Genomic DNA, 72,089 nt, shown 5'->3' with positions numbered 1-72,089 from the left:
TGCAGGCCACCACAAGCATACACTGGCTATCCTTAGCATGTGATAACCGGGCATGTGAGGGAGAATCTGTCATTTTGAGTTTGTAGAGTATGTGAGTACTTGACAAACATGATAACCGATAATAGAGGGCCAACATAGTGGATTTATTAAAAAATGTAATGCCCGAGTTTGGGCGAGTAAACGTTATTTTTAGCTTTCTTTCACATAGTTAGATTTCTTTAACCAATCAATCAGGGTTTTGTAAAGCGCACTACTCACCCGTGTGGGTCTCAAGATGCTGAGGGTGGGTTTGAGTAGCTCCGTTGGGGTCATTGGAAGAGCAAGTTTTTGAGGTCCATCCTGAATTGGTGCAGTGTCAGGGTGCGCCGGAGGTGAAGCGGGTGTCGGTTCCAGCTCTTGGGTGGGAAGTAGGAGAAGGACCTACCACCTGCTCTGGTTCTGTTAAAGTGGGGGACGGTGGCTAGGGAGAGATCAGCTGAGCGGGGGTTTCTCTTGGGGGCATAATTACAACTCTTTAACCAATATTTAGCCAAGACAAAAAGTTTGAGTTTAAGAAGAAATACCAAGCTGCAGTTAGTTTCATGCATTTTCTTAAATATTTAGACCTGATGTTCAACAAATTCATTCTGTGTCAGGGACACAATTGCTGAATTCTGCTTCCTTGGTATCCGAGAGCACTTACTACTATGGTAGTTGCTTCATGATTCCTACAGAAGTACATCATCAATTATATTGAGAAATATTTTTATGACCTTATCATCAATGCTATGTGAGGCCAGTGACAGCAAGATTAGTGTAACCTTAAGAACATGCTTGTTGTCGGAAATGATAATGTCTCTGTAACCTGTTAGCTTTAGGTTCTTTCCTACCAACCATTTGCAATCTAATTTGTAGTAAAAAATATATGAATGCAAATAGGAAGGGACAACAGGGGAAAATGAAAGGAGATGAACGATAAATATTAAGGAAAATTAAAATGCTATTATTTTGATAATCCCGTTGAAAATGGAAGGGGCACTTTCGAACTGCAAACCTAGATTATTTGAATTGTATGTAAACCTTATACATCCTTAGACAATTTTTAGTAACACTGCACCGAAAGATGCTCCATTTTGCCAACAAAGAACTGAAAAAACAACTATGCAGCTGCGATGAGGTATGGAAGAGGCTCGTTACAAAATTCAGTTGCAACATCAGGGCTGTATCTTTGCAGACCTAGCATTAGCTCATGTGAAGAGAATTGAGGATACAGCTAGACCCAAATGAAGGAGTCAAAAATTTATGAATCAGTTCTCAACTGCTTCGATTGAAACCGTCCATTCATTATGCTCTCTGTACAGAGATTGACGAGTAATTCATTATTAAAATGCACAATTAAGGGGAATTACAATTTCTCAAATAATGTATCAAATGTCGACTTCGAGGCTTCTTTAACTAGTTCCTTTTTTGGAAACTGTACACAAAAATGTTCCCATCCTTCCTGAAATTAATGTTTATAGCTGATTTCGATTTATATTCTTGTACTGCTTCAGTTCATCCTGTTAAACCCATCATCTGAGAGTGAGTTGTTCTAACGTGCTGCCCACCCTACACTTTGTGGTGCTAGTTGATTCACTCATACAAATTATCCAGACTATCTACACAGTAGAAATACCACATAGTCATTTTTCCGCAGATCCTTGTTTTGCGAAGATAAACTATTCGTGGCAATCCATGATTGTTACTGTTGCATTCTCAATGAGCCGGAAAAATTAATAAAAAAGCAAAATCCTATGGGAACGTGTGTGACATTTCCAATCCCAATAAAGTCAATCAGGCACTATGCACTGATTAACTATTAACCAGTGCTATCCCTTTTCAAAGTCAACGTTTTTATTTGCTTTAGTAGACATATATCTTACATGCAAAATCCATAAAATGCATGCCGGGGAACAGATCAGAGCGTTCAAACTGAAGTTAAAAATTCGGTTAAAATGCAGAAGTCAAAGTCATGCATCATATATGTTTAAAATAATGATTCCAGAACTATAGGGGAACACAAAAAATCTTACATGTAAGTACATTCTGTAAATGTTGACTGTGCTGGCGGCCACTCTAACACGCTAATTAAAGCATTAGTTTGCCACAACAAATTTCCCTTATCACTGTGTTAATCATTTTTTAATACACTTTCAAAATTGTTACAAAACTGTTGCAGCTTTTGTCAAGTGTTCTTAGCAAACAGAATGCCTTTGCCTCCTTAACTGGGGGCACTTTGTGCTACCTAAATATTGACAAGTGTGTCTTAAATTCTTCAAATACTAGCACGGATTTAGTAAGCTAGACACATTTTGTATTATTGTCATAAGTGACACCTACAATGGGGGCGTGGCTTGGGCGCCAATGTAGACGGAGGCGGGACTCCGGAGCTCCTCCGCAACCACCCCTCGCAACCATACATCCTGACCCCCAAAATTGGACCCCTGGCCCCCACCTAGTATCGTAAGGTCTGGGGAGCATAGGGGTAAAGACTGGGGGAGCTGGGTGTCCCCGAGACCGCCAGGAACGACTTTTTCCCCCCGGGAGCGGTTGGCGCGCTTGGAGCGCAAAATGGCAGCTGGAGTCGCAGGTCGGGCTGCCTGACGGAGGCGGGCTGCCGACGGAAGAAGGCTCACAGAGTTGGCAGGCCCTGCAGAAACTGGAGCGGAGTGTCCTGCAAACTAACAGAGGTGGGGAGAGCGGACTGGCGTGGCGGCCTCGGAGCGACCTGGGAGTGGCGAACTCGCGGCCCGCCTGACCCTAAGATGGTGGCGCCCGTGTGAGTGCCCCGAGCCCCGGACGTCTGGTCAGAAACACTAGGAGGCCTGCAGATTCCGCCCCTGTGGAGGGGTTTCCCGGCTACTGGAGCAGGGGCACCGGCGGCCCCTGTACCGGGGGGAGCACCGACGACAGGTGGCGGTGGCTGAGGGCTGCTGACGGCTGGGGGACCCGTCGCGGGAGGGCAACAGGAGGACCGGGGGGCGCCTTCGCGGGAGGCCCACAAATCTCTGGCACGGCCCGGTGAGCTAACCATAGGATCTCTGGTGACCCGAGGCAGGCGGTGCCTGTTTTGGCTGCTTCTCAGGGTGCCCCCAGGGGGGAGTCGACCCCGGGGCCCCATCCTTCTCCTCATTCTTGGCGGGGCCCATGGTAGACCTGCAGTGAGAGGACCCAGAACTCCAGGAGTCTGCCCCTTGAGCCGGAGCGCGCCCCCTGCTGTCCACGAGCCGGCCTCTCCACTTTACTGCTGCCTGCTGTTGCGGGCGACCGCTTCGGGCAGGCCCTGGAGCCCTCCCTGAGGACCCTGGTTGGGGCGTCCTTCCTTTGCTGACTTTGCCCCTGCACCCACTATCAGCGGAGTGGGAGTGCTCTTTGCCACAGGAGACGGAGGGGCGCGGACCTGGTACTAAGGGCTCCCCTGTGGAGGCGACTGAGGGCTGACGGGCCCGGTGCACTGATCCTAAGTGGGCAGCTTGGAGTGGACTCCGGAAAACTACTGCTGGATGGTCCGGGGGGCCAAAAAGAAGGGATTTGAGGTTCTGAGGCTGGATGACCCGGGTCACAAGATGACGGGTGGCGAGGAGGCATCTGGCTCTGGGAGCTCAGCCCCGCCACGGGACCCCTCCCTAAGTGACATTATGCAGGCCAATGTGGCATCGCGGGAGGCACTGGAGAAGCGAATGGACACCATTGGATCTGACCTGTCTCTCCTGAAGGATGACCACAGGAAGCTGAAGGAGCGGGTGGCGACCACGGAGGCGAACATGAAGGACATCCCAGGTGATGTGGCAACCCTGAAGGCCTCATTGGCAGAAGTGGCGCAGAAAGTTTGGGTGCTGGAACTCAGGGCCAAGGACAGCGAGGGACGCTCCAGACGTAACAACCTCTGCCTCGTGGGAGTCCCGGAGAGGAAGGAAGGCAAGGATGCGGTGACCTTCTTGGAAAACTGGCTGAGGACGGAGGTGGCGCCGGAGGGGCGCTCCCCATTTTTCGCTCTGGAGCGAGCCCACAGAGTCCCGACGCGCCCGCCTAGAGCCGGAGGGCCGCCTCGCCCGATGGTGGTGTGCCTTCTACACTACCGGGATCGTGATCACATTCTCCAAGCAGCTAGGGGCCTGCTGAACCTGCGCATTGGTAACAGCAAGGTCATGATTTTCCCGGACTTCACCAGGGACGTCCAGCGTCAACGATCGTCCTTCCTGGCGGTCAAGCGGAAGCTAAGAGCTTTGCAAATGCACTATGCTATGTTGTTCCCGGCCCGCCTGAAGGTCATTGCTGGCGGGAGCACTCACTTCTTTCTTACACCGCAGGCGGCTTGGGACTGGATAGAAACCAGCGGGGCAGCTGGGGGAGACACCCAAACTGCGACCACGCCTAGACGTGGCTCCACTGACTTGACACCGACGCGGCGACCTGGCTCCCCCACTGGATGGGAACAGGAGAGAAACAAGGCGGTGTTGGCGGTGGCGGCCATCAGCCAGGGGGAGGTCAGCCCCTCCAGTAACGGCTTGGAACACTCGAAGAATGCTGAACTGAGTCCAGGCTCCAGCAGCACTCATGGTCTCTCCGAGACAGATCTCCCGGTGGTCACCCCACAAACGGCGGATGGCATCTTTGGTTGAAGCGGCTGTGAGGACATGGGACACCCTGTTATACGGTATTGGGACACGGGGAGGGTCCTACCTGCTGTTGCGAGGGTGGCGGAGGGTCAGCTGCCTTCTGTGGTTCATAACTGTACTGTGGAGGGGGGAAGAATGGACGATCTTCTGAATAAATTGGGGGGATAGGGGGGGAAGCTCCGAATCTAAATGGCATTGACGGTCCGTATAGCCTAGCCTACTCTTGTTGATTAACGCTTGTTTACAGGGTTTGGATGGGGTTACCACGTTGGTTATCTGTCCTGGGGAGAGGGAGTTGGGTAGAACTGTTCAATAATGGGTATGTGGGGTGGATTCTGGACGTGTCAGAGGCTCCCATGGGGGACTAAGTGAACTGCAATGTGGACTGCCATGGGACCCGACTTAGGATACAAATGTCTCACGTGGAATGTGAGGGGGATGCATACCATGCATAGACGTCACAAGATTCACTCATACTTAATTCGACGGGGCCTACATATCGCCTTCCTCCACGAAACGCATCTCTTAGCACAGGAGGGGAAAGCATTGCAGCGGAGATGGAGGGGACAGGTATACCACACTGATTACTCGGCCTATGCCAGGGGGGTGGTCATCTGGATAAGGGCTGGGGTACCCTTTCAATGCACACAACAGCTTATTGACCCGGAGGGTAGGTATGTAGTGGTGAGGGGCAAACTGGATGGGAGGGACCTAACGTTGGGTTGCATATATGCACCAAATGTGGACCAACCTGCCTTCTTCTCCTTGCTTTCCCGCACATTGGCACCGTTCTTGATGGGCCCACTGCTCCTTGGGGGGGATTTTAATTGTGTGACTGACACTGCCTTGGACCGCTCACATCCCCCATTACGAAATGGACCGGCAAGCAGACTGGCGCTTGTGCGTTCTGACTGGCAACGGCGTTGGGGGCTAACCGACGCTTGGAGGGCTCACCACCCATTAGACAGGGACTACTCCTTCCTTTCCTCCCTTCACGAACTTCACGTCCGCATAGACGCCTTCGTGTGCTCCCCGGATGTGCATGGCGAGGTGTGCCATAGCGAATACCTTACGCGCACGATTTCCGACCATAACCCGTTGCTGGTGCACCTACGTTGGTCGCAATGCCGCCCACGCATTCCCACCTGGAAACTACGCCCGGAGGTGCTAGCCGATCAGGTCTTCCGGACCGCGATAGCCTCTTATAGAGTCGTATTTTCAGGTTAACGCGGGGACTGCGGGGTCGGCAACAATCGAATGGGACGCCTTCAAATGAGTGGTGCGGGGACAATGCATTGCGACGGTGTCGGGGGTGCGGAAGACCTTGCTCAGTGCAGTTGACCAGGAGGACGCAAAACTACGCTCACTGGAGAAGGAACGACCTGAGTGGCCAGACATTCAGCAGGCTCTACTTGAGGCAAGGGAGTCAGTAGCGGCGACGGTGGAACGCCTCAGATGCTTCGATCACAAAACCTACCTCAGGCGTGCACACTCGGAACGGGATAAAACGGAGGCGCTCTTGGCCTGGCTAGCCAATCCGGCCCGCCGAAGTTCGGTCATTCTCGAACTCAGAGATCACGCGGGAATGGCACGGTTCGACCAACAGGGGAGAAATGAATTATTTTGATTTGATTTGATGAAAGGAAGGTGAGAGTCACCATCAAGAGTATGGCACGGAATAAAACACCAGGCTCTGATGGTCTACCGACGGAGTTCTACCACACTTACGTCGACCTCCTGGCACCCCGTCTGGCGTGGCTCTACAATGAGGCTAAGCGTCTGGGCAGCTTACCGAAGACCACTGGTGAGGCGTTAATTGTCCCACTATTGAAACCAGGCAAACCGCCTTGGGACAGTTCAGCGTACCGCCCGCTGTCCATGCTTAACCTGGACTACAAAATTTTGAGCAAAATCTTGGCGACGCGCCTACTTCCCCACATGTCCACTCTGATCCACGTGGACCAATCTGGCTTCATCCCGACCCGCAACACAACCCTTAATATACGACGGCTTCTCCACGTTCTGGAGGCTGACACCTACGAGGTGGACGAGGAGGCGGTGTTTGCCGTTGACTTGGAAAAGGCCTTTGACAGCCTGGAATGGCCGTATCTTTTCCATGTTATGCGCGCCATGGGATTGGGTAAGGGTTTTGTGGACTGGACGGCACTCTTATACAGGAACGCTATGGCGAGAGTCAGAACGGGAGGTGTAATATCGGAGGCTTGCGTAGTGGGGAGGGGCACGCATCAGGGTTGCCCCCTCTCACCCCTGTTGTTTGCCATAGCGATCGAACCTTTAGCGGCGCGAGCCCGATTGGGACGGGCATATCAGGGGTTGGCCGTCTATGGGCAGGTGCATCATATCGCATTATATGCTGATGACCTCCTGCTGTTTTTGGCAGACACTGCTGCCTCCCTGCGGGGAACTAAAGCTCTACTTCAGGCGTTGAGCAAGGTGTCTGGCCTCGGGGTGAACTGGGCGAAGTCTTACCTGTTCCCGACTCGGGCGCGCAGACCATGCCCGCACTCTTCGGAAGGGGTGTCTTGGGAGGAGAGGAGCCTTCGATACTTGGGCACTTTTATCTACCATACTAACATAGACATTCTGGAGGGTAACATCAGCTCGGCGATCCGACTCACTAAAACGAACTTTGACTTCTGGAGTACGCTTCCCCTATCCCTGGCGGGAAGGGTGGCACTCCTTAAGATGGTGACCTTGCCGCGACTGCTCTATTTTTTTCGTACTCTCCCGGTCTGGATCCCGGCGAGCTACTTTCGTCGTCTGCGGTCCATGGTTACCGGGTTCCTGTGGGGCACGGGTAGGCGCAGAGTGGCACTTACCATGCTTCTACGGCCTCGGGCTGAGGGGGGTCGGACTACGAGCTATACTACCTTGCGGCCCAGCTTCAGTGGTTGACACAGTGGGCAGCGAGAGCCACGAGGGAAGAGAACGGATCGGGTGAACCAGCGGGGCCGGTGCAGGTGGTCTCCCGGATTATACTGGGCCTCCCGATGGGGGACCTCCATCTCACTCAGGAATTCGCGACGGTTCGGAAGTGTTGGAATGATATCTGCGGAGAGGTCACATTGAGGTGCCATACGCACCAGAGATCCCGCTCAAGCTATGCAGGGCGCTCCCGCACGGGGGCACTTGGCACCGACTAGAGACCTGGGAGCACCAGGGACTGGCAACCATTGGAGATCTATATGACGACGGAGCTCTAATGCCCTTCGACCTCTTGCGGGATCGCTTTGGACTGCCGAGGGGAGACTTCCTCCTTCATGTGGCGCTGACTGCGGCGATCCGCAAACACTGGAAGACGGGTATGGTGGAGCCTCCGCTGTCCGTGGGCTGTCAATACGTGGTAGTGGCCGCGGGGACGGTTAAGGCTGTAACGTGCCTCTATAAACGCATGACTGCGGAGGCTCAGACCCCGCTCGCTGCTCTGAAGGCGAAATGGGAGGCAGACCTAACAACGGAGATCCCTGAGACGGCGTGGTCTGGTATAGTAGAACGGGCCTGGAAAGGGACGCGCAATGGGAGGTTTCAGCTGGTGCATTTTTACATCCTACACAGAGCGTACCTGACCCCTGACAAGCTCCATAGGTATTTTCCGACACACTCAGCGGCCTGCCTGCGCTGTCCGGCGGAAGTGGCCGATTTCCAACACATGTTCTGGTCCTGTCCGGCTCTGGGCTCCTTTTGGCAAGGGGTGGTGGAGAATCTGCGGGAGGTCACTGAGAGGGATTTGCAACCCACAATGGCACACTGCGTCCTACACTGGTTCCCACACACATCAAAAAACAAAGTCACTAGTAAATTCCTGGACCTGGGTCTGCTGCTAGCGAAGCGAGCCATAACGTCCCAATGGAAGGCAAATAGGGGGCCCACGGTGGAGAGATGGCGGGCGGAGCTCACTAAATGGGCCAGCTGTGAGGGGGAGGTACGCCTGCAGCTGGCACTTAGGGCAGGCACTGATACTGCTCTGGAGCGGGCCCGGGCCTGGGAGCGGTTGGTACTCAAACTCACGCTTCCGCCTTCTGACAGCGAGGGTTCCCCCGCAGATAGTCCTGGTCCTTAGACACCCTGGCTTGGGTTGGTGCTAGGCCCATTTCTTTCCTGGGATTGCCCCGCGCCGCACGTGTTGTATGCACTTTCCTACTGGTTATTCCTGATTGTCGGTCTCGGGCTCGCAATGCCCGCGAGGGAATCTGGCTTGCTCTTGTGGGCCTCTGACACGACTGGGGGGAGGGGTGGGAGTAGGGGGGTGGGATAGGGGGAAGGGGAGTAAGGGATGGAGGGGTTAAGAGGGGGGAGATTAGGAGGGGTGGAGTTGTTGGATATTGTTTGGAGCTCTTTGGTCAGGTGCAGGGGGAACCGAATTATTAGAAACGCAGCACTGTGTACTGCCTAAGAAACAGTTATATGTGAGTACTTATGCAGCTCTTAGCGAATAATGCTCTCCTGTCTACTGCCGCTCGACCTCCGGGGTGTGAGCTAAATGGCCGTGTTAGTCTAAGGTTTCCATTTCAGAGCTTTTATACCACGACTGCTAGATGCTGCCCTCGATGGCGACTTGATTGTGCACTTATTATTGCTGCAATAAAAATTCTTAAATTTTTTTTAAAAAAGTGATACCTACAATCAGCAATTTAGGGCCTAATTTATATATTGGCAGTGAGTATACACCGTTGCAATCGAGACGGATTATACCTACTGCCAATAAAATGGTCCGCTAGCTCGATGTAGATGCTGGCGGTCGGTGTGCCATTATTTTGATCCGCCATGGCCTACTCTTTTTCTGCTGTGATTAAAATCCTCCAATGGCCCTTCGAAATAAAGGCCTTCGGAGGCAAACATGTAATTAAGCCTACCTAAGTTAGTTGGGGGGAATTACAGGTCAATTTTCACAGCCGGCCTCACCAGGAAAACACTGGTGGAAAGGAGCAGTGAGAACTGCTAAATGCTCTCCTCGCCATGGTATGTGGACTCCCATGGGGAAGGAGCATTTTATTTTTTATTTTCAAAAAGAAAATCCCACTTCAGAAATTTCTTTTTGAAAATGAAGAAGAATACCATTGGATGCAAGGCCTCATCATGTTGATGGCACCCTGCACCAAATTGTAAAAAGCATAGACAGAAACCTCGTGACAGCGATTCCTACCAATGTTTTAGAAATGCCTGTCAGCATGGTTAAGATAGAAGTAATCGACTAGCATAAGTGTGGCCCAGTCGGATTACTTTTACATCTTGCGTGAATGCTGCAGACAAAAGAAAGACTGTTAAATACAGAAAATGTCAAAGGGTGAAAGAAGTTAATTTGCTATTACATAAGTTCCTTGTCAGCTCCCTACTTTGCCATCAAATCTAAGGAAACATTTCCTTTCCAAATCCATAAAGGATACTGTATTATTATTTTATTTTTAGGATTTAGATATCTTATTTTTATTTCTTCCCTGTTTGGCATCTGGATTCTTGCGTTATATTGAGATCTATTTGCCAGACCAGGCCTGAGTGGGCCATGACACTCAGTAAGGCTAATTGCTTATTTTATAGGACATCCCACAGGTCATATCCTGAAATCTTGGGAACATTCTTGTTTATTATTTACGTATTATTCTGAAACATAGTTTTCAGCTTCATAGTTGGAATCAATGGTATAGCACTTATGGACCTTAAAGCATGCCCTTAGATCTGAATATTGTCCAGGAGGTAAAGTGCAGCCAACACATTTAAGGAATTTTTCTTTATCAGAAACAAATTTAATTTCAACAAACCATAGGGAGTATTTTGATTAACATTTGGACTTCATAAGTTCTTTGTATGTGATGCAGGTAGTGGTTGATGTGTGGATGTGCACTGTTTTCTCCCTAGACTGTAATTTTCAATTAGAGGCATTGATAGTTACTCAGTGGACTTTCCATTTTTTACCTGAGGCCCTTGGCTGGACTAAGTAATCAAATGCAGTCCTAGCAAAAATGTTCAACCCAGCCCGCTTCCTTTCTCTTGTTGCTCCATCACTCTCTTTTCATACATCCCTCTCTATCTCCCTCCCTCTTTTTCTCTTAAAACCACCTCCATCTGCTCCAATTAACCTTACAAACCAAGAACGCGACAGCATCCCTAGGCATTCAGAACTGGCCTCTAGTGCCTCCCGCCCACTGAGGAAACGACCGATGGAATAAAAGGCCTCTAAGGCCCTGCATAGGAGAATTGTGTAAAAATGTTCCTAACGAATTTATTACTCTGATTGATCAATAGCTGTTGACTTAAATGTATTTTTCTTTTCAAATTTTTCTAAGCTTAACTATGGTAGATTTATGTGCATATGCAAGGCTCAGTAAGTTGGCATGATTTATGAAGAGCAGATGAATATGATCCTCGAAAGAGGCTCTTTTCTTTGAGGCAGTTATATAATTTAGTAAACCAACTTAAATGTATTTTTCCAGTTTCTTCGGTGCACGGAGCTGGGATTTAATAAACATTTCTGTCAACTTCTCTCCCTGGACTACCACATTCTCGTAATAAGCATTTTTGGGGCTGTGGCCAATACATTTTGAGGCCCCCTGTTCATAACAACGTTGAATTGTATTACTCAGTTTCTCCTAATTGAAGACTGAATTATGCCAAACAATCATTCACAAAAAACAACTGCTCAAATATGCCCTTTCAGGGGATCAAAAAAAATACTTAACATGACACTTTAAAAAGAGAGAGAGTGAAAGGTAGATGTAGGAGGAGATGAGAAAGGTTGAACTATAGAACTATAAGTGAGCTAGAGATAGAAATACAGTTACTTTTTCAGGTGGCCATAGGAAGGTGCGCCCCTGGTCTGTTGCCCAATTTGCCCATGCCTTAACCTATCCCTGCACTACTAAGATACTGAGAGCTTGTGACAATAATGGCTGGCACTGCAACATATTCATATAAAGGTATTGAAGACACCAAATGCCTTTCTTAGGGCTATGTTCTCTCTTTCTCTTTCACAGTCTCTAATTCAGCAGAATACCTTTCAATCTTAAAGGTGATTTTATTGGAGTTCTCGGATTACTTGATTTCCAAGTCTTGTCTCACCTGGTGGGCTGCCTGTTGCCCTGGACTCATAGTGGCTTGCACTGTAAACAAACTGTCTGGTTCACAAAGAAAAACCTACACTTTAGTGTTAGTTTATGATTGTTTTCCTATTCACAAAGGGATTCATTTTTAGGAGCACTGAGTTCTGCACACAGAAAGAGATCTTTTCTTTTTATGTGTGGAGACTCTCTACTCGTAAAGATGCTACTCATGCATCTTGGGACTGAATTTTGTGCAAACATGACTTGGCATGAGTATTATTGTTTCCTAAATAACCGTGCGTATTCCTTCTTTTCATTAAAAATGGAATAAATCTTCATCTAGGGCACCCAGTCAGTGGTTTATTCATACTGCGATTGTAATATTCACTTCCAGTAATATGATTTTCCTCTTAAATATTCAGAAACATAACAATTTTTTCCCTTTATTGTAAGCTTTAGTAAGTCATCGGTCCTGAGATCTGTTCACCATGTGATTATCTCATTTCAATACTGTGTAGGTCGATGAGTACATTCTTCATTGCAGGTGTTCATGAACTATCATGAGTCTGACCAAAAAGCACAGTGTGCGGTGGAGCAGTGCTTGTCGTGTTCTTTTTCCATGATTTTTCGTTATTTTCTTGCTACCCGCAGAAGCCTTTTTTGCAGCAAAATATGTTATTTTAAGGAAAGGAGTTATAAAATTCAGAAGCGCTCTTGGTAAAAGTTCTACAGAATTATTTCTGCTGTTACCACACACTTGAAAATGCCTTACATTTATATTTATTCTGTTGCCGTTATCATTAGGACTGTTGATGCTTTAGCCATTAACTCTGTTATTTTAATTAGGACTTACTGTTCACCTATTGGAAATGGTTGGTTTAGTAGGAATATCTCCACTTGAAATGTTATATTTGTATGATATTATCTCTACTATCATCTAACTATCTATAATATATGGATTAATACGCATTGGGGCATATTTTCAAGAATGTGTTATAACCATCGCAAAAGTAATTTGACGCAACATCCAACATAACAGTCTATCGCAGGAAAATGATGCCGTGATAACAAAGCATTCTCAACACGCCAGTACCATGCGATAGTCTACAGATAACGTTTCAAATGATGGCAGTAACATCAATGCCACACTGCAAAAATGCAAAACACGAACGCAAATAATCTTGCAATGTGGCCAATCGCGATACAAAAAGCAGCGAAAACAAGCCACCGGCATGCAAATCCCAGGCGTCTGGCGGGGAAAATGCACCAAAAAGCAGAGAAAAATAAATGATCAGATGACAACGTGCGAGCACAACCCCACAGCTGTGACGCAGAACACATGACCATTGTAGAAATCAGATAGGCATTTCCCCACAAACAGCCACAATGTACATTGACATGCATTCAGTATTTAACCTGCACCAATGAGGAAACAAACATGGTAGACATTGTGAAACCGCATCATCCCCTCACATTGCAGAGGGACAAACAACACCTCTGCACACTGACGTGCCATGTCCATGATCAAACAGGAATGAAAGCACGGAATAAATGTAGGGGCAGTAACACACCCTTGCATACATGTTGCCCATGTTGTGAGACTTGAGACACAGGGTGCATCCCTCCATCATGGAGGCACATATCAGAGCACAAATTAATCCCTGTGGTCAGATATGCTGTGCAATACACAACATGCAACAATCATCTTGCACGCGAGGTCTGGACTTTACAGGAGCTTACCACCTGTGATGTCCACGCACCTGAAATGAGACATCAACACACCAAATGTGTGCTCCATGATGCCCCTGGTGCATTTGTGTGCCACATTGTACTGCCTCTGGGCCTGTGTTCGGGGATCGGAGGGTTGTCATCATCCAATCGCAGAGTGCATATCCTTGGTCACCTGTGACATTGCAGAAAGATATGAGTCAAGACTGTGATCCATTTCTGCTAGTACCAGAGGTATGGGGCCACCTTTGTAATTCAAAGAGATATAAAATAACCTACTAGCAAGGGAGGGTGAAATATGGGTATATTTTAAACCTGTTTCCATTTAGCATTATAACATGCTTTCACCCTTTGTATTTTATGGAATAGTAACTATGCTGATAATCTTGTTGCTTATATTATGTCTGCTTGTATTAGCTAAGATACTGCGCATGAGAACACAGCATTAGAAATAATTATTTCAAACTTGCACGTGTCTTCTTTTACTCCCTGTTTTGGACTGGTATGATAGTATAACGAAAGAGTGTTCATGTGTTCCACATTGCCTGAGGTAATCTAAGTTCCATGTTCTGGGTTGTCTAATCATTGGTGTTATGGAAGAGCCAATGAGACACTGATGCTAGTCTGGTAGGGGATGTTGGGTACTAATGTGAGTTTTGGCACACCCTAATTCCCTGAGGTTCCAAGTCTCTATGCAGAGTTCTGTGTAAGAGCAGAATCCCTGCTACATGCCGCCCAGCGCGGCAGAGATTACCATAGTACGAGAAGCCCTGCGTCCACTACTGAAGGTGACAGTGACTGACAAATATGTTGATGTATAGACAGCTGATACTAGAGTAGCTCCCCCTGATAGGCTTTTTGAAATTGTCCTTTTAATTGAAGGTGACATATAACATACCATCAAAGGGGTGTTTTGGGAAAATCTTACAACTACCTATGACATTTTGTTAGCGGAGGCTGAATGGCCCCCACCTTTTGTTCTCGTGGCTCCGAGAGGGGAGGAGGTTATCCTCCCTAGTTTTGTGCACACAGTGTCTAAGGAGCATGCGCTGAATTTTGCAGAAGAGTGGGCTAAGGCTCTTGCGCCGGCTCTGTACGGTACTCACTGTGGTTGGGATAACTTTTCCCCACACCACAAGATTCCATTACGGTCTATGCCACAGCCTCAACCTCAATATCCTATACGCCGTGAAGCAAAGGCTTCCGTTGCGGAAATCCTTGAACAATTGGAATATCAAGGAGTAATTGAGTCTTGTGTGTTACTGATGAATAACCTGCTTTTTACTGTGACCAAGCCTGACAGTTCGTACTGTTTGGTATTGAATTACCGACATTTAAACTCGCATTGCCGTACCTGTGCAGTACAGAATACCCACGGCTCTGCTTTAGTGGATGGTCTTGTGCGCAAAAGGTTTAAAACCACGCTTGACATGTCCAATGTTTTTTGCCCACAAATTGTCAGGACTGAGTTTTCAATGGAGAAAACTCCAAGTAAGGCCTTTGCCACAACAGGAGCTGTTGTGGTCCTCAGGGGAATTGCCTCTGGGTACCTGGTGGCATGATCCACTACCACCAGTATAAATCTGTGCCCAGATGCTGTTTGGGGATCTATTGGTTCAACAATGTCAATCCCAACTCTCTCAAAGGGCACCCCCACCACAGGTAGAGGTATAAGGGGGGCCTTTGTGGTGCCACCTGATTTGCCACTGGCTTGGCAGGTGACACAGGAGCGACAAAACTCCGTGGTATCTTCTGACATATGAGGCCAGTGAAAGTGAGGGACAAGCCTGTCCCAAGTCTTGTTCTGGCCTAAGTGTCCTGCAAGGGGAATATCATGGGCCAAGGTTAGAAGGAAGCCCCTAAATTGCAGAGGTATAACCAACCTCCTGGTAGCACCAGGTTTGGGGTCTCTAGCCTCTGAATAAAGGAGCCCTTCATCCCAATATACTTTATGGGTACCTTGAGCATTCCCAGCAGCCTCAGCAGCAGCTTGCTGTCTGAGGGGTTCAAGTGAAGGGCAAGTCAACTGAGCCTGCCCCAGGTCTGCCCTTGAGGGTCCCCCCTGTCCCCAGAAACTCAACCTGATCAGGTTCAAGCTCTTCAGGGACAGTCACCTCTTGGATCACAGAATCACCCTCCTGTGAGGTCTGATCCTCAACCTGGGGCAAGTGGGAAGGCACTGCCTTGACCCTCTTGCTCCTTCTCTTGGGTTGTGGTTGGTCTATTGTTTCAAGATCCACCACAGGTTCTGGTAGGCACTTCTTGGCCTGGGACCTGGTTACAGCAAGGACATGTGCTGAAATCCCTAGCATTTCTGCATGAGTCCTGTACTCCACTTCTGACCATAAGGATTCCTCAAGATCATTGCCCAACAAACAGTCAACTGGGAGGTCTGCACTAACAACAACTTTCTTGAGGCCAGTTACCCCTCCCCAGGAGAAGTTAACAACAGCCACACTATGTGTAGTAGTGGCATTGCTAGCGTTGGTCACTAGGTAATTCTCACCTAGTATCATCTGGTCAGGGTCCACAAAGTTAGGTGTCACCATAGTGACACTGGCGCAAGTGTCCCTGTAGGCCTGAGCCAGTTTCTCATTAATCAAAGGCGTCTGCCTGTACTTGCCCAAGTTATTAGGACTTACAGTAGAGGACATAGCTATGTCCCCCTCACAGATCAGAACTGCCTGAGTAGGGATTCTGACTAAGCCAGACTCCATCTAAGTACCCAGGGTTAACCCCACTATAGCCTTGGGTTGTGCACTACCACTGCTAACTGTACTAGGGGGTACAGGTGTCTTAGGGACTGCAGTGGTAGGAACTGGATTTCTCTTGGTGCATTCACTTCCCCAATGAGAAGTGGACTTGCAAACGTTGCACCAAGGTTTCTTTGGGCCATCATTCTTCTTTCTCTTGTTACCATTTTGGGAACCACCCTCCTTATAACTATTTTGGGGGCGTGTAGAAGACTTCTGGTCTTTTTCTTTCTTATCTCCACCCTTCTGGTCTGTTTTCTTCTGATCACCTCCTTTTTTTCTGGGGTTTCTGCTTAACCCTTGTTCTGACCCATTTGTCTGCCTTCTTTCCCAATTCTTGGGGAGAGGTCAGATCTGAGTCAATAAGGTGTTGATGCAATTGCTGGTTCTGACAGTTATTAAGGATCTGTTCTCTCATTGTAAGATTGTACAATCCCGTATAGTCTGAGACTTTACTTCCCTGCAACCAACCCTCCAGAGCCTTAGTGGCACAATCAACAAAATCAGTCCAGTCTTGAGTCTGCGCTTTTTGGGTGTCTCTGAACAACAACCTGTATTGCTCAGTGGTTAGGCCAAACCCTTCAATAAGAGCACTCTTCAAGACAGAGTAGTATTTAGCATCCTCAGGTCTAACTGTGAGGAGCTTATCTCTCCCTTTCTCTGAAAAGGAAAGCCACAAGATTGCTGCCCACTGATCTTGGGGGACCTGCTGTACCATGCAAGCCCTCTCAAGAGCAGTTATCCATTTGTGGATATCATCCCCATCTCTGTAGGGTGGCACAATCTTACTCAGGTTTCTATGTTCATAGGACCTGTCTTTATCCTTTGGGATAATGCTGCCACCAGTGGGAGTCTCCCCATTCAACTTCTGCTCTCTTGCAAAAGCTAGTCTAGCTTGGGCCAGGGCTAATTCCTCTCTTTCTATTTGGAGATTACCAGCTCTCATCCTGGCCTTATGCTCTCTTCTTTGAGGGGAAGTCATTCCTCTCTGTGTTTCTCTTGAGGCACTAGAAATGTGAGAATCCCTTGAAGGGGTTCTCTCTCTCCTATTGCCTGGGAGAATCCTGCTATTGGGTCTGGGGAAGTGATTCCCTTCTCCATTCCCATGTAGGACCAAGTTAGCTTGGCTATGCCTTGCAACTGGTAGCTGGGTATCCCTCTGACCATGATCTGACTCTTCACCTTCTGATTCAGGGTCTGCCTCCTCATTGTCTACTTCTGGGGAGGTGTTCTCATTATCTGGGGGATTCACTCCTTCTCCTGACCCTGAGGGAACTATTCTAGCTTTCTCAAGATCATCCTTTTCTAGGATGGCTATCATGATAGGAATGGTAGGGTTGTGACCCTATCGCAGCTTCCTTGCAGTGCACAAGGCACTCAAGTCTCTGTGGCTGAATTTGTCATAGTTGGAGGTTGCCTGTGGAGGGTCAACCGTCACAGGTAGAGAGCCTGTAGCTTCACCTGTGCCAGACATGACTCTAGTGTGGTGTAAGTGATGCACCTACCTACACTAAGTGTTTTCCTACTGTACCTTGCTAGTGAGCTGTAGTCAGGGTGTGCTAAGCCCTTCTACCTACAACTACTAAGTTCAGTAGAACTTAAATATGCTAAGCTTTTATTAATATGTACCTATGGTACTTAATGTGATCTTTCAATTTGATATAAGATTGCAAAGGTAAAACAACAGCAAAGCTCATATCCAACCGCTGCTCACCAATGTGGGAAGTTGGCCTGATGTATGATGTCTCCATTTCTGGGGGCACCTTATATCAGTCCAAAACATCCCTTATGGTGGTGGTTGTAAGTCAACCTTATAGACAAGCTATCCTAGAGGTAGCATGGACTAAGCAGCCTAAAGGCTTTAACTTCAGAGGGCGAGTGAAGCCAGCTGTTTTACCATATGCAATCCTGTAATACCAAATGAAAGGACACCACACAAGTTATATATTATCAAAATATATGTATTTATTCTTAGAATAATCCCTACTACTCTTTATGAGCAATGAAGCACAAGCGTTTAAATAAAAGCACAGTATAACATACACAAGTTGCACAGTTATGGATGAGGCCGGTGGCCACTCAAACCATATATCAAAAAAGTGGTATAACAATCACTAATCGATCAGGGGTAAGGCCTAGGGCCTTGTGAATCGCTTGGACTACAGTGGACTAACAGCAGTTAGGACTGGAGTAGCCCGCGGGATTCGGGTGCAGTGCCTAAAGCACACGCATGCACCAATGCAAAGTCAATGGTGCGTAAAAGTTATCGAGTTATAGTTTTAAGAGTCTTCCGACTAGACTAGAAGGACAAAACTTTAGACTTAGACACTAGAGGTGTAAACCACTACAGGAGCACCGGCGTTCAAGAGTTACCTCACCCACCGGAAGCGGGCGCACAGGTGCAAAGGTGTGTCGGGTTTCGTCACGAAGATCTAGGGTGCCTGGCGATGAAGATGCTGCAGGCGTCCAGAAGAGAAGTGTCCGGTGCGATCCAAGGGTGGATCGAAGTTGTAGAGTACCTGGAAGCAGAGGGGACAGAGTCTGGGTCACTAGCCAGTGACCAGGAAGGAACCAGGAAGGAACCAGGCAATGTCAGGCGCAATCAGGTCAATGTCATGAAGCTTGTCCCCGCTGCCACGTAGTCTCTGGGGCACCGAGGATGTCCTGGAGTGAATCACAAGCTGTCCCACAAAGGCTCTCGCTGTTGGCGGTGTCGGCTTTAAGATCGGAGTCAACAGGCCTTGGCAAATGCAACCCACGGAGGATTCAAAGATGACTTAATACTCGGACCAGCCAGGTCTGATTGGGTGCTCCTTTTCAGGGGAGCGAGGGCCAGTCTGGAGCAACCAGACTAGCTGAGCAAATTCAAAGGTTCATCGGTACTGGGGCCACTAGCCAATGGGTAAGCGACCGGACCAATGCGTTGAGCAGGAAAATGCAAAAGGGCCCCACGCAGCACTCGTCGAGTGTGGAGGGGTGAGCTTCAGTGCACAAGCTGCTCGGGACTGGAGCTTCTCAGACTCCAATGCACAGCTTCGAGGAAGCCTCGGATGCTGCACGGTCAGCGCTTTGTAGTTTTTCTAAGATGGCCGGCCCCACGCTTCAGGTCGCCTCCACGGGTCTCAGCTCTGCAGGGGCTGTGGATCGGGCTGTTAGAAGGCAGGCACGCTGAGTCTTGTTGATCTCTGTTGCTCGAGTTCCGGCAGGAACTGCAACAAAGAAAACGATGAGGTGCTGGATGGTGCCTGTTTGCACAGGGTGGTCACTCCTTGACCACAAGGAAGATTCTTCAGTCTTCCACGAGGAGTGAGATGTCGAAGGGTCCAGAGTTTTGTTTCATAAGTTTCAGTCAGGATAATCTGATGTGCATTGGCACAGCTCCTACTTTTAAGTCGAATCAAGGGGCTGGATTACCTGCTAGGTCGCTCCTATGGGTGGGACCTGAGAAGGGGGTGGTTACACCCCTTTCCCTTTGTCCAGTTTCGCGCCAGGACTGGGGCTGGATGGCCCCAGAACCGGTTTGACTAGAATCTGCCCAGGGAAACCTTGTGCGCCCCAGGCAGTGTCTAGTTTCTTTCAACCCTCCCTGCTACAATCCACTATCTCCTGTCTGGGGTGGTGTGACACCTCCCTGTGACAGAAAACCCTTTGTCCAGGCATCCTCTGCCGAGTTTCGGTCAGCAGCAGGAGGCCAGACATGTGTCTGTGGCAGCAGCGTCCATTTTGTGATGCTGGGGCTCTGGTTAGGATTAACCGCGTTTTCAGTAAGTAACATGTCTTCACCCTCTAGAAGGACTGGTGAGGGGATAGTATTCCAATGTGTATGACACCAAACACGACATGTTTTGGTAAAGTCAAACCAAAGTTACAATAACCGCTAGGATTATAATGCACTTAAGAGTATATGGTATGGCAGTATCACTGGAACAACATTAAGGAATTGGTCCCAACACAGCAGTCAGGCTCAGATCATGCTAGAGCACCATCTCACATAAAACCAAGCACTCTGCCTCCAGGACTGTTAAGGCCTGCCATAGGAGTGACTTATAGGTATAGATGTGTCCAGATATAGGTTTAGATATAGGTATACTACATCTAAGCAAGTACACCACCTTGCCCCAGCTGTGGGAACAGCCAGTTGTGTCGATTTAAGTACCAGCCAGGGGTAGCAAAAGATATGCTGCAGCCCCTGGTAGGCCTTGGATGCACCTATGCCCTTGGCACCTAGTGTGCACTGGATAGGGGCTGACAAGGTGTCCAGTACCAAATTGGTTATGTACCTATAGTACATGTCTGTGAATTTAGAGAGAGAACAGCAGGCTGGGGGTCTGATTAGTAGGCCCACAGCCACATTAAGTCGAAAACCAGTGAAGCAAAAAACAAAAATTGGGGTGACCATAGGATAGCAGACCCTACTCTCCTACAGCCGCCCTATTAATCTACCACTCTCTTCCCTACTCCTGCGTTATAACATTTCCAGCTTCGCTTCTCGCCGCACCAGATCCCCCCACCTCTCCGCCCGAGCCGCCACGCACCAGGAAATGTCCAACCCGCGTATGTTACGTTTAAGGGCCTCCCAAAGGGTCGTCTGGGAGTCAACTGAGTTGTGATTGGTCAGATACCTGTCAATTTCCCGAGACATATGTTCTCTGTAGGCAGCCTGTAACAACTGCCATCCAGACATGCGCCAACGGAACGGGAGCCCGGCCGGGCCAACTGTAAATGTAAGGGCCACCGGTGAGTGATGCGACAGAGCCCTCGGTAGGATATCAGAAGCCACGATCCTCTGCGCCAGTCCCCTAGGGACAAACAAGTAGCCCAGTCTGGGAAATGATCCATGCACTGAGGAGAAATAGGTGTACTTTCGTCTCACGCCGTGCCCAAACCTCCAGACATCAGTCCAGTCCAATCCCGTGGTGAGGGCCCGGAGCTTGGTAGGGGGTCCCTCCATGTCTACATCCACGTCAGTCGTCCCCCTCCGCCACCGATCTAGGCGCAGGTCCATCACGTCATTCCAGTCACCCCCAACCATGGCCGGGGTGTCGGGCATACTACTCCAGAGGGACATAACCTTCTCCACCAGGGGCCACTGCAGCTGCGGCGGGGCGTATACACCACCAAAGGTCACCCTATCTCCCCCAACCAAAACGCCGGAACTTTACCACCGGGTCTCTCTTTGTTCCGCAAATGATAGTTGGGCGACGAAAAAATCGGAGGTGAGAACATAGACATGTTATAGCAGTTGACACCACGTAAAATAGAGAGTAATAATGATCAGGAAAGAGCGGATCACCGGGTTTATGGCAATAAAACATAAGTAAAAGAACGCATAGTGATTTCAAAGAATAAGAAGCCCTTAATCTAGGTTGAGATTGTATTTGTTGATGGGGGTAACAAAAAGAATGACGATTAACTAGTGGGCACAATATGTAGGACAAACCGAGAGTTGAGTACTGGTGCGAAAAGAGGTGCAAAAGAAACTAGAAAATAATAATGTAAGTGTAGTTATAAAAAATATGCTGATTGAGTTTATTAATTAGAATTTGTATTTGTTGATGGATGTAATAAAAAGAATAATGATTTACTGGTGTGCACAATATGTAAGACAAACCAAGAATTGAGTACTGGTGCGAAAAGAGGTGCAAATAGACTAGAAAATAATAATGTAAGTTTAGTTATAAAAAATATCCTGATTGAGTTTATTAATTAGAAATCTATAAATAGTTGTAAACTCCGACCAAATCAAATCTAAACAGTTGTAAACACCGACCGAATCAAATCTAAATAGGTGGTTTTTTTCAGCGTTGAACCAGGGGATAATTGATTAAATCCCAATAAACGTATAAAGCAGACCTAGATGAAAGAAGGATGCGCCAACTGTATGCGGCTATATGCTATTAAGAAAGAAGGAAGAGAAGTGAACATGATTAATGGTGAGCGTTTTGCAATACGACATAGGCATAGATTAAAGTTAGATAACTGAGTAAGCAAGTACTCTTAATATATTTTTTACTTATCAGGTGTTAAGTAAATATGACGACCTGACATATAAGAAAATTGAAGCAACCTGTAAGAGTTTTTAATAAAGGTTCACTAAACAAAGTTCTAAATTCGTGGATGGGTATGTGTTGAAAGGAACAGCCTGTAGAATAAGATCAAAGGGCCCAGTGTGAAATAAGATTGGAAGATTGATGCATAGGACATTAGATAATGTGATTTAAGTGGGACTACAAACAGGAAATAACAAAGAGGGGGCATGTTTAATTAGGCTTTTATAATAATATAGCATGTGAGATATTGAAATTGTAATCCAATGCACTATAGTGATTTTGACATTTTTTACTTGCAGATTATTGTGTTGGTTTTTAACTGTCCTGAGGAAGGTGTTGCGCAAAGCAGAATCCACCGAAACGCGTAGACAACAAACCTCTGTGGTTTTATGATCATTGTATTGTTTATGTTTTTGATGTCATGTTGAAGATTGATATCATTTATTGTAAAGCATAGCATTCCAGTATATGTGTTAGCCAAGCATAGATAGTGGATGAGCTGCTATATAAATGATTAGCAAAGAAAAAATCCTTTCTGATAAACTGAATATATTATGCCTGAACATTCAGCCATTTTGCAATCTTTGCAGGCTGATCCTAGTCTAGAATCTAAATTCTTACTGACTCATGATAACCACATCATCCTTGTGATAAGAATCATCCCTGGGGTGGTGGGTTTCACATACTTTACTTTTAACGAAGGTGACACAGTACCTATCGCTTACAAGTCACACTTGTACACTTTGGCTGTAATGCGGCTTTCCATTGTGGAAAATTTTTTGACAGCAGTGCAAATGGCGATTCATAAGGAACCTGCACTGTCGCAGGGGAAACGCATATTGTTTGTTACCCCGTATCCTGCTCCAGAGGCAGTGACGAAAGCCAGTGTACCAAATTCTAAAGCTTTGCACCCAAGGTGGATGCAATGGGCTGCATCATTGACGTCTTCGGATGTCAAATTTGTTTTTGATGCCTCCTTGCAGTCACAAGAGTTTTTGCAGTATGAGTTTGTTCATCCTGCACCATTGACTATGCGGTCTTTGGAGGATTTCCATTGTATCATTTACACTGATGGTTCAGCGCAAGTTGCGCATGGGTCTAAGCATGCATACGTTTCAGCTTGCGCCATTGTGTTAGATAGAATGGTGAATGATGAGTTCAAGTCCAATGTCGTACATACGCAGACATTAGGGGACTGTACCGCACAATTGGCAGAGATCTGTGCTCTGATGCTTGCATTGGAGTACGCTGATCCTAGTGTGACTACTCTTATTGTGAGTGATTCTTACTACTGTGTCCAGTCTTCCAATGAAAACCTGTTCTTTTGGATTCAGAATGATTTTTGTGATTCCAAAGGTAGCACAATAAAACATAAAATGATCTGGGTCCGAGTGGCTGAACTTAAAGAACAGTTGCCACTCGTGTATGTAATTCATACTCTTGGTCATCAACATGTGGGAGTTCACGCTGTTGCAATAGTTTGGCCGATGAGGCCGCAAAAACAGTAGTATCAGCATATTTGGTTGCAGCAGTTACGCGTTCCAAAAGTAAGATTGATGATGACATCTTAGCAGCTGTTGCCGCCACTGAGAAGGGAAGTAAATATCCTAAGGGGTTTCGTTCGAAGTATTCTTATCATTTAAGTCCTGATAAAGTTCCTTATGTGAAAATACCGGACGTTAGAGAAAGATTGATTCCCAACGCAGACCGCAGGTCCACACTGATTACAGCTGCCCACGAGGGTGTAGTGTCTGCGCATGCGGGCGTTTCGGCTACTGTATCACACTTACAACAATGTTTCTGGTGGCGGGGACTATACAAACAGACGAGTGAATATGTCATTCAATGTGACATTTGCCAGCAGATCAAGCCTTCGACTGCAACGCGTCCGCCCCAGACACAGTTGTACATTTCTAATAGACCACTTGGTTGCATTTATTTAGATCACTGTGGTCCTTTTTACTCTGATACTGCGTATAAGTATATCTTAGTTGCAGTTGATTCTTGCACACGCTTTGTTTGGGTGTGGCCACACTGCAGTGCTGATTCGCGAACTGTCATAAGAGACTTGTGTATCTTTGTAGGGATTTTTGTCTGAGACACCTTCCATTCGGATCAGGGTCCCGCGTTCGCCTCTAAGGCAAACAAGGATGCCATGACTTCATTGGGATCCAAGTCAAGTTTTCGTCTCCATACAGGCCTGAGGGTAATAGTGTTGTGGAACAAATAAACCGAGATTTAAAGCAGTCTTTGACAGCTAGGGTTGTAGGTACTGGCAGGAACTGGCTGGCCCATCTCAAAAGAGTACAACGTGCACTTAATAATCTCCCTAGAAGGTCTCTGGGTGGGCGGACCCCATACGAACTGCTCTTTGGTATCAAAATGTTCGTACCGGACCTTGAAGGTCTAAACCAGGCGGCGGTTGCTGCCCCCTTTGATCTAGATGAACAGTGTCATGTTTTACAGAATCTACAAGAGACGAGAGACAGTCTTGCAAAGGAACACTTGCCCTCCACATCTGATGCTGCGTTGCAGATTCCGATAGTTGGCTGGCTACCCCGAGTTGGAGAACTGGTTTGAGAGAAGATCGAAAATGAGAAAGAATTTGGTCCCTCATATCTAGCTCAAGTTCCTGTACTTGGCGTGCAGGGCACAAGAACGGTCATTTCACCACCACTTCCAGGTCGTAAAGAAATAAGATACATCTCCATTGACAATATCAAACTGCACATAGTAGCCGATTCTTCTTAGTATGACACAAGCGGTCCCATCTTATTTAAGACATTCAGTTTTGGCCCAGGCTCCTGCTAACAGGCCTGATGTTGCCCTCAAGATGCCTGCAGTTTCCAGTCCTTTATTTAGTTCTCCACCTGATGCCCGTCTTGATGAGACTGAAAATACTTACCCCACAGACTTATAGATGCCTGATTTGCAAACTTGTTTAGCTACAGAGTCCAGATTTTCATTTGACACTGACTCTAACACATCGAAGCCTCCTTCAAAATTTCTGTTTTTGCAACATGGTTTAAAAAAATGTTTTGATTCCTCCTTGGACCTACATTTGGTTGGTGCTTTTTTCAATTTACCTGTTCATGTCAATTGGATTTGTGGTGTATTTTTTCCGTCTTGTCAACAGACACTATGTTGAAGAAAGAATATGTATTCAACACATTAATGGAACATTGGCTCCCCATTCCTCATCGCATAGATTGAAGAGGGACCTGGCTTTTGTTAATATTACTGCTTGGACCATCTTAGATGGAATTGTGTGGGATGCTATTAGATTTCAAATACACGGACCCACAGAGGTTATTAATGTCCCAAATGTTCTAAGGGTTTCTATGGTTTTTGTGATTAAACAAAATATACGTTCTGATGATTGGGATGTTCAGCCCTTAGAAGATTTGTTTTTTTATTTGAAATATCATGCTGCCTTTGATGCTGAAGATTTGTATTTGGATTCCGTGAATTATGGTGATTTGTTTTGTTATCATCCCTTTGGCAATCACTACATGCATAAGGCTGACACCAGAAGGAATATGGTTAATATACACAATGGGAACATTGTCCTGCTCCTGTTGCAGGCAGCTCCCCTTCTCTTTTAAAGCGGTTCACTTACTTTACTGATTTTAATCAGTCAAATCCCAGTGCATTTTATTTTAAAATGAACGAGAAGTCCACTTCTAAGGTTAGACTTACCCACACGAAATTATTATATTCAAGGTCCTTTCTAGACCAATTGGCTGTTGGGGGCTATGAACTACTGTGGAAGGATACTATTGATCTTAAATCTGTTTGGAGTTCGAAAATTTGGCAAGTGCAAAGCACTGAGGCTTGGCATCGTGCATGTCTCATCCCGATCCATATGTTGTTTTTGAATTCTACAATTTCACAAACGACATGCTTTGGATTGGCTACTACTAAAACATTAAACGCTCCTACTTTTCCTGAATTAGAAGAATACTCTGGTTGGGATAATAATACCAATTTTTCAATTAGAGAATTACAGATGCTGTTACTGAATTCTACATTTAACATATCCAGTTTGGATCCTAAGGGTTGGTTGCTATGGCACAAAAGGGCACATTCTTGCAGCATCATTTTCTGGGTTTAGCTCAAGGCTATACACAGGTTAGAGTGGAGCGGTTTAGAAGTGGCCATTCTGTGACTACCTATTCTGTAGGCAAATTATGTCAGAGTTGGCTCAAACATTCCACTTTTGCGTCAGTTAAGCTGCATTTATCTAAATTGACTGACGATGTTGATCTGAATGATGTTGTCAAGGGCCGTCTTCCGGCGGATCTCAAAGGTGGATATATGCTATTTACAACGAAGTTTGGAAACGGTCCCAGTTTGAGGCTGCTTCTCGCATTAGAGCACTAGATCAAGCGAATTTAGAAAAAGCGCTAGCAGTTGTAGATAACAGCATTAACACATTTTCTTCCCGCATTTATACATTAGATAATATTGTTTTATCTGTTGTTGATATTGTGCAGGATGATGTGTCTGTTTTGTACCCTAGTCAAAATCAATTGCGTTCTATTATGCAGGTTGCCTGGACTTTGCAGACATTGAAATCATGGCACTACATGAATACTTCATCTTTGTTTGCCCCTTTAAATTTGACTGAAAAGCAATGTTTTATGTCTATGAAGGATGCAACTTTTTCTATGTTACTGTCATATAGATATGCTTTGCTTACACACTGTGTTAAGTTAGCATGAGCTTATTAGGAGTTTAAACGCCATTTTACCTTTCTGCTGCTTCTGCACACAGCACATAATTGTTAGTTTAGCTTTGAGCCTAGTAGAATGTTTTGCTTCACACAAGAATAATATGTTGTTGCTCTGATATCAGCTTTGCTTGGTGAGCTGTGTCTGTTCAGTGAGTGCCGAGGCCTTCAAGGATATCTCAACACAGTGGTTGTTGTGAGGTCTGATCTTCGCACGTTCTAGACATAACATACATGCAGCTGCGGCCAAATCCTGGCTTTAGGCGCGTTTAATACTGCACTGCACAGAGATTACACACACGTTATGGTGCTTCGCATGCAGAGAGCTGGTGGAAGATGATGTGATCCCTTACCATTAGGATCTGAGGTATGGGGCCGCCCTTCTTATACTTAAAGAGACCTTCTTAGATATATTATAATATACTAGCAAGGGAGGGTGAGAATTAGGTGCCTTTTAGCCTTGTTTCCTCTAGCATTTTAACATGCTTTCACCCTTTGTATTCTATGGACCAGTAACTATGCTGATTACTTTGTTTCTTATAATATGTTTGCTTGTATTAGCTAAGATACTGTGCTTGAGTACACTGCATTAGAAAATAAACATTTCAAATGTGCACGCTTCCTCATTTACTCCTTGTTCTGGATTGAAATGATTGTATAACGAAAGAGTGTTCATGTGTTCCACGTTCCCTGAGGTGTTCTAAGTCCATGTTCTGGTTTGTCTAAATATTATGAGTTTGTAAGAACCAATGAGACACTGTTGCTAGTCTTTTAGGGGATTTTGGGTACTAAGGTGAGTTTTGACACATCCTAATACACTGAGGTTCCAAGTCTCTATGCACAGTTATGTATGAGAACGGAATCCCTGCGACATGGCGCCCAATCGTTGGTGGTCCTATTACATGACACTTGAGTAGTGCAACATTTCGTCCTTAACAACTTCACTATTGTTTCCGGTTAACTGTGGTGTTGGACAAACCTACCTATGTTTAAAAAGGTCTTTTCAAGCTTGAATCTTTCTAAAAAGTTTCCTTGAATTACTACCCAGTTGTGCTACAGAGTTTACTTTGTACCTCTTTCTTTCTGTGTCACTATGGCCGCGGTGGACATTCCGCAACATAGTCGCATTGCGGTGCGCAATCATTTGCAGACTTATAATGTCCCCGTGGATGGCATGGTCGTAATAATGGTGGTGAGTGCAGAGGTGGCTTACCCATACGAAATGTTTTACCCGTGGGTGACCTTCCCGGCTGTGAACGCAAATACTATTGTGTTCGACACGTACACTCCCACTGCTGTGCCACACGAATATGCTCCGTATGGGGCACAGGAAGTTTCTATTGATGCTTGGCAGCACCGCGTTTGGTTTGATGGCGCCCTACCCCACTCTTTGACAGCTCCGAGGTTAGGTCCTTTGCCCATTCCGGGCGCGACTTGGCATGTTTTGGCTGGATTTACACCTCATCCTCAGCATGGAGCGTGTAACGTTGCTGACTTGAGACGACTACATGTAGTCGCAATCGGCGTGATTAGGTCGTTAGTGCAATACATAACCCGTAATCTCCCGGGTGGGTCCCCAGGTGGTGCGGCGCTTCCTGCCGGACGGGGCTGAATGAAGCTTAGTCCTGTAAGGGTTAACGCTGTGATGGGCAAGTGCCCCCAGGATAAGGATGATTTCCTTTCTGGCTTGGCGAAAAGTTTGACCAGCTGGAAGCAGTATTTCCTACCACGACTCCTGGTAAAAAACACAGGATTCTGACGATTAGCATGCCGAAAGACTTGACCCTAGAAATTGGTGACTGTGAGACATGGGAAAAAACATTCGCGGCAGTCTATGGGAGGTGTTACCGAACTCCGTCTATGACTGTCCTTCCGACGGTCCTAAAGCGTCTTCAGGATGAGCACGGACCTGAGGCTGCGGTTGAATTGGGCATGCGTCTATGTGGCTCCTTTGATGTCGTTTCCGATCTCATACATGCGAATGTCAAGGGAGATGCGGTTAACTTTCTGGTGTCCAATGCTTTGCAGGCGATTCCCGATGTCGACAAACCCCGACAGTTAGCAAGAATTATTGTGGCGGCTTATAAAACCGTGGGCCGCAATAGTGTGGGTCTCAAGCCATTTTCTACTAAAGAGAAAAAACAACCCCAAAGGCAGAAGTCAGAAACTGACGAACAGCCCAAGACCAAAAAACAAAATTGGCCGAAAAAACAAAAATAGGGAAAACAACAACAACAGAGACAGGAGTCTCGTCCAGCGTCTCCATTGCCTGCGCCCCAGAACGTATTTATGACTTGCGCGATCGCGCGACAATAAAATCACCTGATTCTCTTCAGGTTTCTGATCAATGCTCTCCTCGTTCTTTTCAGGACTCATCGGCCTCATTGACTGGTGGTGGAGGTGGCGGCAGGGGTCGGGCGGCCAGCAAGGACGCGACCAGCCCCGCCCGAAAGACGGTAAAGGCAAGCAGGACGATTCTACACCGAAAAGACCCCAGTTTCAGAAAAAGAAAGTCGCCGCTTTAACAGCGAGATATGCCACAGAGAGTGAGAACGCAGCTTCGGAATCAGACACGGGCTCTGACCTTGCTGGACAGCGCGGCGGAGATTACCATAGTGTGAGAGGCCCTGTGTCCACTACTGAAGGTGACAGCGACTGACCGTTATGTTGTTGTGGAGACAGCTGACACTAGAGTAGCTACCCCTGATAGACTTTATGAAATAGTCCTGTTTATTGAAGGTGACATACAACTTACCATAAAAGGGGTATTTTGGGAAAATCTTACGTCTACCTATGACATTCTGGTAGTGGAGGCTAACTGGCCCCCACCCTTTTTGCTTGTGGAGGTAATCCTCCCTAGTTTCGCGCACACTGTCTCGAAGGAGTATGCGCTGAATTTTGCAGAAGAGTGGGCTAAAGCCCTTGCGCAGGCGTTGTACCGTACACACTGTGGTTGGGATAAATTGTCCCCACACCACGAGATTCCTTTACGGTCTATGCCACAGCCTCAACCTCAATATCCAAAAAGACGCGAAGCTAAGGCTTCCGTTGAGGAAATCCTTGAACGATTGGAATATCAAGGAGTGATTGAAACATGTGTGTCACCGATGAATAACCCTCTTTTTACTGTGACCCAGCCTGACAGATCATATCGTTTGGTATTGTATTACCGGCATTTAAACTCGCATTGCCGTACCTGTGCAGTACAGAATACTCACGGCTCTGCCTTAGTGGATAGTCTTGTGCGTAAGCGGTTTAAAAGCACGGTTGACATTTCCAACGGTTTTTATGCCCATCATTTGGATTGTCTAAGTTCCCAATGGATCAGTTTTACATGCGGCGGCGAACAAAAGCAGTTCAAACGTTTACCAATGGGCTAGAAGAATAGTCCTGGAGTATTTGCTGCCTGCATATTCTCTCTCTTAGAGAGAGTCGACCCAGATGCATGTTCGTATGTGGATGACATTTATCTCACAGACGACGAACTTTGGGAGCATCTGTGTCGAGTTGACCGCATCATTTGTAGCTTTGCGGACTTCGGTTACAAATTCAACTTTGCAAAGTCGCACATTGCAGAGTACACAGTGTAGTTCCTGGGCTATGGGCTCAACAATGAAGGCCGAGGATTGGCTCCTCACTTCTTGGAGAAATGCGCACAACATCGTGCTCCGACAACTCTGAAAAAATTACAATCTTTGCTGGGATTTTTGAATTTCGGGCGGACATACATTCCTGAATATGCCCAGCGTATCAAGCCTTTGTATGCTTTGATACAACCTACTTTTACCAAATTGTGCTCGCTGCCACAACACTCAGCTATTCTGCAATCTTTGCAGGCTGATCTGCTTGTATCTAAATTTTTACTGACTCGTGATAACCACACCAACCTGGTGATAAGAATCATCCCTGGGGCGGTGGGTTTCACTTACCTACACTTTTAACGAAGGAGACACAGTACCTATTGCCTACAAGTCACACTTGTACACTTCAGCTGAAATGCGATTTTCCACTGTGGAGAAAGTCTTGACGGCAGTGCAGATGCCGATTCTTAAGGAACGTGCTCTGTCACAGGGAAAACGCATGTTGGTTGCTACCCCGTTTCCTGCATTAGAGGCAGTTACAAAAGCCAGTGTACCAAATTCTAAAGCCTTGCACCCTCGGTGGATACAATGGGCAGCATCATTGACATCCCAGGATGTCACCTTTATTTTTGATGCCTCCTTACAGTCGCAGGAGTTTTTGCAATATGAATTTGTTCATCCTGCACCTTTGGCTACGCGGCCTTTGGAGGATTTCCATTGCATCATATACACAGATAGTTTGGCGCAGGTTGCGCATGGGTCTAAACACGCATATGTTTCCGCATGCGCCATTGTGGTGGGTGCCATGGTGAAAGATGAGTTCAAGTCCAGAGTCGTGCACACACAGACTCTAGGGGACTGCACCGCACAATTTGCAGAGCTTCGTGCTCTGATGCTTGCATTGGAGTACGCTGATCCTAGTGTGACGACTCTTATTGTAAGTGATTCTTACTACTGTGTCCAGTCTTACAATGAGAACTTGTTCTTTTGGATTCAGAATGCCTTTCGAGATTCCAAGGGTAGCAAAATAAAACATAACATGATCTGGGTCCGAGTGGCTGAGCTTAAGGAGCAATTGCCACTCGTGTTTGTAATTCATACTCTTGGTCATCAGCGCGTGGGAGTTCTCGCTGTTGGCAATTGGCTTGCCGATGAGGCAGCAAAATCAGCAGTATCGACATATTTAGTTGCGGCAGTTACACGGTCCAAAAGTAAGATTGATGATGATATCTTGGCAGCTTTTGCTGGCACTGAGAAGTGAGGTAAATATCCTAAGGGGTTCCCTTCGAAGTATTCATACCACTTAAGTCCCGATAAGGTTCCTTATGTGAAAATACCTGACGTTGGGGAGAGATTAATTCCCAACTTGAATCGCAGAAATACATTGATCACAGCGGCCCATGAAGGAGTTGCGTCAGCGCATGAAGGTGTTTCAGCCACTGTGGCTCAATTACAACAGCGTTTTTGGTGGCGGGGGCTGTACAAACAGACGCGTGATTATGTCCTTCAATGTGACATTTGCTAGCAGATTAAGCCTTCAACTGCTGCGCGTCCGCCCCACCGTTGTTCATTTCTAATAAACCACTTGGTTGTGTTTATTTAGATCACTGCTGTCCTTTTTCTTCTGATACTGCGTATAAGTTTATCTTCGTAGCAGTTGATTCATGCACACGCTTTGTGTGGGTATGCCTCACCGCAGCGCTGATTCACGGACTGTCATAAGTGATTTGCGTGTCTTTGTAGGGATTTTTGCCTGTGGTACCTTCCATTCGGATCAGGGTCCTGCTTTCGCCTCTAAGGCGTATAAGGATGCCATGGCTTCATTGGGGGTCCAAGTCAAGTTTTCGTCTTCATACAGACCTGAGGGTAATAGTGTTGTGGAACGATTGAACCATGACTTAAAGCAATCATTGACAGCTCGAGTTATAGTCACTGGCAGGAACTGGCTGGCCCACCTCAATGGCGTGCAGCCTGCTCTTAATAATCTCCCTAGAAGGTTTCTGGGTGGGCGGACCCCATACAGAATGCTCTTTGGTATCATGTATTTACCGGACCTTGACCGTCTAGACTCGGCTGCTGTTGCTGCCTCCTTTGACATAGATGAACATTGCAATGTTTTACAGACTCTATAAGAGATGAGAGACAGTCTTGCAAAGGAACATTTGCCCTCCACCTCGGATGAGGCGTTGCAGATCCCATTAGTTGGCTGGCTACCCCAAAGTTGGAGAATTGGTTCAGGAGAAGATTGAAAACAAGAAAGAATTCGGTCCCTCTTATTGAGCTCCAGTTCCAGTGCTTGGTGTGAAGGGCACAAGAACAGTCATTTTACCACCACTTCCAGGTCATAAAGAGAACAGGTATATCTCCATTGACAATGTCAAGATACACAGAGTGGCCGATTCTTCTTAGTATGACACCGGCAGTCTCATGTCCTTCGATTGTGAGAAATTCTGTGTTGGCCACGGCTTTGAATCTTGAGCCTGAGGTTGCCCTCGAGATGCCTGCAATTTCTAGTCCTTTATTGAGTACATTGCCTGGTACTCAACTTGATGAAACTGACTACACTTACCCAACTGACTCATCGATGCCTGATTTACAAATTCGCTTGGCCACAGAATCCAGATTTTCATTTGACACTGTTTCACACACATCAGGAAAGCCTTCCCAGATTACAGTCTATGCAAGATTATTTAAAAAAAAATTTTGATTCCCCCTTGGACATATATTTGGCTGGTGCTTTTTTTCAATTTACCTTTTTATGTCAATTGGTTTTGTGTTTTATTTTTTCTGAATCATCAATGGACACTATGTCGAAGAGAGAACATGCATTCGACATCTCAATGGAACATTGGCACCCCATTCCTCCTCGCATACTGCACACAGACTGAAAAGAGACTTGGCTTTTGTTAACATCACTGCTTGGCCTGTCTTGTATGGGATTGTATGGGATGCTGTTAAATTTCAAATCCATGGCCCCACTGAGGTTATAAATGTCCCTAATGTGCTTAGAGTTAACATGGGGGATGTAGTTAAACAAAATATATGTTCTGATGATTGGGATGTTCAGGCCGTAGAAGCATTGTTCTCTGATTTGAAATATTATGCTGCCTTTGATGCTGAAGATTTGTATTTAGAATCTGCTAATTATGGTGATTTATTTTGTTACCAACATTATGGTAACCACTACCTACATAAAACTAATGCCAGGAGGAGCACTGTGAATTATACACAATGGGAACATTGTCCAGCTCCTATACAAGGCAGTTTGAGTACCTTTTTGAAGAAGTACACTTATTTTACTGATTTTAATCAGTCCCATCCCAAAATGACAGAAAAGTCCATGTCCAAGGTTAGACTTACCGATACTAAATTATTGTACTCGAAGTCCTTTCTAGACCAGCTAGCTGGTGGAGGTTACGAGTTGTGGAAAGAAACAGTTGACCTTAAATCGGTTTGGGGTTCTAAAAGTTGGCAGGTACAAGGCATTGAGGCTTTGTACCGTGCATGTCTCATCCCGAATCATATGTTGTTTTTGAATTCTACCATTTCACAGACAACATGCTTTGGATTGGCTACTTCTAAAAAATTAAATGCTCCTTCCTTCCCTGATTTGGAAGAATATTCAGGTTGGAGTAATACTACATAATTTTCGATCAGAGAGTTGCAAACTCTGTTTCTAAATTCGTCATTTAACATATCCAGTTTGGATCCCAAGGGTTGGTTGCTCTGGCACAGAAGTACTGACTCGTGCCAACATCGTTTTCTGGGTTTAGCTGAAGGCTTTACACAGGTCAGGGTCGATCACAGGTTTGAGAGTGACCAGTCTGTAACTACCTATTCAGTAGGAAAATTATGTCAGAATTGGCTCAAACATTCTACCTTGGCGTCAGTTAAATTGCATTTATCTAAGCTGACTGACGATGTTGAACTGAATGATTTCATAAAAGGCCCGGCTAAAGGTAGATCTAAAAGATGGATATATGCAGTTTATAATGAACTCTGGAAAACGTCACAGATTGAGGCGGCTACCCGCCTTAGGGCTATAGATCAGGCTAATTTAGAAAAAGTGTTAGCAGTTGTAGATAATAGCATTAACACGCTTTCTTCCCGCATTTACACGTTGGACAATATTGTGTCATCTGTAGTTGATATTGTGCAAGATGAAGTGTCTGTATTATACCATGGTCAAAATCAATTACGTTCTGTTATGCAGTTTGCTTGGACCCTGCAGACACTGAAGGCCGGAAAAGTTCCCTGGCATTACATGAATACCTCTTCTCTATTTTCCCCGTTTAATTTGACTGATAAGCAACGTTTACTTTCAATTAAGGATGCTTCTTTTACCCTGTTACACATTGAACAATTGGAGTCTTTACCATTTTCTGTGGTAGAGGCCACAACTGCAACGTGGCTTATCCACGGATTAATAACTCTACCGTTTGCTCTTTTCGAATTTAAAAATTGTATGAAGTATTTTGCCATTGGTAGATAAGAGGCTCTTGGTATCTCCTATCTCCATGAAGCCTGGTCGCTTCCTTTTACGTACAGATGCCTTAGGGAGGGCAAGGAAGTTTATCTGAAAGGTGAAGAATGCTCTGAAACACCGGATCACTCATTAATGTGTAGACATATCCAATTACACGGCTCCTGTAATCAAGAAGAGCCTAATTTAGCCTGTGTTTTGAAAGGTACCCCGTGCCCGCTATTGTTCCCACATTCTCATTACTGGCAAATGGGAGTTATTTACTATTGAACAATGAGGATTGCTGTGGGTTAATAAAAGGCATTGCTTATGTCGTTACCGTCAGTGAGCGTGTGGTTTGCTGTAAAAATGTGATGTATCCACCCACGCATGGGAAGCTGGATGTTTCCATCTGGCCGAGGATTCCAACCTTGAAAGCAGTGTTCAATAAGATGAGTCGCATAAGAACTCTATTGTCCCAAAAAGAAGTTGCCCTGACATCTGCTCGTGAAACATTTGTCCTTCACGTAGCTAAAACCTGCACAGAAGTGCATGCTTTATTAAATACTGACCTACCATTGCATTTCGGTGAACTAATTCACACAATCTTTAATGCATCCTCCACATCGGGGCTGACGCACTTTTTTAAAGTAGTTAGCAGCGGTCTTGTGACTTCATTTCAAAATATATTTGGGGTAATTCCTGCTTTCTTCCATTCGATCTTTTCTAGCCTGTTTGGTGGATTTCCTGTTTTACTGGAGCTGGCTGCAGGCGTTCTTGTGCTATTTTGTTTTATTCAAAATGGATGCACATCCTGTGTTCCAAGATGAGCTGTCACGGCTGGCACTGTTTCGCAACAGGATGCTTGAATACTATGGGGCGCTGCCGCTCGCCACTTTAAGTGCAGCTTATGGATTATCGTTTCGATTTTCCTATTTTACATGTGTCCAGCCTGTCTTTCATTGCCTGAGTTGCGATTTCGACTGGGCCCTGGATTTGTGTCTCTGCAATTTGGTATCTCCTGAAGTGGATTTTAATCAACTCATGAGTCCCTTAGTTGCTCGTGAATTGCTTTGTTCTGACGGAGGGATTATGGCCTTTGCGGCGATGCATGGAATACTGGGTCGTTGGAATGTATTCGCAGCGGCGCAATAATTCTTGGCACACAGCTTCATCGAGAACCCAACGAGTTGTCCTCTGATGGTGCTAGAGGCTCCGGTAATTGAAGAGCATGTATGTTCTTTCCCACTATTGAATTGGATGGCTGAATTATTTTCGTATGAGAACAGTGACTTCCTTTTGGAAGCTGTTGCTGCTTATTTTGCATATTCAGTGCTAGGCTGAGGTCTGTTGATGCCTTTATTGACATTGGACATTTATTATTATTTTTTTTGAGACCCAGACCTATTGACTTGGATGAAGGTGAACACTGAACTGTCATGATTATGAGATTTTGGTTTTTTGAGTGATACATTTTTTTATTTTTTCACTTGCTCAAATTTAAATTGACTATCGTTCTTGAACTCTGCATTTCAAAAATGTGTCCCTTATCTTATCTTATCCGTGCTCGGATCAAGGGAGGGTGTCATATAGATATGCTTTGCCTACACACTGTGTTAAGTTAGCATGAGCTTATTAGGAGTTTAAATGCCATTTTACCTTTCTGCTGCTTCTGCACTCGGCACATAATTGTTACTTTAGCTTTGAGCTGAGTAGAATGTTTTGCTTCACACAAGAACAATATGTTGTTGCTCTGATATCAGCTTTGCTTGGTGAGCTGTGTCTGTACAGTGAGTGCCGAGGCCTTCAAGGATATCTCAACACAGTGGTTGTTGTTCTAGACATAACATACATGCAGCTGCGGCCAAATTCTGGCTTTAGGCGCGTTTAATACTACACTGCACAGAGAATACACACACTTGATGTTGCTTCGCATGCAGAGAGCTGATGGAAGATGATGTGATCCCTTACCACTAGGATATGAGGTATGGGGCCGCCCTACTAAAACCCAAAGAGACCTTCTTAGATATAATATAATATAGAAGCAAGGGAGGGTGAGAATTAGGTGCCTTTTAGCCTTCTTTCCTCTAGCATTTTAACATGCTTTCACCCTTTGTATTCTATGGACTAGTAACTATGCTGATTACTTTGTTTCTTATAATATGTTTGCTTGTATTAACTAAGATACTGCGCTTGAGAACACTGCATTAGAAAATAAACATTTCAAATGTGCACGCGTCCTCCTTTACTCCTTGTTCTGGATTGAAATGATTGTATAATGAAAGAGTGTTCATGTGTTCGACGTTACCTGAGGTGTTCTAAGTCCATGTTCTGGTTTGTCTAAACATTGGGAGTTTGTAAGAACCAATGAGACACTGTTGCTGTTAGGGGATTTTGGGTACTAAGGTGAGTTTTGGCACACCCTAATTCACTGAGGTTCCAAGTCTCTATGCACAGTTCTGTATGAGAACGGAATCCCTGCGACATAACATATTGAAAATTTGCAACCGTTAGCATTTTCTGTGGCCGAAACAAATTCAGCTATGTGGATTATTCATGGGCTGATCACATTACCTTTCCCCCTGTTCAAGTTCGAAGCCTGCATGAAGTACTACGCAATTGGCACATATGAACCTTTGGGCACCACTTATCTTCATGAAGCTTGGTCACTACCGTTTACCTATAGGTGCCTTAGGGAGGGAAAAGAGGTTTATTTGAATGGAGAGGATTGCACTACAACACCAGATCACTCATTAATGTGTAGGAATATCCAATTGCATGGCTCTTGTAATCAGAATGAGCCTAATTTAGCTTGTATTTTAAAAGGTACACCGGCAACTGCTATCATACCCACATTCACATTACTAGCAAACGGTAGTTATTTACTTTTAAATAATGAGGATTGTTGTGGGATGGTAGCCGGAATTCCTTACGTGGTTACAGTCAGTGAACGGGTAGTCTGCTGTAAAAACATAATGTTTCCTCCTCCGCATGGGAAGCTTGATGTTTCCATCTGGCCGTCGATTCCTTGAAAGCAGAGTTCAACAAGATGAGTCGCATAAGAGCTCTATTGTCTCAAAAGGAAGTCGCCCTCACATCTGCTCGTGAAACATTTGTCCTTCACGTGGCAAACACCCGCACAGAAGTGCACGCTTTATCATATATGGATTTGCCCTTGCATTTTGGTGAATTAATCCACACTATCTTTAATGCGTCCTCCACCACACATCACTTTTTAGGTCTCGACCTGCCAAAATGCTTGCGCTTTGCTGGCGAGACATATAGAGGAACACCAGCAAATCCTGCCAAGACATTTTGGAGTGCGGATCATGCCCAGTGCATGTGAGGCATTCAAGCGCGAAGCTTCACCAGTGTGCGCTCGGCCTCACTTCTCACTCACACCCCATATGTTCATTCCCTCCCACTCGCTCGCTCCCCTGCTCCCCCGCCCCCGCCATGCATCACTTCCTGCTCCCCCTCTTACTTTTGTTATCGCTCACACCCCATATGCTCGTTCCCTCCCACCCTTCCGATTGTGTCATTGTTTTTGACACAGCAGTGGCAACGTTCCTGTATGACAAGCAGATGTCTATTTCCCTAGCCGACGGGTGGCTTTCTTTAATATTTGTGTATTTTTGTCTCTGTCCGAAATGTAAATGCATTTTAAAGTAACTGGCAGACGTGCTCCGTTGTCTACTAAAATAAAAATGCTCTGGCTTTGTAGATTTCTCAAAAGATATTTCAAAGATTTCTCGAACATTTGCCTCGCCCATTGACAAGTGCTTTCCGTTGCTGCTTTCTCCTCCCTTCAAGATGTTATTAGTGTTTAATAGAGGTATTTGCAACAACCAGAAACGCCTATGTAGGAGCTGTGTGTCATCAAAGGTTTCTCGAACAATTGCCTCGCCCGTTGACGAGTGCTTTCCGTTGCTTCTTTCTCCTCCCTTCAAGATGTTATTAGTGTTTAATAGAGGTCTTTGCAACAACCACAAACGCCCATGTAGGAGCTATGTGTCATTTACCGTCCCCGTGCCTGTCCTCCTGTGTTAGATATGTATTTACATAAAACGTTCTTCCAGGTTTGAGTACATGTGTGTTTCCCCCATGGTAACACTTCATATTGTGCTTCCGCACCACATTCCTCGTTTTCTCACAGTTTTAAAAAAATACTCATTTGAATTAAAACGTTTTCTTGCAACGGCCTCTTCTGGTCTTAAAGTTGATGTTTAATTTAAGTGCATAAAACCGGCCTCTTTTGCAGCCTTATTTGAAGTACTACTGCCAGTTATGTAACATGAAGCCTTTATTCATTTAATTTGTATAGCGCTTACAGGAAAGCAGCATTGAAGCGCTCTACTAAGTTATGTTAGTGCGTGCAAGTACTAGCCAATGACATGTAAAAACTACATGACAATAGTCGTCATTTGTAGTGGTATCACATTTAATATTTGCAATATTAGGAGCAAATGTAATAATATTCTGATTAATATATGGGTATTAGTGTAAATATTGGAAAGAGCGTCTGCAGTGACCGCACCCTCCCATTGTTGTTTTTAAATTACCCCAACCCTTCGGTCATTGTTTGCAATCACCCCCACCCTCCCGTCATTTTTAATTTCCCCCCACCCTTCCATCGTTGTTTGCTGACCTCTCACCTCTCCCAACCACCATGTCATAAGAAAAAAATCAGCAAAGCTCGGCAATGCGTTTATTCATTTCTTTATTCATATACCTGTTTTGGTTAGACAAATAACATGTTCGGAAGTTCTTCCACACAAATTTTCTTCACATAATAATTTCACTAGAACATATAAATAATTATGTAAGTAACCAAGACGATCATATGTGCGATGTTTACCTATCCCACTTCAAAAGCACAACACAATCACAGGATTGTTGTAGATGTGGGAAAGGTAACTTGATCCCAATAGCTACAGCACGAGCCGAGCCTCGAAAGCATCGCTGTGTAACACACTATTAAAATGAATAGTTTAATAAAATGTATTTTTCCTAAACATAGGCTTACATTCAATGGACTGCACTTCCTGAATGCCCCGACCTTGATTTGAGGGCACAAACCGCTCAATACGCCCACCGTGCTCCTGAGGACAGTGCACCATGACAGATCTGTTGAGACACCTCCTGCAGAGGAAGTGAGTGCAGCGTGATCTGTTCCTCACCCAGCTTTCCACAATGTTCACCCTGCTATTGTGACAGCAGCTGATGATGGCAGACCGGATACCAGCATGAGCAATATCTAGCCGATGCGAAACCCTGCCGTTTCATAGATGGGCCGCTGCTACACCAGATCCGCACAATATACAAAACTGCAACCTAGAGACCCCATGACTTCCATACAAACAGCGCCAATTCGTCACCTTATAGTAGGCAGGTAGTGCTTTCTGTGCTCGCCCCTATCCCCAACAGACACACTCACCACCGGCACTTAATCATCAACACTGGCGCTTGAGCACCAGTTAAGGACACGTTAATTTATGGCAGGCACCGTGAAATTAAGTGATTTGCCTAGAATCACAGGATGTTGAGCTGATGCCGAGACTGTAAACTGGTTGCCCAGCTCCTAAGTCGGCAGCTCTGGCCATTAAGCCACACCCTCTCCCTACTTGTAGGGTTTGTTGGTTGTGTGTTGGCAGTGGTAACAGGAGAAATGGGCTGATGGAAGCTGTCTCCTGATGAGACGACACAATTGCAAGAACTAGCCCCTTCACCAATATTTAATTTGTCAAACAAAATTCTAACATATGAGGAAGAAAAGGTTTTGGAAAAAGGATTATCATTTGTCCCCACCAAAAATACAGATTTTCTTAAGCTTAAAACAGAAGTTATTGAATTTTGCCGAAAAGTGAGGTTAAAAACCTTCTTTGTTGACAATAGTTACCAGCCGACAATGGAAACAACAGGACTACGCAATAAATCATCCTTCTGTCCGCCAATAAACAAAATCCCCAAAGAAGTTATTACTTTCGAACGATCCATACTATCTGCAGTGGCAGAAATGGAAAAGAAGAAAAAATGGATCAAACACAATTTATCCAAAGGAGAGGCACAAGCTTTAACTAATCTCAAATCCGACTCTTCAGTCATCATAAAGCAGGCTGATAAGGGCGGGTCAATCATCATCTGGGACAAAGAACTCTACATTAAGGAAGTCAAAAGACAACTTAATGACGAAACCTGCTACCGAAGAATTAACAAAGATCCAACATCTGATCTCAAAAATTAACTATATAAAATAATTGATGAAGGGACACAACAAGGCTTCCTTGGCAGAAAAGAAAGTGAGTACCTAAAAATAAAACACCCAAGAACGCCTCTGTTTTATGTGTTACCTAAAGTACACAAAAACGAGAAAACACCCCCAGGACGACCAATAGTGTCCGGTTGTGAATCCTTATTAGAACCCGCCTCTAAGTTTGTAGATTTCTTCTTGAAACCATTAGTGTTAGAAGTGAAGTCCTATATACAAGACACGACGGACTTCATAAACAAATTGGCAACAATTACATTCGATAAAAATTCGGACTGGATTGTAACTATGGACATTACGTCCCTATATACCCAAATTCCACAAGATGAAGGCATTCATGTCCTAGAACTTTTTCTCAATGAAAGACAGAGACCATACAAAATACCAACAGAATTCATTTTAAAACTTGCCGCATTTGCCTTAAAGAAAAACTATTTCTATTTCAATGGAGAATTTTTCTTCCAGGTAGGGGGCGTGGCAATGGGATGCCCATTTGCTCCTGAACTAGCTGTGCTGTTCATGTCAAAGTATGAAGAAACGTTTGTTTAAAACAATAACCCCTACACACAATGGATATCACATTGGTATCGATTCATCGACGATATTTTCTTCGTTTGGTCAGGGCCCGAGGATGAGCTAATGAAGTTTCATGACTGGATCAACAACAGAGTACCATCGATAACTTTCAGCATGGATCATTCAAAAAATAAAATGCCATTCCTGGACGTAGACGTTTATCCCTCAGAAGGTGGATTAATAACTACACTTTATAAAAAACCAACAGACCGCAATAAGGCGTTGCACTTCCGAAGTAACTACCCACGGAATCTCAAAGAGAACCTTCCGTATGGACAATATTTAAGAATCAGACGCAACTGCCAATGCAAAGAAGAATATTTGAGACATGCAGAAACTTTAACAGCTAATTTACAACAACGAGGCTACCCCAAAAAACGACTAAAAAAATCACGGAAAAGAGCATGGTGGATGCCACGCGACACCCTCTTGGAAAGAAAAACCAAAAAAGAAACTGAGAGGATGGTGTTTGTATCCACTTTCTGTCCTAACTCCAACGCCTTGAAAAAGGTGGTCAAACAAAACTGGCATTTGTTGCGCAATCTGGACCAAACATTCAAAAATGAGCCACTATTCGCTTTTAAGAAAAATTGCAGCCTAGCCAACCAGCTGGTCAGAGCGGCGTTACCACAAGAACAAAACCCTAATTTACGAACTATGCTTAATCTACCACCTATTCAGGGACATCATAGATGTGGTACTTGCTCCTGTTGTGATACCACGAAAGAAGGATCGGTATTTACACACAACCGGATAAGTTGGAAACACGAGCGGTTCTCGAATTGCAAATCGCGATATGTGATATATGGCATTCAATGCCCATGTAATTTAGTTTACATAGGCAAAACTAACCAAGAGATACGCTCAAGGATACAACAGCATAAATCAAGAATCCGAAATAATGTGACAACAGCACCTTTAGTGAATCACTGGCGAGAGAAGCAACATAAAGAGCATGACCTCATTTGGACAGTGATAGCAAAAGTAGAGAATGATGCCAGAGGTGGAGACCTAGATGCAAAACTAACCAAAATGGAGGCAATGTTAATTGTCAAATTTGACACAGCAATTTCGGGACTAAATGAACTGTCAGAAATGTTTAAACTCTGAATATGAGTTCAAGGCATTTTTAATAACATGGATCATACATGCAGAGATCTGTCTATCGGCACCAACGACCGTACTTCAGTGCGTAATATACATACAACCCACTATTTGCAAATACCATGACCACAATGCCCTATACTGGATCGCTCAATAATTGGATGGGAGTATTAGTCTAATGCACTCTCAAAAATATGGATGACACAAGTAGAGATCTGTCAACAGGCAACGTATATTATACTTAAGTGCGACAGATACACACAACCTACTAATTACAACTACTATGACCACAATGCCCTGGACTGGACCGCCCAATAATGGATGGGGGTGTGTCTCTCTTAATACTTTCACATTTCAAAAAAGTTTTTTTTTACATATGAGCTGCTTTGTCTACATTAAAAGGACCTACATCATCATATCGCGAAAAAAACATCGCCGCCCCCGGACAGACGAAAGCAAGCAAGACATGAGCACACTTATAAACAAACAAGCAGAGCCAACTACAGGCTCCATGATCCTTTGCGGACCCGGAAGCATCGATGTCGCGGATGCTGTTCACAACAAACGAAGAAGAATTAGACACCCGCCTCGTCTGAGACAGGTAACATTTTCCGATGCCCAACGGTGTTTTGGAACCAAGCGGAACACCCGCTAGGACACAAGGCCCATTAGATAACTCTCGTGCGTCCTCTTCCGTAGTGACTCCAGACGAAGGCGCAGAACCCCCAGCTCCACGAGATAGAACTCCTTCGCGTTGAGGTAAGCGCACACACTGGATGCTCTGATAAACTGTTACAGATCGCAGATCGAATGGGAGAAAGTCACTGACTTTCCCTCAATCATTTATTTTCTTGCAGCGACTGAGAAAACGGTCAAGGTCATTATTTCATTTCAAATAGAAGATCTACATTCACAGTAAGTGGCACATGGGTGGAGATTGTTTTGGGTGCACTTTTGTTAAAATCCAGTACGGATGAGTGATGTAGTGTATGAAATATATTTTTCAGATCCCCATTGTCGACGGGTACAACTGACCCCACTCTGGTTTCTCGATGAATGAGAGGTAAGAACAGGAGGCTTGCAGTGGAAGAGAGGGTAGTATAAGAGTCAGAAAGGATTTTAAAACCAACAAAATTATTTTTCTCTTCTACAGACTACGGTCCTGATGAGAACTCTATAAGTATATGAGTTCGACACGCGTAGACTGAAAAAGCCAGAAAACTTCGAAATCACACAAAAATAAAAACAATCTTTTCCTTTTTTGAAAAATCTTTCAGAAATTGTGTATGGCTCTGTTGTGATAATTTGTTGTTCCAACTGAAAACAATTGGTATTTTTTCTTATTGTTTGTCTGTTTTCTTAAAATTGTTGTTTATATTGTATGAAAGTGGTGTGTGTGAAGTCTGAATGAAAACAAGTTGTCATTTATTGTTGTAAATATGTTTTTGTTGTACATAAGGTCATAAATGATAAATTTGGTATAATTAATTTTCCCCAAAAAAAAGTCAAAATTGAATATTTGACACAAAAAACTAAAATAAAAGGTGACTCTTTGCACATAAAACATTGGTTTAATGTCAGATGTTCTTGCCAAAAAATTAGGGCAAATAACTAGATAGCAGCACGTGCATTCTGTTTTGTTTATTAGTAGCTTGTGGCAAGCGGTGCTGTTGGGTGCCCAGACCCAGTGGTGGTGTTAGTGTCTCCTGATGAGAGCACCTGCACCTATTTATTTATATATTTATTTACAAATTAACTACTGCCCACTACACCCCTAATTGTGGATAAAAGAGAGAAGACCCCACACATGGACACTCTGAGCGGAATCCAGGCTTAATTCTAGCAGCTAATCTTTGGAATGTTGAACATCCATCTCAGCCAATCAGATTTAAGGGCGGTCAGAAAACTGCTATGGGAAGTTGTTGGTTCCAGTGGTGCTTCGTCAGAAAACTGCTATGGGAAATCGTTGGTTCCAGTGGTGCTTGTTTAACTAGCCCTTCAAACAGACAAGAGTCGCCAATGGGCCTGAAGCCAGACAGAGCCATCCTGCCATCCTGCTAGATTAATGGATTTGCATTTGCACGTGAAAGCTGTAAACATGCCCGAGGCGCCAGCAGAGCCCAAGCCACACAGAGACATCCAGACATCGTCATTCTTTCCTCTGTGAGCCGAGTTATTTTAAGCTTAACTCCTAAGTTACAAAGGTTGTATTTTTATTTAGAAATATATAGTTTCTTAAACAGTTATGTGTTCGTGGTAAAATTGGAATGGCCCTATGTTGGGCTCATCTAAGTATTTCCCCCTGTTAGCATTATGTTAGGGATTTTAGCCAATGTAAGGTTTTTTCTTTTCAAAAATACTTTATTTGTTAGTCATATACAACTTAAAGGAGTTTTTGTATTGTTTTGCTTACACGATATTTGTACTACATTTAAAGTTTACACAGTACACTAGATGATTCTTTTTTTTCTGTCACATTTACGCAAAACGTATATAACTTTCCATTATGTATCTTGAATGGAGATTCAAATTGCTCTCACAGCTTTGTTTATTTTGCTAGCCAAATTAATGCCATCCACGCTTTCACCAGGCACACACACATCACCAGTTGTTAGTGCACATTTTTAGCAGGCACACTCCTCCAGCCATCAGAGCACACTTTCACCAGGCACACACCATTATCCATCACTGCACGCTTTCACAAGGCACACACACCACCAGTTCCCAGTGCATGCTTACACTAGGCACACACACCACTAGCCATTAGTGCATGCTTCCTCTAGACCCACATACCACAAGCCATTATCACCAGTCAGTGCATGCTTCCATCATGCACACACACCACTAGCCGTCATTAAATGCTTACACCAGGCACACCTACCACGAGCCGTTAGTGCACACTTTCATCAGACACACACACACCACTAGCTGTCAGTGCACATTTTAACAGGCACACTCCACCAGCCTTCAGTGCATGCTTTCACCAGGTATACACACCACCAGACATAATTGCACGCTTCCACTAGGCATACACACCAGCAGTTGTCAGTGCACACTTCCACCTGGCACACACCAAAAACCATCAGTGCAAGCTTTTACTAGGCATACACACCACCAGCCGTCAGTGCACGCTTTCACCAAGCACTGACCACCAGCCGTTAGTGCATGCTTCCACCAGGCACACACATCACCAGACGTCACTGCACACTTTCACCAGGCATACACACCACCAGCCGTGAGTACACACTTTCACCAGTGATACACACCAACAGCCATCAGTGTACGCTTCCACCATACACACACAACTAGCCATCAGTGCACACTTTAACCAGTCACACACCACCAACCGTCAGTCCACACTTCCACCAGGCATACACACCACCAGCCATCAGTGCATGTTTCCAACAGGTACATACACATCACCAGCCATCAGTGCATGCTTCCACCAGGCACACACACTACATGCCATCACCACCAGTTATCAGTGCACGCTCCCACCAGGCCCACACCACAATCCGTCACTCCACGCTGTCACCAGGCATACACACCAACAGTTGTCACTGCACGCTTCCACTAGGCACGCACACCACCTGCCCTCATCACTAGTCGTCAGTGCGCGCTTCCACCAGGCAGACACAAACAGCCATCAGTACACGCTTTATAGGCACGCACACACACACACACCATTAGCGTCAGGCATCCACAAGCGTCAAGCATTCACAAGCTTCAGGCTCCACAAGCGTCAAAAATCCAAAAGTGTCAGACATCCACAAGTGTTAGACATCCACAAGCGTCAGACATCCACAAACATCAGACATCCACAAACATCAGACATCCACAGGCATTAGGCATCCACAGGCATCAGACATCCACAGGTATCAGACATCCACAAGCATCAGGCATCAGACATCCACAAGCATCAGACATCCACAAGCATCACCCATCAGACATCCACAAGCGTCAGGCATCCAAAAAGGGTCTGGCATGCACAAGCATCAGGCATTCACAAGCGTCAGGCATCCACAAGCATCAGGCATCCACAAGCGTCAGGCATCAACAAGCATCAGGCATCCACAAACATCAGACATCCACAAGCGTCAGGCATCCACAAGCATCAGACATCCACAGGCGTCAGGCATCCACAAGCGTCAGGCATCCACAAGCATCAGGCATCCACAGGCATCAGACATCCACAAGCTTCAGGCATCCACAAGCATCAGGCATCCACAGGTGTCAGGCATCCACAAGCGTCAGACATCCACAGGCGTCAGGCATCCACAATCGTCAGACATCCACAAGGGTCAGGCATCCACAAGGGTCAGGCATCTACAAGGGTCAGGCATCCACAATCGTCAGGCATCCACAAGCGTCAGGCATCCACAAGCCACGTGTGCACTCACTACTGTCACAGAGTACACAGCGTGCACGACATCGCAGACTATGACGGAAACGTGTTGCAAGACATGTTACTTGTTTAAAGTTGTTAGCAGTGGCCTTGTGACTACTTTTAAAACTATATTTGGTGTGTTCCCGGCATTTTTTCATTCGATTTTTTCCAGCCTGTTTGGTGAGTTTCCCTTAATGCTCGCTCTGTTTGCAGGCGTACTTCTGTTGTTTTGCTTATTTCAAAATGGATGCACATCCTGTGTTGCGAGAAGATCTGTCATGGCTGTTGCTGCTCCGCAACCGAATGCTTGAATATTATGGAGCACTGCCTCTTGCTACATTGCGTGCAGCTTATGAATTATCATTTCAATTTTCCTTTTTCACATGCGTCCAGCCTGTCTTTCATTGCCTGAGTTGCGATTTTGACTGGGCCCTGGATTTGTGTCTCTGCAATACGGTGTCTCCCAACGTGGATTATGATCAACTGCTCATGAATTGCTTTGTTCTGGCGGAGGGATTATGGCCTTTGCAGCGATGCATGGAGTCCTCCGACGTTGGACGTTCAAATGTATTCGCAGTGGCGCATGATTTCTTGGCATGCAGTTATATTGAAGAAGACCCGTGTTGTCCTCTGATGGTGCAAGAGGCTCCGGTTATTGAGGAACATGTATGTTCCTTCCCATTGCTGAATCGGATGGCTGAGATGTTTTCAGATGAGAACAATCCCTTCCTATTGGAGGCTGTTGCACCCAGGCCTATTGACTTCCCTATGCCCGTGGATATAATTGCTTGATTTGAAGTACTTTCTATTTTTGGAGTTTGCTCCCATTTTTTCACATGTGGCAATTTGAACTTGGTTCTGACTATTGTTCTTGAACTCTGCTTTCCAAATTTGCCCCTTTCTTTTCCGTGCTCAGATCAAGGGAGGGTGTCATGGGGCTGAGCCTTGCATACACACTGTGTTAAGTTGACATGAGCTTATTAGAAGTTTAAACACAATTTTTCCTTTCTGCTGCCTTTTGCACACGGTACACATTATAATAAATGTTTAGAGTTTAGCAGAGTGTTTTGCTTCACACGAGAATAATATGTTTTTCTATATTAGCAGCCTTGCTTGGTAAGCTTTGTCTGAACAGTGAGTGCTGAGGCCTTAGAGGTTATTTCAACACAGTGATCGTTCCTGCTGAGCAAGATGTACCAGTTGTTGAACCATTGGCTTCCATATCCTCAGCGAGAAAAAGTAAGGATACTCCACCATCTTCTCTAAACCCCCCTTCTGGTGTTCTGCACATGGATTGGACCCCGGCTGAGTCCGAGATACACAAGGAGAGACAAGAAAATAGGAAAGTTGCTGAAAGCCTTAAAATTATGGAAAGGGATGAGGATGAAAAGCCCATCATTGGTGAGAAGGTGGATCAGAGGATGCAGACATGACCCCTTCTATTCAATCTGCTCTGAGGGATGTGGCACTGGTTCCACCACCACCACCACCAGCTTCCATAGTTGTAAGGCCTCTGCTTAGTCCTACAGCCACTACAACCTCAGTTGAAGTAGTGCACTGCAGAGAGGCAATCAAGGACACATACAACTTCCTTTAGTTCTTCTTCAGGCATTGGCAGTGGAAGGAAGTTAAACACAACAGTTGAGGATTTCTTTATTATTAGCAAGCAGGAGTAAAACATTGCATTGTGCTCCATTTGCCTTGCAAGTGTTCGTTGATGTAAGCCTCATGCACACTATGGTACTGAAAGACAAATGACCCATATGCAAAAACATCGCACAATCGGGTGGGAGGTGCACCTTAAAAAAATTGCTGCAGGAGGTGGTGATGATGATGAATGAGGGCAATCAGCTCCGATCGTGTTAGGGGTTGAAGGTGAGGAGGAAGAAAAGGATTAAAGCTTCATATCAAGCAGCCCTGTTCCTGGTAGTGCCCCAGTATCATTCACCTCAGCAACCTCAAAATGGCACAAGAGTCAGATGGAGACACCACCACATACAGTCAATGCCCCAAGATGAACATTGAGTCTACAACCTTCTAGTTCTTTGTGGAAGTTGCCTACATCAGTGGCACCACAAAATTAAAAATTCAAGTCTGCTATTAAAGACATATATAGGCAGGAGGGGCCCTCTGAAAGCAACCACCCAATGGCACATTGGTACAATGGGAAGCTCGCTAACGTGTTAGCGCTGGACTTCCTCCCTTCTTTTATGGAAGGAGTGGGATTTTCAGAATTTGTGGCAGCTATCTGCCAGAAATGGAATGTTCCCAACCCCACAAATGTTACCTGAGTTGCTATTCCAGCGCTCCATCACAATGTGCTGCAATTGATGGAACAAGCTTTGCAGCAGAGTGCTGTGCACACTATCCCCATGACGACAAACATGCGGACTAGTTGTCAAGCAACTGATTACATGTGTATCTCTGCATACTGGATCTTTTTTGTGGGGGTTAGGCAACAGCTGTCTACAGGTCTCAGTGCTGTTGAAACTTTTAAGAGCATTTGGTGGTATGCAACAGTAGCTTATTCTTTGCCATGGAGAAATCCTATACAGCTGCAAAGATCTTGGAAGACTTTAACAGCAAGGTGTTTGAATGGTTGTTACCCAGAGATCTCAGAGCTGGATTTGTTGCCACAGACAATGGCAGTAATATGATTAAGGCCATGGCAGATGGTGGCTATTTCAGGGTCCTTTGGCGCATGGCATCAACCTGACTGTGCAGGATTTTCTCAAAAAAAGAAGACATAGTCAGCAACATACTGACCACCTGCAGAAGAATCTGCACTCATTTCACAAATTCTCTTAAAGTCTGGAAACAGTTGAAAATCATTCAGTGTGCTAATAGAGTAACAGTTAAAACCCTCGTACAGGAGGTGCCAACATTTTGGATTTCAACCTATTACATGTTGTAACGTCTGTTTGAGCAATAGAAACCAATCAATAATTATGTCATTTAAGGGGGAGGGGATGAAAAGGAAAACATGACCATGGAGGTGGACAAATGGAGCCCACTCAAATGCCTGACACAGATTCTACTTCCTGATGAGGTTTTCACCCAGGAAGTTAGCAAGGAGAACAGTACTATGAGCCAAGCTATCTCATTGTTGCATCTGCTGCAGGACCAAAGCTGTGTTGGTTCACTCCTCCATTTATATTTTTCAAACCTAGATGATAGAACATTTAGATATAACTTGGGTCACTGGGGCTTAAAGTCTGTCTGCAATGCATTTAACTGAACAGTGTCATTCCTTCATTTCCTTCCACAACAGATTGATGATGATGTGCTGCTCTTTGCCCTCAGGAATATTGTTGTTGTGCAGTGTTTGTCTTTGTCACACCTTTCCCAAACTACCCTTTCCCATGCACTCATCAAACCCCTAAACCTCTTTTCCTAGGCTGAAGGATGTATTTAGGTGTGATTAAATTTACACCATAAATGGATCACACACTTGGTGGGACAGATGTGGTGAGAGCGACACTAATTCACTGCGGGATCCTCTAATACCTGAGGAATAGACCACACCAATCCAAATGACCCCCCTACGCATAAAAGGGATTCATATTTTAGATATATAACTAGGTGTGGGTGAAACTCAAAATCCTGTGGATTTGCATAAAAATTCCAGGAGTTCAGTGGAGTGACGGAATGTCAGCACGTTATACTGCTCGCGCTAATTTTTAGTGCCGGGAGCTTCTTCTGCACTTTAAAATCCGCACAAACTGCACCACATGTAATGCAAATGGCGCTGCTTCTTTTCACCTCTCGTGTATATTTTCGACTCAAACTACACCTTTCTCAACGAAGATGGAGGCTACCTGCCACAAGCGCCTTAATTTAGAAATAACACTGGGACTCCTCCTAGCACTCTAAACATTGGCAAGCTGCGTACGAGAAAAACTCGATGGTTTGCAGAGTTTTTCCAGTACTCCATGTTCCTGGCAGAGTGTCGAGTGTGTAAAACTCTGCAAACTTTGCCGGCAGAGTGCAGTTTACAGCCCACCCCATGTAAAAGATCATTCCTCAACATCATTCAGGCCTTGTGTTGTGTAAACACCTAACTTTTTCCGCTCTTAATTCCGAGTCCACTTCTCCTGACTTGAGTATTTTGTAAGTATAGTTTTTATTAAATGCTAGCTCCCCAGTGCTCAGAAGAAGTTACTATTGCTAGTTTTTGTTATAATATCATGTCTTATTTGTTGTGTCATGGCGGTAGTTTTGTCTTAGGCTTTTTAAAGTCATGCTGTGAATATGACCCACTAACAATGTGTTTTCTTTCAGTCTAGTTGCCTGTGATGGATAGTCCTCTTGATTAATGCTACACTTGGGGCTCACCTAGGTGGGATTAGGCCCTCGCTTGTGATACCTTCCCTGTTACCACGCTAGCCTGCTACTACTATCATCACCATTAAGAAGGCACCATGAGAAACCCTGCAGTAAGATTTTGGAAGATGGAGGGAGGTAGCAGCCATCACTTCATCTATTCAGGTAAGAGGAATATGGAGTGAAGGGAACTGACTTAGCTAGTAAGTAACTTACTTCTACTGCATATATGTAAGTTCTTTTTTGTCCTCATTCAACTCAAGCTCTAATGTCCATTGCTTCAATAATGCAAAAACGAGACTGGTCAAATCAGGGCATGCGGAAGTAGACATTTCCCACCTGCAGGTATATCTCTGTCAGAGTGCCGGATTCATACCGGCTGCGTCAAAAGTAAACGGGAGGCACTGCAGCGAGACTGGTGAGTTTTACAGGTGTAATCATTGGACAGATCTATAACTTATATATCCTCATTACCCCTTACTTCCTTCTACACCCTGCACACCCTAGTTCCCAAGCTTGTAACAGCTTCCAAAATCTTTTTCTCTTAGAGTCTTTCCCTAACACGTCTATTCTAGACATGTAGGAGAGAGAGTCCAGCCACTCCAAATGCTGAGGTGGGGTACCTCCCACCCATTTACAACCGATTTCTCCTCTGGCCAATAACATTGCATAAAACAACAGATCTCTAGCAATGCCCATAAGACCTTCCATTACACCAAAAATAATCAGTGATAGGCTTACCTAAATTTGTAGACCCAAAATACCAGAGATTGTCATTACCACTTAATCTCAAAACCTCCTGCTTTCTGGGCATTGGAAAAACATATGAACATCTGTCACTTTTTCAAGACCACATTTTGTGAGTATGGTAGGTCGTCCTTTCCCCATCTTTGACAGCTTTTCTGGTGTTACATATGCCCTGTTGAGTGAAAAAAGGTGGTTTCTTCATTAAAAAAGCAGCCGTGACAATGGGATGTAATGTACGCATCGATATTTGCCACATATTTTGTAACTGCTCCCTCTGCAAGCAAATATTTCTGCACTAACATCTAGGGTCGAAACGTCGACGTTACTCTTGTCAATCCATCCATCACAAGTCACAACACAAGAAAAAAGAAAATAATGTGATTGTTGTGACTAATCTTTCGTAAAAATGGACTGATGAAAATGTATGTTTTTCTATCATTGTAAAAATGTCATCCTCACTTATTCTTGTGTAGCACGGTCATCACCTGTCACTATTAGTCACTAAATATTTCACCCTGTATGTGATAGTATGTAATTTCTGTCCCTGACAGCCACTTTTTACAATTGATTGATACATGTAAGATTTCTATAGTAAGAAGAACCTTTCAAATTGAGAACTGTTGTGTGTGTCCTTACATATCATACCATAAATGCTGACTATGTGAATTATATAAAGAAAAATTATATTCACAATATAGCAAAGAAATTGACTCACATCCGACAGAACAGAATAGCATCAAGGGTTTTAATAGATTCTGTTACCAGCCATCAACCTCATGTCCTGATGTTATTCCCTCCTCCGCGTATAAAACCTGAAAGTAGTCTTTAAATGTCGCTTTTATCTCCATATCGCCAAACCGATCCTCCTTGATTTCCTTAATGCAGTTCCTATTCTTATCCATCTTGATTTTCTAAGCTAAAAGCTTTCCTGCTCTCTCCCCATACTCAAAGTGTGCTAGCTTGCTAGCATCCCATCAGTTTTTTCATCCCAGTTTGGAGGATTTCTTCCATTGGGTTTTTCAGTAAAAGCAGTTTTTCCTGCAGCCCAATCCTACCATCATCTGTTAGAACTATTTTTTATTTTTGCCTCTAACTTCCATTTCACTCTCTAACCGAGACACTTTACTACTGTACTATTTATTTCTATAGCAGACTGCACGTGTAATCTTACCTCCAGCAAATTCTTTTAGCATGTCCCATACCAGTAAAAGCAGAACCACTATTAGTCTTAAGGAATTCACTTTCTCCTACCTCTAAACTTTCCATTACTTCTGTATCTGCCAGGATGATATGATCTAATGTCCACTTCCTCTCAATGAACCTACTAGTGTCCCTAATTGCTATTTTTACTGCTGAATGATTTGACAGATGAGCCGTCTTACACCCAATGTCTAGGATATCCTCTCTAAGGCACCAGTCTACTAAAAATGTATATATCATTGATCTATGCCCATATTTGTTATAATGGAATGAGTCACACTGCAAACTTCTGAACCTCTCTCTCCATAGGTAACACAAACTATGCTGGTTCATCATAGCTTTCAAAAAGGCTCGTGATTTGGAGGTAGGTACAGCTCTGCTTGTATTTGATTTATCTAAATTTAATTTGATTTATCTAAATTTAGGTCCATATTCACGTTAAAATCTCCTTCCAAAATTAAGGGGCCTGGAAACTCTAACAAATTTGAAAACATACTTTTAAGTGGCTAATAATCATCTTAGTTCGGACCACAATATCCGACTAATGTTAGTAGCCTATCACTTATATTTATATTTGCTATGATCCACCTGCTCCCCTTTCCTGCCCTCATATCTGGTATCCACATTTTTGCTTGTTTTTTCACCAGTATTGCTAGACCTCTTATGTTCGCACGCTGAACTGTACATACCATCTGTTGTGCCCATCTTTGCTTTCTAAATAACTCAGCACATTTCTTTTTTACCAGTTGTGTCTCCTGTAGGATCAAAATCTGTGCAGGAGAATCTCTAAGATACTGTAATATCTTGTCCCTCCTCCCTTTCTTGCCTAACCCATTAACATTCTCACGTTAAAATCGGAATAGACATGCCCCATCTCGTCTAAATACTTTATATCTCTCGAGGTTTTTGAGGAACTTGTTATAATTTTTTCCCACATGCTCCCCACCTAGTGCATACCCCCACTACCCCCCTTCCATGGAGAACCCACCCGTTCTTCCTGGACATGATGTTAGTCCAAATATTATTTTCCGCGCCACAAGCACCCACCACCGAGAATAAATACATGTCTATAGCTATATGCCCCCTTACACCTCACCAATACCTCCTGAGGCAAAAAGAGAGAAAGAGAAAAAAGAAAAGAAAAGAAACTAAGGTCATCCTAAACTATAGCTCTCTTTGTTTGCATATCATTAACTAGTTTCTCCCTCCTTCCTTCTCAATAGCTTCTATTAAGTCATCTGCCTCCTTTGGGCTTCTTAACAAATGCATTTGGTTGTTATGCATTACTCTCAGGGATGCAGGGAATTTAGGCTGTGCAGTCGCTCCTACTTTTTTAAATTCATCTAAACGCTTTCCTAACTCTCATTGTCTATTCAAGGTGACCCGTGATAGATCTGATCTGATTTCAAATGGGAAGTCTTTCCCCCTTTAGTGCCTTCAGTTTTAATGCACGTAGGACAATTTTTTCCTTTAGGGTGTTTGGCTGAAAGTTATTGAGGGTCTTCCTTGGCTTAACCCTATTTGTTTTTTTTAAAGAGGTCTCTGTGTACCCGTTGGATGTCTTTTGCGATGCACGCCTCACTCTCATCGATCTGAACAGATGCTTTATTAGTGTCACCACATAAGCTTTCAGGTCATCCCCTTCCTTCTCCTCAGGGATGTTCAGCACCCTCAAGTTATTCCTTTCAGAGTTGTTTTCCAGCTGTTCCAGTTTCTCCTGCCTCCCCCGCTCATCCCCTCGTAGCACCTGTAACTCCATTTTACTATTGTTTAGGTCTTTTTTCACGTACCCCACTGTAGTTTCAAGTGTTTGTGTCCTTTCAGAGAAAGGGATCCATGATGATGTCGGGCGGATCCACTGTGGTTCCTTGAATTCTGAACCTGTGTTTTAAATATCATGATTCTGTTATGAATTTGGTAACAGCAGACCGTAAACAGTGAGTTCAGCAAGTGCAAGTGTTTTCGTCATGTTACACCAATGGATTCATTGTGTATTTGAAGGTTTTGTTCTGAACCCTCGGGTTCCATCTTGTGCATAGCAGCCATTTTGTGGATTGCCCTTACAGTAGGCCCTCACTGTGGCAGAACAAGTATTTAAGGACATAACCTTAGCATGGGTTTGTGCTGACCCCTGCATGACCTAGCGAAAGCTGACCCTGTTGCTTGAGGCTAACCTTGCCAAGCCAGTTCCTGCCCTTTAGCTGATCAAGATTATAGATCAGAGCACAGGACATTGTAAAGATTTACTACACACAAACATGCCTATCTTACTTCCATCTGTTCCTGTTCCTGCCTCCACGAGCTATTTATGACATGGGCTGTGATCTTACTGTTTTGGGTTTATCCGGCCTTGTCAGCTAGAGAATGTACGCATTATGTGGACATTGTTTATGGCCTGGACTTATCTTGAAAGTGGGTTTGTCATCATACAGTGCTTTGTGTGCACGTCCTGGGAGTGACCAACAATAATGTACTTCAAAGAGAAAATGTGTGCCTAGGGCATAATAAATGGTATAAAAGGTCTGTGCTGAGACCATTCAGGAGGCTGCCTCATTCAATTGCTTTAGGTGTGACTGGGTGACGTAGCCTCACAATTAATTGTAATAAAGATGTCTTTTCATATTTCAGATTCTCTGTTGATTTCTTTGCTGCTTTTGAATGGACTGCTTATTGGTAAGACCCCTGAGAAGGAGTTTGAGGATTTCTAGTACATCAGCTGGCGCCCCACGTGGGGCCTCATCAAGAAGTGACTATCTGGAGGAGCAATCTTGTCAGAGGACAGAAATCTACTGGGGCAGGCAAGACAGAAATCTACTAAAATAGGTACTCTGTGCACAGAGGTTCTGGGGGATTCTTTGTCTCTGCGGCCCAGTATATTTTTGATTTTTCTGACTTGAACTCTCCAAAAGATGTCACTCCTGACTGAGGAACCTTTTTGGCGTAAGTGTTTTTTAAAAAAAAAGAGACTGTTAGTGCAGTTAGAACTTGGCAGTTAGAATTTGGACAACTATTTGTTTGGTATAGCTTTGATAGGTTCGTATAGGTTTGTATATGCGAATTGCAATTTGTGTAGGCAGGTAATGAAGAGACTTTTCTCCATCTGCTTTAGTTGAAGTATAAGTGGGTCGCTCCCAGTCCTTAGTTCTTAGTTCTTTGGTCCTTAGTTTATTTGAACATTGCAATATTCAAAAACCGAGGGTCTCGTACATTTGCGAGTGTATTGATAGAGATAGCCCCTTGAAGTTTGAAGCTTGGTTAGTGAGCGCAGATGCCTAATCATAGCAAATTTGGTATTTGGTTTTGTTTAAGTTGCAACAGGGATTCCCGATTGGAGGGTTCATGTCTGATACCTCCGGTTGGAACTCCAACTTACGAGCTCTATTTAGCTAAGGCGCGCTCTATTGTGTGTCCTGAGTGTTTGACCTCCTTTCTGTTTGTGTATGGAGTGGGCCCAATGTGTGTTTGTTGGTTTTCTTGATGTTTTCAGTCTGTTAAGTAAAATGCTGGTTGGTTAATGTTGAGTAGAAACTTGAGTAAAAGATACAGAAATAATAAAGATGTCTTTTCATATTTCAGATTCTCTGTTGATTTCTTTGCTGCTTTTGAATGGACTGCTTATTGGTAAGACCCCTGAGAAGGAGTTTGAGCATTTCTAGTACATCACCACCCAACATCATTCTCCGCCCGCCTTCCATTTACCCCCCACCATATTACAATGGCGGGGTTACAGCGGCAGACGGAAAGACCGCCTGCCACATTTCCGCTGGCAGGCAATCATTCCGATTGCCTGCCGGGTGGAACTCGGGCCTTATATGGTGGCGTGTCTGGAAGACACCACCATCCATATCAGAATGCCTGGCAGAGAAGGCCTTTCCATGGCAGAGATGCTGCCATGGAAAGGCATGCAGGAATTGTTTTGGGGGGCCGCTGCAGGCCCCCAGGGGCATGGTGGGGCTGCACTTGGGTACCCCCCTACATTGGCATTCACAAGGTGGCAGGCACCGCACGTTACCTGTCACGTTCTGCATGCCAATGCACAACATGCACATTTAACCTTGTAGTGGGTTCTGCTTACAGCATCGCCTGCCACAATGTTAAATGTGTGGGATGCAACCGCCGGGGTGGCAGCTGCACCTAATGGGCACAGCGGGACCGCCGCACCTCTGGCGGTCGGTCCTGTTCACAGTTACGGTCGCCATCATAATGGTCCCCGATGTGTCAATGTTTTTTTCCAAGGCCTCACAGAAGCCAAGTATCTCCCCCTGATTAGCTTCTGTCACTGCAAAATCCTTCTTAATATTGGCAGTGAGTGACAAAAGCATAGCTCCTAAGGCGCAAACTGAGGTCTCAACATCACCTATCCTTATCTTGTGTAAGATCATCTGCCTGATGCCCAGCTTCCACTTTGTTGACACCGTGTAAAGCCATTTCTCGACTAATCCTTTCAGGCCTACAGTGCGTCCCCCCACCACCATTATTGTTGTATCTAACTTATCCTCAACCTTCCCTACAGAGTCATTCTGGGCGGTAAAACCTTAAAAAAGGACTTCAGGGAGGGGATCATTTTTACCTTATGCTCTAAATTATAATTTCTTCTCTGCGTTCTCCCTGTCCTTTGCACCTCCCCCCTGGGCTTTACTTTAGGTGTACACACATGCGTTTGGGGGTAAACTCCTTCCGTACAATAAGTAACAGGCAAACCAATTGTGGAAGTATTTAGTGGCTGCTGAAGGAGTTGTTTTTTATCTTTCTCAGTTGGATTAGTAGCCTTTTTGAAATTCTTCTTTTACTCAGATTAATTTCTCCCTCACTAGGAATAGCCTCCCTACCTTTTGTATCTGAATATTCCTCAGATCTTTCCTCCTCTGCAATGCCTTCAGCAGTCAGGGAGACTCTCCGCCCTCCAAGTGCCGCAGGTGCAGCATAAGTGCTGACGCTGCTCCTGCTGACCTGGATTCTCTTCCTGAGTTTCAGGGTGGCCCTAGGCCAGCGTGAGTCCCCAACATCTGTGTTCAATTCTGCTGCCTCTACAATGCCTCAGCCGAGTCTCCAGACACGGTGAGGCACACTAATCCGTGATAGAACGGGGGTAAATTAATCCTCAATGGTGGATGCTTTGCGGCGATCAGCGACCTGCATGCAGCGTGGCCGCCATGTTCTCCCCTCCAGTGTCAGAGACTGCACCACGTGCCATGACAAAGAACGCTGCTTCTTTCTGCCTTTCATGTATATTTTCGACTTGAACTGCAGCGTTCTCAATTCAAACGGAAGTGACCTTCCACAACCACCCAAATTGAGAAGTAACGCTGAGATTCCTCCTAGCACTCATAACATTGGCAGGCTGCGTATGACAGAGACTTGCGGTTTGCAGAGTTTTTCCAGAACTCCGTGTTCCAGGCAGAGTGTGGAGTGTGCAAAACTCTGCAAACATTTCCGGTGGAGTGCAGTTTACCACCCACCCTATGTATAAGATCATTCCTCAACATCATTCAGGCCTTGTGTTGCGTAAACACCTAACCTTGTCAGCTCCTACTGACTTGAGGATTTTGCAAGTTGTGTTTTTATAATATACTAGCTCCCCAGTGCTCAGAAGAAGTTACTATTGCTATTTTTTTTATAATATCATGTCTTATTTGTTGTGTCATGGTGGTAGTCTACTCTGAGTCTTTTTAAAGTCATGATGTGAATATGACCCACTAACTCTGTGTTTTCGTTCAATATAGTTTCCTGTGATGGATAATCCTCTTGATTAATGATACAGTTGGGATTCACCTAGGTGGGATTGGGACCTCTCTTGTAATGCCTTCCCTGTTAGCAGGGTAGCTGCTGCTACTACCATCACCATTAAGAAGGTACCTTGGGAAACACTGCAGTAAGATTCTGGAAGATTCAGGGAGGTAGCAGCCATCGCTTCATCTATTCAGGTAAGAGAACTATGGAGTGAAGTGAACTAGCTTAGATAATAAGTAACTAACTTCTACCGCAGCTAAGTAAGTTCCCGTTTATCTAGGTTGTTGTAGGCAATATAGGCAATGACAGCATACCCCCTAATGGTCAATATAGTTACATAGGGTAGTAGGACAAGATTATAACAAATTATAACTAACTGGTACACACTTTGATAGGTGGATTAAATAAACATGCTGCGCGAAAAGACAACAGTGCAAAGTAAAAGTAATACACAAAAATCAATTTCAGGTATAAAGTAAAAGAATGACTTTTCCCTTTACTTCAAGTTTAACAATATAAAACCCACCATCTCCAACCACAACATGCCCACGAATCTCCCCAAACAAATCACCCGATGCCTAACCAATGTTCAAAAGAAAATGTTCAAAGAAAACTAGCCCGATGCCTTGTCCATTCCTGATTCCCACCCTCTCTCCCACAACAAAAGTCCCTTCCACCAAAACAAAAAGTAAAAAATGGCTTCAGGAGAGGGCATCATCAATGCATGTCCAGAGTCTTCCCACTTCCTACCCGAGACTTGCCACATGCTGGCAAAGCTTAGATAGCTCGCAAAGCACACAGTAACGGAACATGTAATCTGGGATGGAGGGGGGGGGTGGTTGTGGTTCGGGTATCTCCCAGCTGCTGCCGGCCCGGGCATTGGCAGTGGCAGATGCAGCCTCAGCCTCATCCTCCCCCAGAACCACCAGCAAAGGATACTATTTCTGAATGGCCTCCAGCTCCTTCTGTTGCTGTCGGGCTGCTATCTCCTGCCAAGTAGGTAGTAGTGTGGCAGGCAAGCAGGAGTAGCTATATCAAGAAAGAAAAAAACTAAGAAAAAAGATGAATTGTAAACAATTTGCTGTGCAAGCACTTGTTTAAAATTAGATAGTGTCCCAGTAGCAGTCAATTCCTGGTCCTCTAGTGCAATCAGAATTTAATGTGATTAGAAGTCATTTTTTAACCACACAAGCCTCACATTAAGGCCCGGGCTCACACTGCAGGGTAACAAGAAGACATCTGTGCCCGACCTGTGGCAAGCCACCATAATATAACATAAGATGTGTATTTGTAAAGTGCACGTTCACCCAAACAAGGTCTCTTGGAGCTGAATAACAGATGTTTATTGTTACCCATTTCAATGGTACTCATTGTATCGACCTCAGATGGATGAAAGTCTGAGTGGACCCGCCGAGGTCGAACACAGGCTCCTGCAGTGGATGCATTAGTCCACTGAGCCACCAGACCCATGGAGAGGTGGTGAGGGATACTGCTGCAGTATGGCAGTGAGACCTGACAGGGAGGATGCCCTGAGATGTGCCTACAGTGAGCTTTGCGTGAACCTGTGGGGCAGCATTGATTAAAAGGACACCACCTTCCTCCTACAGTGGGGGTGCATATGACAATGGAGTCTTAAGGGTACAGATGAGTGATCAGCAGCTTGCCTCACTGCCCTTTTGTTTGGCCCCAATGGCAGCAGGGGCAAGGCCCGGCTGTGCAGGCTTCTGAGACCCTCGAGAGACGGTGTCTCCTGCAGCCCCCGCCTGGCCTGAAGTGCAGCAGAGTGGCAGAGGCGAGTATTTGGAGGCCAGCTAATGGGCCTGTGCCCATGGACCCATCAACAGCAGTGCCGGTGTCCTCAACATGCAGATTGGAGCAACCCTTGCATGAAGGGGACTACTGCCACGAAGGCCAGGTGCCTTGGGAAGCACGGTTTTGGGTGCAAATGCAATATTCAATGGCCCTGGGGGGACCCCCTGCCAAGGTGAGCCAATCAGCAGACAGACAGTGGAACCCTCAGAACTCTGAATATAGAACACTATAGAGCTAACTCTGTTCTGGTTAAATGGGGGGACACTGCCTGACTACTGACCCGGTTGATATATTCAGCTTTTTTCAAAAAGAACCCTCACCCACCAACCTAGTTGGTGGTATGCTTTATCATTGGGTTCCCACCTGAGAGACCGAGTGCCTCCCAGGTGTGCTTAGATGCCTGAAGTACAGCGGAGCAGGTTTTTTGTGAGGACAATGCAGGAAAAAGAAAAGTGGCTAGACTTAAACTTGCCTCTAGGACACCTAGGTTTTTATTGGTAGGCTCATAGGGCAAAGTTTTAAAGAGAGAAAGGATGTGGTCTGTGACACAATTGATCATAAACATCTGTGGTTCGGTCGTGGTTTGGTCTACATGTTCCAGATTCTAATGCTTAATAGCTAAGCTTTCTTCAAGGACCAGTGACGAAACAAGTGCACTCGCTAAGGTGCACTTATTCAGTGCAAAGTGAACCGCAAACTTCAGGTTCTGCTATCAGCGACTTTTTCTGAAAGAGAAATTGCATAAAATTAACAATCATACAATAAGAGGATCTTATCTCCCAAAGCGGTTCATCAGGTGCAATTAATCATGATCCACATGCCTGGATTTTCACTGTTTTCATTTCACCCGTGTCCATAATGCAGATAACCAGTAACCACCATAACAAGCATGCATTCTATCACACTTGTGATGCTAGTGATGTGGTTTATTTCCCGGGTAAATCTTGTGCTTAGACCCACCAAGGGAGAGATGCTGAAGGCATGCAGGCCCTCATTACTCAAAAAAGTTTATAGGAGACATTGTGATCTTATAATTAAAATTTATAAAACTCAATTTCTTGTTTGAGTGGGGCTTGAAAAAACAAGGCAGAAAAATAGACTACTGGTTTCTTACATCGATCACAAGTGTGCGATACCTCATGGATCCTTGTTGGAATAAAATGGTTTCCGTTACATTTGCTTGTGCATTATTCTATGTAAGTTAGCATTTGTAGCACAATTTTATGTTTGGCCGCCATTTTAAACCATGATCAAAACTAATGTATGTCTGAGAAATGGCTTCTCATGAGTGTCATTTCTCCAAGGTTGGGCCTTGCTTTGCTAATGAATACACTGTTCTTGCAGCGCATACCTTCCCCACTAGATAGACGCCTCTTCCCACCAGTCTAGTGGTGGGCACTGGCGGAGAATCTTTGAGTCGTAGATAGTGTGTGCCTGGCCTCAGAATCTAAACTTATCCTTCTGTACTTCTTTGTTTAGCTGCATCTGCCTGGAAAATTCTATTGTGGGTGTGCCTTCATTGGTTCTGAAACATAAATAATGTCTCTTTTTGCTTGCTGATGTCAGTCTCTCTGCAGCACCCCTAAGAGATTGGTTAGACCGGGCTCAGCTTGAGTTTATCGGAATAAACATATATTGGTTTGTATGCTCTACTGCCTGACTGACTCTTTATTTGGTATGGAAGGCTGAGAGGTAGTTGTGAGTGACCCAGGTGACCCTAATCGGAACACTTCCTTCGGTTGGCGCCAGAACAGGGACCCCGTCGGTGCGTGACCCATCCTCTCCCGCGGATGGGTGTGGAGGTTGGGGCCATCATCGGGTCAGACAGACGGATCAGGGATCACTGCATGAGAGAGTTCCTGTACTCACAGCTCCACCTTCTGTCCTGCCAGACGGTGCCTCACCCAGTGGTCATCACGACTGGGGTCCTGAACGGCGAAACCCTTGGATCTGCCCGTTTGGTCTGAAGGGTCGGCAGTGGAGAATATATTTGTTTGACCTGCATATATCAGGTTCTTTATGGATATGGTACCATGTTGGCTTGTATTTGATACGGTCTTAGGACGGTCTTTGGGATCAAAGCACTTGCAATAACAAATGTGGGTCCTTTTTGAAAATGCCTGGAATTAGTTAATTCTTGGTTTATTGTTGTTGTTGTTGTTCTGCAGATGCTCGATTGGAAGAAGCTCAGCCGGTGCCTCCAGAAGGGAATCTTAATTTTAATATGTATGTGAAACAGGGTCTTGTCCGATTATGTTTAGTACATTATGGCACAAATATACGAGGGTCAATGCCGAGTTGCAAGGGCCATTGATGGGCACTTTTAAAGATTAAAAAAATGGGTTTTTACAGTAAAAATTGTTTGTGAAACAAAGTAGATAGTCTATGCTTGATTCTCTTCGAACGTGGCAGAAGGAGGCTAAACGGAGATGATTAAAGATGAAAAAGGAGGCACGAAAGTGGAGAATGCAAACATTGACTCAGAAGGCTGTAGCACATGATAGAGAGAAACAAGAGATAGGGATTGAACATGATGATAGGAGGATCCGATTACATATTGATAACACTTATGTGGCCCACGAAGAAAATTATACTTTTGTGGAGGAGTTATTAGATAATAGATCCCCCACCCCTGTATGCCCCACAAAGGATATATCCCACTGTTCCATTGCCCTCACTGCCACCTGTTACTATCACTTTTACTGTCTCTGTTCCTGTATCTACTGCTGCTTTTTCGGCAACCATGGCATTGGCTCCTTCTCTTCTTTCTCTTCCTTCTGCTTCCGTGCCATCTGCAGCAACCGTGACTGTTAGCACCACCATCATGCCCATTTGTTCAGCATCTTTCTTGATAGCTTTTTCTCCTGTGATGCAGCCCTCAGCATCGTTAGTACCTGTCACTCCAGTTGACTCTCCTTCCCAGGTTCTTCATCCTCCGGTTTCCTTGGGTGATGGGACGCCTGTGCGCGGGTTTGGTGACACAGATTGGACACAGTGTAAAGAGTGCATAGGTCCGTATCTGTCATCTGAAGTTGGAGATGCAGAGAAAAAGGCAGTGGCTAACCAGGTTACGCAGTGGGCCAAAACCCCATTTACAGTGTGGAAGATGAGTGGAATGTGATGAAAGATTATTAGCCCTTTGTACAACAGCATGCCCTTAAGCATATGTCTGCTACTCTGATTAGTCTTTGGGAGCAGTGTTTCAGGTGTGAAGCAGGTTTGGATGTTGATGGCCATATGTTTGGGTGTGTCATCTCTGATTGAGTGTATTCTAGGGGATGTTGTCATTAAGCTCCTGTTTATGAGTCGAAAGTCTATCCACCCATTTGTGTTCTTTATCCAAGCGGAGTTTCTGTATATTCCATGTTGCTTCCATTTGTTCAATGATTACCCATGTAAGGTCATTTGTTGTGTGTCCTGTTCACAAAACATTTTGTTGTGTTCTGGTTAAACGTGATTGTCATCCCTACGTACCGTAAACTGCAGGGGCATGTTATCACATATACTACATTGGCAGAATTGCAATTCGTTTGGGAGCGCAGAAACCAGGTCTTGTTAGGTTCCAGATCCACATTTTTTGGGGGGATCGTCAAATGGCACACACTACAATTGCCACTGGGGTAGTGTCCGGTCACGTTTGGAAGACCCCAAACATTTAGGACTGTAATTATTTGTGGACTCCTGGCTTTTTTTGGGACGGGTGGATACCAAGGAGTCTTTTAGGCTCCTTGCTTTCTTAAAGGAGAAAAGGGGGTTTCCCCATCTTCTGTTTCCTGTCTGTAGAATTTTCCAATGTTTGTTGATCGATTTTGTTACCAGATTTGAAACTGTGCTGTAAGTTGTTACACATGTTAGAGGGATTTCACTTGTTGTTCTGGGATTGTCTTCAAGCTCTGTGTCTTGTTACTGGTTGCGAGCTAGTTTTTGTTAGGGTTTAATATTCTGTCAGGGTAACCTTGGGTTTGTTGGAAAGGTCAGGTGCTTGGGCCTGGTGGTCACCCAGCTTGCTACAGTTCCTCCTGAAGCCGAGAAACTGCCTGTAGGGCAGATTTTCTCTTAATGCCCTAGGGTGAAAACTGTCAAATTTTAAAACGGTGTTTCTGGTAGGTTTTGGTCTCCAGTCTGCCCTGTTCCTTGGTGATGGTAATATCAAGGAACGTCATTTCCTGTTTGTCAATGGATTGGGTGAATCTGAGATCTTTGTTGCATTTATTGATCAACTCAAGAAAAGCATAGAGTGCGTCACTAGGTCCTTCTAAATATCTTCTCCAAAAGGTTATATAGTTGCCATAAGGGTTGTTTGTTTGGAAGATAAAATTATTTTAAAAATCGTAGACATAGAGGCCTGCAACACAAGGGGCAAAAGTGCTGCCCATGGAAGTCCCATTAATTTGTACAAACAGGTCCCCCTCAAATTCAAAGAAGTTCTCCTTGAGGGCTAACTTATCAAATGCACTGATGAAGGCTCTAGCAGTTTGAAAATCCCATATGGCTTCTACTAGAGCTTTGCTATTGACCTCAATAATGTTGTCATGAGGGAGGCTTGTGTACAGGCTCTCGATATCAAGACTTACTAGGAAGGTTGTGTTGGTATCCAAATCTATTTCCTTACGCAGATTCAGTCAATTTTTAGTGTCTTAAGTACTTTGTGGTATTCTGTATTAAAGGCTTCAGATAAAAATCATAGAAATGTGATAAAGGTTCTAATAGAGAACCAAGGCCTGACACGATCGGACGCCCAGGTGGTGGGGTCCTATTCTTGTGTATCTTGGGTAACTTATAGAAGTAAGGGCTTTTTTCTTCCTCTGTCACCAAGAAATCCACCTCCTGTTTGGAGATATGACCACTCATCTCCGTAAAATCAACCAAGGTTTTGATCTTATTTCGTAGAGCCTGAGTGGGGTTTGTTTTCAATGGTTTGTAGTTCTTCTTGTCATCTAACATGCGTCTGCATTCATTGCGGTAGTCTTGTTTGTCTGGTAAGACTACTCCTCCACATTTAACCTCATCGTTGCTAGAGAGTTTCCCCTGCTGTGCTGGGCAGCAATAAAAACGGGTGTGGTCATGACGAGCTCAGCTCATCATAAGCACACAGCACTGTGCTGCATGACGAGATGAGCTCGTCATGAGAATGAAAGCGGTTATTGGCCTGTTTGATTACGATTGTTTTGTAACTTTGTAGTTGTTTGAAAGCTGATGTCCCCTGTTTACTCATATTGTGGAAACTCCCTTTGTCTTCCATGTTTTCGATGTCATTGAAAACTGCTTGTTCAAAAGCAAGGATTTCTACAGGTGTAGTGTGTTGGGGGGGCAAAATGTCGATTTTAGTTTCAAACCAGTGCCACCAGAGTTGTTAGTGCCTTCGCTGGGGCTCAGTTTCTCAAAAAACGTTTTCAATCATAGTTTTCTGAAGGATTCAGAAAAATCACAATGTAGATTGAACTTACCTAGGCTTGCAGTGGGGACAAAACCTAAGTCCTTATTCAGTACTTTTTCTTCAATTGCTGTCAGAGTACGGGATGACAGACTTGTTACTAGACTCTGTTGGTACTTGTCCCTGCCTGAGGCTCCTTCGTTTTGCTCCTGGTATGGGTCCCTATTGGACTGTCCTCCTCCCAATGTACTTGGTTTGTGCCCTTTTTCCTGCCTCTTCCCCTTCTGCCCCTCCCTAAAAAAGGTGGTCTGTAGGTGTTTAGAGGGAAGGGGGCTGGTGTCTATGCAAAGGCCGGGTTCCAGCCGAACATTGGATGTTGCTTTGGTGGATTGAACTGACCCGGGAACCCAACTATCCCTGGGGCGGGTATTGTTGCCATGATGGTGGCCATTATTGGAACGTATTCTTTCCTCTATGTTTGATCTATAGCTCCCACCACTGGAGCCACTATTGGTGGAGGAGTCATCATCTGAGAAGTCAGAGTTTTTCTCAGTTTTATTTGGTGGTGTGAACTCTGGATCGGCATATGGATATGTCTTTGTGTAAGAAAAAAGTTTCAGATCTTTTTGAAATTTGCGCATTATTGACTGAGTTAGATTCTCCTTGTATCTCTTTATTAAATTCATCCAGCTTTTTTTCTAAAAGCTGTGATTGGGTTCTTGAAGTGATTCTCAGTCAGTTGAATCTCCTTAAGCCTGGCTTCTGATAGCATGACTGCTGTTTTTATGATTAGGATTATCTAGTCACGTGGACAATGCCACGCAATTTGGGACCAATATTTACTAAAGGTAGCGTCCTCTAAAAAAATTTGTGGGGCATTTGTCACTATAAGTCCTCTTGATGCGGTGTTATTTCTGAAATAGTTAGAATTGTTTCATGTAGAATTGTTCTAATACGGTTTTTCTTTTGTTCAGTGAGTTTGTCCCAGTCTGTCATTTGTGCAATGGTTTGTGCTATGTTAGGGTCTGCAAACAGGGAGGGGCTTGAAAGGATTTCATTCACATCCTCTTCGGTAAAGGTTAAGCCTTGATTCTCTGCCATCTTGGAAAGAAAGTTACCTCAAAAGATCACGTCTCTGATAAAAATGCTCTCACAGCTGTGCGTTGCCACAATGCCAATATCACAAGTAGAGAAAGGGTGTGACGGAACTAATACTCCTAAAAGAATAAATGACAAAAATGTCGGACCCAAAATACCGATGTCCAGAATATCGAAGTCCTATCTACATAATGCTAAGTACAAAATTATCGAAAAAATTATTGTTGTAAAAAATATTGTTGTTTAAAATATCGTTTTTTTAATATAAAAAATAATATAAAATAAAGCAAATAATACATATAAATAAAAAAACGAGTTAGAATTATTAGAAAATGTCCCAATATATAAATAATAAATATAACGTTAATACAAATTAAACATATATATATATATATACACAATATAATATATACATTTTATTTATAATATAAAAAAATATTATAATAAATTATAAACTATTAGAACAATATTAAAAATTATAACTACATAGATATATACATATACCAGTAAAATAAAAATAAAACAAATCATATGTATATAATAATTTAAAAAATAAAAATATTTTTAATATTTTACAATTACATTTCACACTACATTAACAGTAAACAAAACGTTGCTTAGGGGAGATGATAAAATTACTATTCCCACTCCAAAAAGTGGAACAGTAGGGAAAGTGCTGGATAGCGTAGGGGAATATCACACTCCAGAAAATAAAACAGTAGGGAAAGTGTTGGATAGCGTATAAGAATAATGTATTATTCCCACTACAGGGAGTGCAACATTAATGAAAGTGTTGGATAGCGTAGGTGTAAAAATTACTATTACCACTCCATAGAGTGCAACCGTAGGGAAAGTGTTGGAGAGCATAGGGGTAAAAATTACGATTCAACTCCAGGAAGTGCAAAAGTAGGGCAAATGTTGGATAACGTAAAGATAAAAATTACTATTCCCACTCCCGAGAGTGCAACAGTAGGGAAAATATTGGATAGCATAGGGGTAAAAATTACTATTCTCACTCCAGGGAGTGCAACAGTACGGAAAATGTTGGATAGCGTAAAGCTATAAATTACTATTCCCATTCCAAAGAGTGCAACAGTAGGAAAATTGTTGAATAATGGAGGGGTAACAATTACTATTCTCACAAAATATTTCAAATTAATTAACAAAATATTAGGTAATATGCAAAATTTAGTTCCCAACATACTCCCATATAACTTACACTACCAATATTGTAAAATATAACACTATTAACATAATTAATTGATAATTAGTTAATTATTTAAAATTAACAAGCATTGTAAAAACAATCAATGATAAATTAATTCACACTATTAACACTATAAAGCAATTTATAATAAATAAATATTATAACAAGCAATTTTAAAAATATGTAAAAGTTAAATTACTTCACATAACAAAATTAAGATGTTTACCAATTAATTACGAATAATTACCAGCCAAATAATAAATAATTGATATCAAATAATTACATAAATCCATATATATTAATTAATAAAAAACATTAATAATTAATTATAATTAAATTACTTCCCACCCTGTTCCCCTATAAACCCACAACCCGCTTCTAAATAAAAAAACGAATTAATAATTAATAATTATTTACCAATTATTAACGAATCCATAATTAATGAATTACCACAATTAACAATATAAAATATTATATATTTAAATATTAATTAGTTAATGTGTTTATTAATTATTCCACTATAAACCTACAACCCGCTCCTAAAAAACAAAACACAATTAACATATTTACAAATTAATTATTAATATTTAACAACCAATTATTAACTAATGAATAATTAATTAATTATCACAATATACCATAATAAATACATAAATATTAATTAATCAAAATTGTTTATTAATTAGTTATAATTAAATTACTTACCACCCTATTCCCCTATAAACCGACAACCCGCTCCTGAAACAAATAACACAATTAAATTAACGAATTAATTAATCAATTAATAAAGTGTAATTACCACCAATTAATATTTAATTAATACAAAATTAATTTTAAATATTGATCATCAATCAATCAGACATTTGTAGAGTGTGCAACTCACCCGTGAGGGTCTCAAGGCGCTGGGGGGGGAGCACCTACTGGTCAAACAGACAGGTCTTGAGGAGTCTCCTGAAGGTCACCTGGTCCTGGGTCTGCCATAGGTGGATGGGGAAGGTGTTCCATTTCTCGCTAGTGAGGCAGGAGAAGCATCTGCCGCTGGTGGTTGTCCAGTGGATGTGTGGAACGATGGTGAGGGCGAGGTCAGCGGAGCGGAGCTGGTGGTTGAGGGTGTAGAAGGCGAGTCGCTTGTTGAGGTATAATTGTCCTGCGTAGTGGAGTGCTTTGTGAGCATGGGTAAGGAGCTTGGAGGTGATCCTCTTGTTGACGGGGAGCCAGTGCAGGTCCTTCAGGTGGGTGGTGATGTGGCTGTGGTGGGGGATGCCGAGAATGAGGCGTGCAGAGGCATTTTGTATGCGTTGGAGTCTTTTCTGGAGTTTGTCTGTGGTTCCCGTGTAGAGGGCGTTGCCGTAGTCCAGCCTGCTGGTGACGAGGGTCTGGGTGACTGTCCTTCTGGTTTCGTGGGGATCCATCTGTAGATCTTGCAAAGCATAAGGAGGGTGTTGAAGTAGGAGGAGGAGACATTGTTGACTAGTTGGGTCATTGAGAGAGTTGAGTCCAGGATGAACCCCAGGTTGCTTGTGTGGTCGGTGGGTGTCAGTGCAGTTCCTAGTGAGGTGGGCACCAGGAGTGATCCCAGGCGGAAGGGGTGGAGCCGAGGTTGAAGACCTCCGTTTTGTCCGAATTTGGGGCCCCATAAGAATAGCGGGCGGAAAATCACCCCAACCGCCATGGAGGCGGAAAACAACCGCCCGCCAGGACCGTGGATAAACCAGCGGTCAAACTAGGATCAACCGCCAAAAAAGAACGACCGCGGCATTAGCGGGCTAACTAAAACCGCCCGACGCGGGCGGTGACGACCCAAAACCGACCGCTGCGGTCGGAAATGCAGCGGAAAAGCTACACCCCGCCGCAAGCATAGCGGAGACACCGCACGGGAAATTATGATTTGCCCGATGGTCCCCCGGTGTGAACCGCTGTTTCCGACTGACGCGGTCGCACAATGCAGTGAATGGGAGAGACAGCTGAAGAGCTGCAGCATAGCCACGCATCAGACGGTACATGAAAAACATGGCGGACGAAGCCAAAATACCACAACGATGCCTAACTGAGCACAAATCAAAGTAGCCATGCCCCACAAATACACAAAACATATACCAATGATAAAACCAATGCAAAAAAAGAAAAATTACAATTCCCAGGACAACACCCACAATACACCTCACAGCAAAGGCCCAATGGGACACACCCACACAGCTGAGTATAAATACAGTCCCTCTACTGACCACAATCCTTTGCAACACTCCAGGAGAGAAGGCCAAACAACACATCTGACAGGAGAGGCAAAACAACACAACACACACACCATCACCACCAACACCATCACCACCATTACATCAGCACCAACAATACCCCAGCACACAACACACCTCACACCTCAACACCACACCTACCACACACACCCCTGCACCCACAAACACTGCAGACACCAACCACCGTGGCAGCACAGAAAATGCCACAATTCACAGAGGGTGAGTTGACAGTCATGGTCAATGAGATAGTGAGAGTGGAACCACAACTTTTTGGTAGCCAACAGACACCATTAGCCACAAGGACACAAATGTGGGAAAGGATAATCCAATGCAGTAGGGACCACCCCACGATCCTCCAAGAAGGAGATCATGAAGCGGTGGCATGACCTCAAGAGGGTTGTCAAGGAGAAGAGAAGCAAGAACTGGGAGCTGGTGAACCGGACTGGCAGTGGCCCTCCCATCCCACAGAAAACATTTACACCATGGGAGGAGAAGGTGCTTGCCATACTGCATCCTGAGAGTCTCACAGGAGTAGCTGGGAGAACGGAGGCTGGTAAGTACAAACAAATGGCAACCAACACACTGATAAGTTCTTCCTTGCACAACCCAATCACCATTGCACGGTTCAACCTCACCTAATAGGTAGGCAGCCAACCTTACTGGGACACATGTTTGGGGGGGTGACCTGCACTACCACTCCCAGCATGCCTCCTGTCCCACACCCCAGCAGCATGGTGGCCTCCCCCACCCAGGAGCATGTGTCAGCCATTGCACTGTCCACCAAATAGACTTACAGGTAGGTAGCCATCTTGTATTGGAGGACTGTTTGGGGGTGGGAGGCCTGTATCACTAATCCCAGCATTCCCCCTGTCCCACACACAACCCACCAGCATGGAGGCCTCCCCCACCCTGGAGCATGTGTCAGCCACTGCACTGTTCACCCTCACCTAACAGGTAGGCAGCCATCCTCACTGGGAGACATGTTTGGGGGTGGGAGGCCTGCACTACCACTC

Source organism: Lissotriton helveticus, chromosome 9 (genome assembly GCF_964261635.1).
Source record: "Lissotriton helveticus chromosome 9, aLisHel1.1, whole genome shotgun sequence".
NCBI classification, from domain to species: Eukaryota; Metazoa; Chordata; class Amphibia; order Caudata; family Salamandridae; genus Lissotriton; species Lissotriton helveticus.
This window is presented reverse-complemented; position numbering follows the sequence as displayed.